General features: G+C 50.4%; 1 protein-coding gene across 3 annotated transcripts; it reads right to left on the bottom strand.

Annotated features, from left to right (window-relative positions):
- Window positions 1-31,239: 31,239 nt before the first annotated feature.
- LOC140111678 (uncharacterized) lies at window positions 31,240-51,721 on the bottom strand. Of its 3 annotated transcripts, none has more exons than XM_072132404.1 (9): window positions 51,572-51,721; window positions 50,705-50,827; window positions 48,762-48,870; window positions 48,585-48,671; window positions 39,680-39,762; window positions 38,845-38,938; window positions 36,739-36,843; window positions 33,103-33,204; window positions 31,240-32,614 (listed from the first exon to the last, which is right to left on the bottom strand). In XM_072132404.1, the coding sequence occupies exons 1-9, from the start codon at window positions 51,647-51,649 to the stop codon at window positions 32,070-32,072; spliced, it is 1,326 nt and encodes a 441-aa protein (XP_071988505.1). In that variant the 5' UTR covers window positions 51,650-51,721; the 3' UTR covers window positions 31,240-32,069. The 3 variants fall into 3 exon arrangements, with proteins under 3 accessions (XP_071988505.1, XP_071988506.1, XP_071988504.1); XM_072132405.1 differs by having other exon boundaries at window positions 36,745-36,843; XM_072132403.1 differs by having other exon boundaries at window positions 31,241-32,614; window positions 33,103-33,202; window positions 36,734-36,843.
- Window positions 51,722-52,056: the final 335 nt, after the last annotated feature.

Below are 52,056 nucleotides of genomic sequence, written 5' to 3'. Positions count from 1 at the left end.
GTATATAATACCAGGGTGTAATGGTAGAGAGGTGCCCGGTCACTAGGTGGTGCCTGTATATAATACCAGGGGTGTAATGGTAGAGAGGTGCCCGGTCACTAGGTGGTGCTGTATATAATACCAGGGTGTAATGGTAGAGAGGTGCCCGGTCACTAGGTGGTGCTGTATATAATACCAGGAGTGTAATGGTAGAGAGGTGCCCGGTCACTAGGTGGTGCTGTATATAATACCAGGGGTGTAATGGTAGAGAGGTGTCCGGTCACTAGGTGGTGCTGTATATAATACCAGGGGTGTAATGGTAGAGAGGTGTCCGGTCACTAGGTGGTGCTGTATATAATACCAGGGGTGTAATGGTAGAGAGGTGCCCGGTCACTAGGTGGTGCTGTATATAATACCAGGGGTGTAATGGTAGAGAGGTGCCCGGTCACTAGGTGGTGCTGTATATATACCAGGAGTGTAATGGTAGAGAGGTGCCCGGTCACTAGGTGGTGCTGTATATAATACCAGGGGTGTAATGGTAGAGAGGTGTCCGGTCACTAGGTGGTGCTGTATATAATACCAGGAGTGTAATGGTAGAGAGGTGTCCGGTCACTAGGTGGTGCTGTATATAATACCAGGGGTGTAATGGTAGAGAGGTGTCCGGTCACTAGGTGGTGCTGTATATAATACCAGGGGTGTAATGGTAAGAGTGCCCGGTCACTAGGTGGTGCTGTATATAATACCAGGAGTGTAATGGTAGAGAGGTGTCCGGTCACTAGGTGGTGCTGTATATAATACCAGGAGTGTAATGGAAGAGAGGTGCCCGGTCACTAGGTGGTGCTGTATATAATACCAGGAGTGTAATGGTAGAGAGGTGTCCGGTCACTAGGTGGCGCTGTATATAATACCAGGGGTGTAATGGTAGAGAGGTGCCCGGTCACTAGGTGGCGCTGTATATAATACCAGGAGTGTAATGGTAGAGAGGTGTCCGGTCACTAGGTGGTGCTGTATATAATACCAGTAGTGTAATGGTAGAGAGGTGTCCGGTCACTAGGTGGTGCTGTATATAATACCAGGAGTGTAATGGTAGAGAGGTGCCCGGTCACTAGGTGGTGCTGTATATAATACCAGGGGTGTAATGGTAGAGAGGTGCCCGGTCACTAGGTGGCGCTGTATATAATACCAGGAGTGTAATGGTAGAGAGGTGTCCGGTCACTAGGTGGTGCTGTATATAATACCAGGGGTGTAATGGTAGAGAGGTGTCCGGTCACTAGGTGGTGCTGTATATAATACCAGGGGTGTAATGGTAGAGAGGTGTCCGGTCACTAGGTGGTGCTGTATATAATACCAGGGGTGTAATGGTAGAGAGGTGTCCGGTCACTAGGTGGTGCTGTATATAATACCAGGGGTGTAATGGTAGAGAGGTGCCCGGTCACTAGGTGGCGCTGTATATAATACCAGGAGTGTAATGGTAGAGAGGTGTCCGGTCACTAGGTGGTGCTGTATATAATACCAGGGGTGTAATGGTAGAGAGGTGTCCGGTCACTAGGTGGTGCTGTATATAATACCAGGGGTGTAATGGTAGAGAGGTGTCCGGTCACTAGGTGGTGCTGTATATAATACCAGGGGTGTAATGGTAGAGAGGTGCCCGGTCACTAGGTGGTGCTGTATATAATACCAGGAGTGTAATGGTAGAGAGGTGTCCGGTCACTAGGTGGTGCTGTATATAATACCAGGGGTGTAATGGTAGAGAGGTGCCCGGTCACTAGGTGGTGCTGTATATAATACCAGGGGTGTAATGGTAGAGAGATGCCCGGTCACTAGGTGGTGCTGTATATAATACCAGGAGTGTAATGGTAGAGAGGTGCCCGTCACTAGGTGGTGCTGTATATAATACCAGGGGTGTAATGGTAGAGAGGTGTCCGGTCACTAGGTGGCGCTGTATATAATACCAGGGGTGTAATGGTAGAGAGGTGCCCGGTCACTAGGTGGCGCTGTATATAATACCAGGGGTGTAATGGTAGAGAGGTGTCCGGTCACTAGGTGGTGCTGTATATAATACCAGGGGTGTAATGGTAGAGAGGTGCCCGGTCACTAGGTGGTGCTGTATATAATACCAGGGGTGTAATGGTAGAGAGGTGCCCGGTCACTAGGTGGTGCTGTATATAATACCAGGAGTGTAATGGTAGAGAGGGCCCGGTCACTAGGTGGTGCTGTATATAATACCAGGAGTGTAATGGTAGAGAGGTGCCCGGTCACTAGGTGGTGCTGTATATAATACCAGGAGTGTAATGGTAAAGAGGTGCCCGGTCACTAGGTGGCGCTGTATATAATACCAGGGGTGTAATGGTGCCCGGTCACTAGGTGGTGCTGTATATAATACCAGGAGTGTAATGGTAGAGAGGTGTCCGGTCACTAGGTGGTGCTGTATATAATACCAGGGGTGTAATGGTAGAGAGGTGCCCGGTCACTAGGTGGTGCTGTATATAATACCAGGAGTGTAATGGTAGAGAGGTGCCCGGTCACTAGGTGGTGCTGTATATAATACCAGGGGTGTAATGGTAGAGAGGTGCCCGGTCACTAGGTGGTGCTGTATATAATACCAGGAGTGTAATGGTAGAGAGGTGTCCGGTCACTAGGTGGTGCTGTATATAATACCAGGGGTGTAATGGTAGAGAGGTGCCCGGTCACTAGGTGGTGCTGTATATAATACCAGGGGTGTAATGGTAGAGAGGTGCCCGGTCACTAGGTGGTGCTGTATATAATACCAGGAGTGTAATGGTAGAGAGGTGCCCGGTCACTAGGTGGTGCTGTATATAATACCAGGAGTGTAATGGTAGAGAGGTGCCCGGTCACTAGGTGGTGCTGTATATAATACCAGGGGTGTAATGGTAGAGAGGTGCCCGGTCACTAGGTGGTGCTGTATATAATACCAGGGGTGTAATGGTAGAGAGGTGCCCGGTCACTAGGTGGTGCTGTATATAATACCAGGGGTGTAATGTAGAGAGGTGCCCGGTCACTAGGTGGTGCTGTATATAATACCAGGAGTGTAATGGTAGAGAGGTGTCCGGTCACTAGGTGGTGCTGTATATAATACCAGGAGTGTAATGGTAGAGAGGTGCCCGGTCACTAGGTGGTGCTGTATATAATACCAGGAGTGTAATGGTAGAGAAAAATTAGATTGTGCCCGGTCACTAGGTGGTGCTGTATATAATACCAGGGGTGTAATGGTAGAGAGGTGCCCGGTCACTAGGTGGTGCTGTATATAATACCAGGGGTGTAATGGTAGAGAGGTGCCCGGTCACTAGGTGGTGCTGTATATAATACCAGGAGTGTAATGGTAGAGAGGTGCCCGGTCACTAGGTGGTGCTGTATATAATACCAGGGGTGTAATGGTAGAGAGGTGCCCGGTCACTAGGTGGTGCTGTATATAATACCAGGGGTGTAATGGTAGAGAGGTGCCCGGTCACTAGGTGGTGCTGTATATAATACCAGGAGTGTAATGGTAGAGAGGTGCCCGGTCACTAGGTGGTGCTGTATATAATACCAGGGGTGTAATGGTAGAGAGGTGCCCGGTCACTAGGTGGTGCTGTATATAATACCAGGGGTGTAATGGTAGAGAGGTGCCCGGTCACTAGGTGGTGCTGTATATAATACCAGGGGTGTAATGGTAGAGAGGTGCCCGGTCACTAGGTGGTGCTGTATATAATACCAGGGGTGTAATGGTAGAGAGGTGTCCGGTCACTAGGTGGTGCTGTATATAATACCAGGGGTGTAATGGTAGAGAGGTGTCCGGTCACTAGGTGGTGCTGTATATAATACCAGGGGTGTAATGGTAGAGAGGTGTCCGGTCACTAGGTGGTGCTGTATATAATACCAGGGGTGTAATGGTAGAGAGGTGCCCGGTCACTAGGTGGTGCTGTATATAATACCAGGGGTGTAATGGTAGAGAGGTGTCCGGTCACTAGGTGGTGCTGTATATAATACCAGGGGTGTAATGGTAGAGAGGTGCCCGGTCACTAGGTGGTGCTGTATATAATACCAGGAGTGTAATGGTGGAGAGGTGCCCGGTCACTAGGTGGTGCTGTATATAATACCAGGGGTGTAATGGTAGAGAGGTGCCCGGTCACTAGGTGGTGCTGTATATAATACCAGGGGTGTAATGGTAGAGAGGTGTCCGGTCACTAGGTGGTGCTGTATATAATACCAGGAGTGTAATGGTAGAGAGGTGTCCGGTCACTAGGTGGTGCTGTATATAATACCAGGGGTGTAATGGTAGAGAGGTGCCCGGTCACTAGGTGGTGCTGTATATAATACCAGGGGTGTAATGGTAGAGAGGTGCCCGGCCACTAGGTGGTGCTGTATATAATACCAGGGGTGTAATGGTAGAGAGGTGCCCGGTCACTAGGTGGTGCTGTATATAATACCAGGGGTGTAATGGTAGAGAGGTGTCCGGTCACTAGGTGGTGCTGTATATAATACCAGGGGTGTAATGGTAGAGAGGTGTCCGGTCACTAGGTGGTGCTGTATATAATACCAGGGGTGTAATGGTGCCCGGTCACTAGGTGGTGCTGTATATAATACCAGGGGTGTAATGGTAGAGAGGTGCCCGGTCACTAGGTGGTGCTGTATATAATACCAGGGGTGTAATGGTAGAGAGGTGTCCGGTCACTAGGTGGTGCTGTATATAATACCAGGGGTGTAATGGTAGAGAGGTGTCCGGTCACTAGGTGGTGCTGTATATAATACCAGGAGTGTAATGGTGCCCGGTCACTAGGTGGTGCTGTATATAATACCAGGAGTGTAATGGTAGAGAGGTGTCCGGTCACTAGGTGCTGTATATAATACCAGGGGTGTAATGGTAGAGCCCGGTCACTAGGTGGTGCTGTATATAATACCAGGGGTGTAATGGTAGAGAGGTGTCCGGTCACTAGGTGGTGCTGTATATAATACCAGGAGTGTAATGGTAGAGAGGTGTCCGGTCACTAGGTGGTGCTGTATATAATACCAGGGGTGTAATGGTAGAGAGGTGTCCGGTCACTAGGTGGTGCTGTATATAATACCAGGAGTGTAATGGTAGAGAGGTGCCCGGTCACTAGGTGGTGCTGTATATAATACCAGGAGTGTAATGGTAGAGAGGTGCCCGGTCACTAGGTGGTGCTGTATATAATACCAGGGGTGTAATGGTAGAGAGGTGCCCGGTCACTAGGTGGTGCTGTATATAATACCAGGAGTGTAATGGTAGAGAGGTGTCCGGTCACTAGGTGGTGCTGTATATAATACCAGGGGTGTAATGGTAGAGAGGTGTCCGGTCACTAGGTGGTGCTGTATATAATACCAGGGGTGTAATGGTAGAGAGGTGCCCGGTCACTAGGTGGTGCTGTATATAATACCAGGGGTGTAATGGTAGAGAGGTGCCCGGTCACTAGGTGGCGCTGTATATAATACCAGGGGTGTAATGGTAGAGAGGTGCCCGGTCACTAGGTGGTGCTGTATATAATACCAGGGGTGTAATGGTAGAGAGGTGTCCGGTCACTAGGTGGTGCTGTATATAATACCAGGAGTGTAATGGTAGAGAGGTGCCCGGTCACTAGGTGGTGCTGTATATAATACCAGGGGTGTAATGGTAGAGAGGTGCCCGGTCACTAGGTGGCGCTGTATATAATACCAGGGGTGTAATGGTAGAGAGGTGCCCGGTCACTAGGTGGTGCTGTATATAATACCAGGAGTGTAATGGTAGAGAGGTGCCCGGTCACTAGGTGGTGCTGTATATAATACCAGGAGTGTAATGGTAGAGAGGTGCCCGGTCACTAGGTGGTGCTGTATATAATACCAGGAGTGTAATGGTGCCCGGTCACTAGGTGGTGCTGTATATAATACCAGGAGTGTAATGGTAGAGAGGTGCCCGGTCACTAGGTGGTGCTGTATATAATACCAGGGGTGTAATGGTGCCCGGTCACTAGGTGGTGCTGTATATAATACCAGGAGTGTAATGGTAGAGAGGTGCCCGGTCACTAGGTGGTGCTGTATATAATACCAGGGGTGTAATGGTAGAGAGGTGCCCGGTCACTAGGTGGTGCTGTATATAATACCAGGAGTGTAATGGTAGAGAGGTGTCCGGTCACTAGGTGGTGCTGTATATAATACCAGGAGTGTAATGGTAGAGAGGTGTCCGGTCACTAGGTGGTGCTGTATATAATACCAGGGGTGTAATGGTAGAGAGGTGCCCGGTCACTAGGTGGTGCTGTATATAATACCAGGGGTGTAATGGTAGAGAGGTGCCCGGCCACTAGGTGGTGCTGTATATAATACCAGGGGTGTAATGGTAGAGAGGTGCCCGGTCACTAGGTGGTGCTGTATATAATACCAGGAGTTAATGGTAGAGAGGTGTCCGGTCACTAGGTGGCGCTGTACATAATACCAGGGGTGTAATGGTAGAGAGGTGCCCGGTCACTAGGTGGTGCTGTATATAATACCAGGGGTGTAATGGTAGAGAGGTGCCCGGTCACTAGGTGGCGCTGTATATAATACCAGGGGTGTAATGGTAGTGCCCGGTCACTAGGTGGTGCTGTATATAATACCAGGAGTGTAATGGTAGAGAGGTGCCCGGTCACTAGGTGGCGCTGTATATAATACCAGGGGTGTAATGGTAGAGAGGTGCCCGGTCACTAGGTGGTGCTGTATATAATACCAGGGGTGTAATGGTAGAGAGGTGTCCGGTCACTAGGTGGTGCTGTATATAATACCAGGGGTGTAATGGTAGAGAGGTGCCCGGTCACTAGGTGGTGCTGTATATAATACCAGGGGTGTAATGGTAGAGAGGTGCCCGGTCACTAGGTGGTGCTGTATATAATACCAGGAGTGTAATGGTAGAGAGGTGCCCGGTCACTAGGTGGTGCTGTATATAATACCAGGAGTGTAATGGTAGAGAGGTGCCCGGTCACTAGGTGGTGCTGTATATAATACCAGGGGTGTAATGGTAGAGAGGTGTCCGGTCACTAGGTGGCGCTGTATATAATACCAGGGTGTAATGGTAGAGAGGTGCCCGGTCACTAGGTGGTGCTGTATATAATACCAGGGGTGTAATGGTAGAGAGGTGCCCGGTCACTAGGTGGTGCTGTATATAATACCAGGGGTGTAATGGTGCCCGGTCACTAGGTGGTGCTGTATATAATACCAGGGGTGTAATGGTAGAGAGGTGCCCGGTCACTAGGTGGTGCTGTATATAATACCAGGAGTGTAATGGTAGAGAGGTGCCCGTCACTAGGTGGTGCTGTATATAATACCAGGGGTGTAATGGTAGAGAGGTGCCCGGTCACTAGGTGGTGCTGTATATAATACCAGGGTGTAATGGTAGAGAGGTGCCCGGTCACTAGGTGGTGCTGTATATAATACCAGGGGTGTAATGGTAGAGAGGTGTCCGGTCACTAGGTGGCGCTGTATATAATACCAGGAGTGTAATGGTAGAGAGGTGCCCGGTCACTAGGTGGTGCTGTATATAATACCAGGAGTGTAATGGTAGAGAGGCGCCCGGTCACTAGGTGGTGCTGTATATAATACCAGGGGTGTAATGGTAGAGAGGTGCCCGGTCACTAGGTGGTGCTGTATATAATACCAGGGGTGTAATGGTAGAGAGGTGCCCGGTCACTAGGTGGTGCTGTATATAATACCAGGAGTGTAATGGTAGAGAGGCGCCCGGTCACTAGGTGGTGCTGTATATAATACCAGGGGTGTAATGGTAGAGAGGTGCCCGGTCACTAGGTGGTGCTGTATATAATACCAGGGGTGTAATGGTAGAGAGGTGCCCGGTCACTAGGTGGTGCTGTATATAATACCAGGGTGTAATGGTAGAGAGGTGCCCGGTCACTAGGTGGTGCTGTATATAATACCAGGAGTGTAATGGTGCCCGGTCACTAGGTGGTGCTGTATATAATACCAGGGGTGTAATGGTAGAGAGGTGCCCGGTCACTAGGTGGTGCTGTATATAATACCAGGGGTGTAATGGTAGAGAGGTGCCCGGTCACTAGGTGGTGCTGTATATAATACCAGGGGTGTAATGGTGCCCGGTCACTAGGTGGTGCTGTATATAATACCAGGGGTGTAATGGTAGAGAGGTGCCCGGTCACTAGGTGGTGCTGTATATAATACCAGGGGTGTAATGGTAGAGAGGTGCCCGGTCACTAGGTGGTGCTGTATATAATACCAGGGGTGTAATGGTGCCCGGTCACTAGGTGGTGCTGTATATAATACCAGGGGTGTAATGGTAGAGAGGTGCCCGGTCACTAGGTGGTGCTGTATATAATACCAGGGGTGTAATGGTAGAGAGGTGCCCGGTCACTAGGTGGTGCTGTATATAATACCAGGAGTGTAATGGTGCCCGGTCACTAGGTGGTGCTGTATATAATACCAGGGGTGTAATGGTAGAGAGGTGTCCGGTCACTAGGTGGTGCTGTATATAATACCAGGAGTGTAATGGTAGAGAGGTGCCCGGTCACTAGGTGGTGCTGTATATAATACCAGGAGTGTAATGGTAGAGAGGTGCCCGGTCACTAGGTGGTGCTGTATATAATACCAGGGGTGTAATGGTAGAGAGGTGCCCGGCCACTAGGTGGTGCTGTATATAATACCAGGGGTGTAATGGTAGAGAGGTGTCCGGTCACTAGGTGGTGCTGTATATAATACCAGGGGTGTAATGGTAGAGAGGTGCCCGGTCACTAGGTGGTGCTGTATATAATACCAGGAGTGTAATGGTAGAGAGGTGTCCGGTCACTAGGTGGCGCTGTATATAATACCAGGAGTGTAATGGTAGAGAGGTGCCCGGTCACTAGGTGGCGCTGTATATAATACCAGGGGTGTAATGGTAGAGAGGTGCCCGGTCACTAGGTGGCGCTGTATATAATACCAGGGGTGTAATGGTAGAGAGGTGCCCGGTCACTAGGTGGTGCTGTATATAATACCAGGAGTGTAATGGTAGAGAGGTGCCCGGTCACTAGGTGGTGCTGTATATAATACCAGGGGTGTAATGGTAGAGAGGTGTCCGGTCACTAGGTGGTGCTGTATATAATACCAGGGGTGTAATGGTAGAGAGGTGCCCGGTCACTAGGTGGTGCTGTATATAATACCAGGAGTGTAATGTAGAGAGGTGCCCGGTCACTAGGTGGTGCTGTATATAATACCAGGGGTGTAATGGTAGAGAGGTGCCCGGTCACTAGGTGGCGCTGTATATAATACCAGGGGTGTAATGGTAGAGAGGTGCCCGGTCACTAGGTGGTGCTGTATATAATACCAGGGGTGTAATGGTAGAGAGGTGTCCGGTCACTAGGTGGTGCTGTATATAATACCAGGGGTGTAATGGTAGAGAGGTGCCCGGTCACTAGGTGGTGCTGTATATAATACCAGGAGTGTAATGGTGCCCGGTCACTAGGTGGTGCTGTATATAATACCAGGGGTGTAATGGTAGAGAGGTGCCCGGTCACTAGGTGGTGCTGTATATAATACCAGGGGTGTAATGGTAGAGAGGTGCCCGGTCACTAGGTGCTGTATATAATACCAGGAGTGTAATGGTAGAGAGGTGCCCGGTCACTAGGTGGCGCTGTATATAATACCAGGAGTGTAATGGTAGAGAGGTGCCCGGTCACTAGGTGGCGCTGTATATAATACCAGGGGTGTAATGGTAGAGAGGTGTCCGGTCACTAGGTGGTGCTGTATATAATACCAGGGGTGTAATGGTAGAGAGGTGCCCGGTCACTAGGAGGTGCTGTATATAATACCAGGAGTGTAATGGCAGAGAGGTGTCCGGTCACTAGGTGGCGCTGTATATAATACCAGGGGTGTAATGGTAGAGAGGTGCCCGGTCACTAGGTGGTGCTGTATATAATACCAGGGGTGTAATGGTAGAGAGGTGCCCGGTCACTAGGTGGCGCTGTATATAATACCAGGAGTGTAATGGTAGAGAGGTGCCCGGTCACTAGGTGGCGCTGTATATAATACCAGGGGTGTAATGGTGCCCGGTCACTAGGTGGTGCTGTATATAATACCAGGGGTGTAATGGTAGAGAGGAGCCCGGTCACTAGGTGGTGCTGTATATAATACCAGGAGTGTAATGGTAGAGAGGTGTCCGGTCACTAGGTGGTGCTGTATATAATACCAGGAGTGTAATGGTAGAGAGGTGTCCGGTCACTAGGTGGCGCTGTATATAATACCAGGAGTGTAATGGTAGAGAGGTGTCCGGTCACTAGGTGGTGCTGTATATAATACCAGGGGTGTAATGGTAGAGAGGTGTCCGGTCACTAGGTGGTGCTGTATATAATACCAGGAGTGTAATGGTAGAGAGGTGTCCGGTCACTAGGTGGTGCTGTATATAATACCAGGGGTGTAATGGTAGAGAGGTGTCCGGTCACTAGGTGGTGCTGTATATAATACCAGGAGTGTAATGGTGAGATGCCCGGTCACTAGGTGGTGCTGTATATAATACCAGGGGTGTAATGGTAGAGAGGTGTCCGGTCACTAGGTGGTGCTGTATATAATACCAGGAGTGTAATGGTAGAGAGGTGTCCGGTCACTAGGTGGCGCTGTATATAATACCAGGGGTGTAATGGTAGAGAGGTGTCCGGTCACTAGGTGGTGCTGTATATAATACCAGGGGTGTAATGGTAGAGAGGTGTCCGGTCACTAGGTGGTGCTGTATATAATACCAGGAGTGTAATGGTGCCCGGTCACTAGGTGGTGCTGTATATAATACCAGGGAGTGTAATGGTAGAGAGGTGTCCGGTCACTAGGTGGCGCTGTATATAATACCAGGGGTGTAATGGTAGAGAGGTGTCCGGTCACTAGGTGGCGCTGTATATAATACCAGGGGTGTAATGGTAGAGAGGTGCCCGGTCACTAGGTGGTGCTGTATATAATACCAGGGGTGTAATGGTAGAGAGGTGCCCGGTCACTAGGTGGTGCTGTATATAATACCAGGGGTGTAATGGTAGAGAGGTGCCCGGTCACTAGGTGGTGCTGTATATAATACCAGGAGTGTAATGGTAGAGAGGTGCCCGGTCACTAGGTGGTGCTGTATATAATACCAGGGGTGTAATGGTAGAGAGGTGCCCGGTCACTAGGTGGTGCTGTATATAATACCAGGGGTGTAATGGTAGAGAGGTGTCCGGTCACTAGGTGGTGCTGTATATAATACCAGGGGTGTAATGGTAGAGAGGTGCCCGGTCACTAGGTGGTGCTGTATATAATACCAGGAGTGTAATGGTAGAGAGGTGTCCGGTCACTAGGTGGTGCTGTATATAATACCAGGAGTGTAATGGTAGAGAGGTGTCCGGTCACTAGGTGGTGCTGTATATAATACCAGGGGTGTAATGTAGAGAGGTGCCCGGTCACTAGGTGGTGCTGTATATAATACCAGGGGTGTAATGGTAGAGAGGTGCCCGGTCACTAGGTGGTGCTGTATATAATACCAGGGGTGTAATGGTAGAGAGGTGCCCGGTCACTAGGTGGTGCTGTATATAATACCAGGGGTGTAATGGTAGAGAGGTGCCCGGTCACTAGGTGGTGCTGTATATAATACCAGGAGTGTAATGGTAGAGAGGTGCCCGGTCACTAGGTGGTGCTGTATATAATACCAGGGGTGTAATGGTAGAGAGGTGCCCGGTCACTAGGTGGTGCTGTATATAATACCAGGGGTGTAATGGTAGAGAGGTGCCCGGTCACTAGGAGGTGCTATATATAATACCAGGGGTGTAATGGTAGAGCCCGGTCACTAGGTGGTGCTGTATATAATACCAGGGGTGTAATGGTAGAGAGGTGCCCGGTCACTAGGTGGTGCTGTATATAATACCAGGGGTGTAATGGTAGAGAGGTGCCCGGTCACTAGGTGGTGCTGTATATAATACCAGGAGTGTAATGGTAGAGAGGTGTCCGGTCACTAGGTGGCGCTGTATATAATACCAGGAGTGTAATGGTAGAGAGGTGCCCGGTCACTAGGTGGCGCTGTATATAATACCAGGGGTGTAATGGTAGAGAGGTGTCCGGTCACTAGGTGGTGCTGTATATAATACCAGGGGTGTAATGGTAGAGAGGTGCCCGGTCACTAGGTGGTGCTGTATATAATACCAGGGGTGTAATGGTAGAGAGGTGTCCGGTCACTAGGTGGTGCTGTATATAATACCAGGAGTGTAATGGTGCCCGGTCACTAGGTGGTGCTGTATATAATACCAGGAGTGTAATGGTAGAGAGGTGCCCGGTCACTAGGTGGTGCTGTATATAATACCAGGGGTCAGGGTGTAATGGTAGAGAGGTGCCCGGTCACTAGGTGGTGCTGTATATAATACCAGGGGTGTAATGGTAGAGAGGTGTCCGGTCACTAGGTGGTGCTGTATATAATACCAGGAGTGTAATGGTGCCCGGTCACTAGGTGGTGCTGTATATAATACCAGGAGTGTAATGGTAGAGAGGTGTCCGGTCACTAGGTGGTGCTGTATATAATACCAGGGGTGTAATGGTAGAGAGGTGCCCGGTCACTAGGTGGTGCTGTATATAATACCAGGAGTGTAATGGTAGAGAGGTGCCCGGTCACTAGGTGGTGCTGTATATAATACCAGGAGTGTAATGGTAGAGAGGTGCCCGGTCACTAGGTGGTGCTGTATATAATACCAGGAGTGTAATGGTAGAGAGGTGTCCGGTCACTAGGTGGTGCTGTATATAATACCAGGAGTGTAATGGTAGAGAGGTGCCCGGTCACTAGGTGGTGCTGTATATAATACCAGGGGTGTAATGGTAGAGAGGTGCCCGGTCACTAGGTGGTGCTGTATATAATACCAGGGGTGTAATGGTAGAGAGGTGCCCGGTCACTAGGTGGTGCTGTATATAATACCAGGAGTGTAATGGTAGAGAGGTGTCCGGTCACTAGGTGGCGCTGTATATAATACCAGGAGTGTAATGGTAGAGAGGTGCCCGGTCACTAGGTGGCGCTGTATATAATACCAGGGGTGTAATGGTAGAGAGGTGTCCGGTCACTAGGTGGTGCTGTATATAATACCAGGGGTGTAATGGTAGAGAGGTGCCCGGTCACTAGGTGGTGCTGTATATAATACCAGGGGTGTAATGGTAGAGAGGTGTCCGGTCACTAGGTGGTGCTGTATATAATACCAGGAGTGTAATGGTGCCCGGTCACTAGGTGGTGCTGTATATAATACCAGGAGTGTAATGGTAGAGAGGTGCCCGGTCACTAGGTGGTGCTGTATATAATACCAGGGGTGTAATGGTAGAGAGGTGCCCGGTCACTAGGTGGTGCTGTATATAATACCAGGGGTGTAATGGTAGAGAGGTGTCCGGTCACTAGGTGGTGCTGTATATAATACCAGGAGTGTAATGAGAGAGGTGCCCGGTCACTAGGTGGTGCTGTATATAATACCAGGAGTGTAATGGTAGAGAGGTGTCCGGTCACTAGGTGGTGCTGTATATAATACCAGGGGTGTAATGGTAGAGAGGTGCCCGGTCACTAGGTGGTGCTGTATATAATACCAGGAGTGTAATGGTAGAGAGGTGCCCGGTCACTAGGTGGTGCTGTATATAATACCAGGAGTGTAATGGTAGAGAGGTGCCCGGTCACTAGGTGGTGCTGTATATAATACCAGGAGTGTAATGGTAGAGAGGTGTCCGGTCACTAGGTGGTGCTGTATATAATACCAGGAGTGTAATGGTAGAGAGGTGCCCGGTCACTAGGTGGTGCTGTATATAATACCAGGAGTGTAATGGTAGAGAGGTGCCCGGTCACTAGGTGGTGCTGTATATAATACCAGGGGTGTAATGGTAGAGAGGTGTCCGGTCACTAGGTGGTGCTGTATATAATACCAGGGGTGTAATGGTAGAGAGGTGCCCGGTCACTAGGTGGTGCTGTATATAATACCAGGGGTGTAATGGTAGAGAGGTGCCCGGTCACTAGGTGGTGCTGTATATAATACCAGGGGTGTAATGGTAGAGAGGTGTCCGGTCACTAGGTGGTGCTGTATATAATACCAGGGGTGTAATGGTAGAGAGGTGTCCGGTCACTAGGTGGTGCTGTATATAATACCAGGGGTGTAATGGTAGAGAGGTGCCCGGTCACTAGGTGGTGCTGTATATAATACCAGGGGTGTAATGGTAGAGAGGTGCCCGGTCACTAGGTGGTGCTGTATATAATACCAGGAGTGTAATGGTAGAGAGGTGCCCGGTCACTAGGTGGTGCTGTATATAATACCAGGAGTGTAATGGTAGAGAGGTGTCCGGTCACTAGGTGGTGCTGTATATAATACCAGGGGTGTAATGGTGCCCGGTCACTAGGTGGTGCTGTATATAATACCAGGGGTGTAATGGTGCCCGGTCACTAGGTGGTGCTGTATATAATACCAGGGGTGTAATAGGTGCCCGGTCACTAGGTGGTGCTGTATATAATACCAGGAGTGTAATGGTAGAGAGGTGCCCGGTCACTAGGTGGTGCTGTATATAATACCAGGGGTGTAATGGTAGAGAGGTGTCCGGTCACTAGGTGGCGCTGTATATAATACCAGGGGTGTAATGGTAGAGAGGTGCCCGGTCACTAGTGGCGCTGTATATAATACCAGGAGTGTAATGGTAGAGAGGTGCCCGGTCACTAGGTGGTGCTGTATATAATACCAGGGGTGTAATGGTAGAGAGGTGCCCGGTCACTAGGAGGTGCTATATATAATACCAGGGGTGTAATGGTAGAGACCCGGTCACTAGGTGGTGCTGTATATAATACCAGGAGTGTAATGGTAGAGAGGTGCCCGGTCACTAGGTGGTGCTGTATATAATACCAGGAGTGTAATGGTAGAGAGGTGCCCGGTCACTAGGTGGTGCTGTATATAATACCAGGAGTGTAATGGTAGAGAGGTGCCCGGTCACTAGGTGGTGCTGTATATAATACCAGGGGTGTAATGGTAGAGAGGTGCCCGGTCACTAGGTGGTGCTGTATATAATACCAGGAGTGTAATGGTAGAGAGGTGCCCGGTCACTAGGTGGTGCTGTATATAATACCAGGGTGTAATGGTAGAGAGGTGCCCGGTCACTAGGTGGTGCTGTATATAATACCAGGGGTGTAATGGTAGAGAGGTGCCCGGTCACTAGGTGGTGCTGTATATAATACCAGGGGTGTAATGGTAGAGAGGTGCCCGGTCACTAGGTGGTGCTGTATATAATACCAGGGGTGTAATGGTAGAGAGGTGCCCGGTCACTAGGTGGTGCTGTATATAATACCAGGGGTGTAATGGTAGAGAGGTGCCCGGTCACTAGGTGGTGCTGTATATAATACCAGGGGTGTAATGGTAGAGAGGTGCCCGGTCACTAGGTGGTGCTGTATATAATACCAGGGGTGTAATGGTAGAGAGGTGCCCGGTCACTAGGTGGTGCTGTATATAATACCAGGAGTGTAATGGTAGAGAGGTGCCCGGTCACTAGGTGGTGCTGTATATAATACCAGGGGTGTAATGGTAGAGAGGTGTCCGGTCACTAGGTGGTGCTGTATATAATACCAGGAGTGTAATGGTAGAGAGGTGTCCGGTCACTAGGTGGTGCTGTATATAATACCAGGGGTGTAATGGTAGAGAGGTGCCCGGTCACTAGGTGGTGCTGTATATAATACCAGGGGTGTAATGGTAGAGAGGTGCCCGGTCACTAGGTGGCGCTGTATATAATACCAGGGGTGTAATGGTAGAGAGGTGTCCGGTCACTAGGTGGTGCTGTATATAATACCAGGGGTGTAATGGTAGAGAGGTGTCCGGTCACTAGGTGGTGCTGTATATAATACCAGGGTGTAATGGTAGAGAGGTGCCCGGTCACTAGGTGCTGTATATAATACCAGGAGTGTAATGGTAGAGAGGTGCCCGGCCACTAGGTGGTGCTGTATATAATACCAGGGGTGTAATGGTAGAGAGGTGTCCGGTCACTAGGTGGTGCTGTATATAATACCAGGAGTGTAATGGTAGAGAGGTGTCCGGTCACTAGGTGGTGCTGTATATAATACCAAAGGTGTAATGGTAGAGAGGCGCCCGGTCACTAGGTGGTGCTGTATATAATACCAGGGGTGTAATGGTAGAGAGGTGCCCGGTCACTAGGTGGTGCTGTATATAATACCAGGGGTGTAATGGTAGAGAGGTGCCCGGTCACTAGGTGGTGCTGTATATAATACCAGGAGTGTAATGGTAGAGAGGTGTCCGGTCACTAGGTGGTGCTGTATATAATACCAGGGGTGTAATGGTAGAGAGGTGTCCGGTCACTAGGTGGTGCTGTATATAATACCAGGGGTGTAATGGTAGAGAGGTGTCCGGTCACTAGGTGGTGCTGTATATAATACCAGGAGTGTAATGGTAGAGAGGTGTCCGGTCACTAGGTGGTGCTGTATATAATACCAGGGGTGTAATGGTAGAGAGGTGCCCGGTCACTAGGTGGCGCTGTATATAATACCAGGGGTGTAATGGTAGAGAGGTGCCGGTCACTAGGTGGTGCTGTATATAATACCAGGGGTGTAATGGTAGAGAGGTGTCCGGTCACTAGGTGGTGCTGTATATAATACCAGGGGTGTAATGGTAGAGAGGTGTCCGGTCACTAGGTGGCGCTGTATATAATACCAGGGGTGTAATGGTAGAGAGGTGCCCGGTCACTAGGTGGTGCTGTATATAATACCAGGAGTGTAATGGTAGAGAGGTGCCCGGTCACTAGGTGGTGCTGTATATAATACCAGGGGTGTAATGGTAGAGAGGTGCCCGGTCACTAGGTGGTGCTGTATATAATACCAGGGGTGTAATGGTAGAGAGGTGTCCGGTCACTAGGTGGTGCTGTATATAATACCAGGAGTGTAATGGTGCCCGGTCACTAGGTGGTGCTGTATATAATACCAGGAGTGTAATGGTAGAGAGGTGTCCGGTCACTAGGTGGTGCTGTATATAATACCAGGGGTGTAATGGTAGAGAGGAGCCCGGTCACTAGGTGGTGCTGTATATAATACCAGGAGTGTAATGGTAGAGAGGTGTCCGGTCACTAGGTGGTGCTGTAATATAATACCAGGGAATACCAGGGGTGTAATGGTAGAGAGGTGTCCGGTCACTAGGTGGTGCTGTATATAATACCAGGGGTGTAATGGTAGAGAGGTGCCCGGTCACTAGGTGGTGCTGTATATAATACCAGGAGTGTAATGGTAGAGAGGTGCCCGGTCACTAGGTGGTGCTGTATATAATACCAGGAGTGTAATGGTAGAGAGGTGCCCGGTCACTAGGTGGTGCTGTATATAATACCAGGGGTGTAATGGTAGAGAGGTGCCCGGTCACTAGGTGGCGCTGTATATAATACCAGGGGGTGTAATGGTAGAGAGGTGCCCGGTCACTAGGTGGTGCTGTATATAATACCAGGGGTGTAATGGTAGAGAGGTGTCCGGTCACTAGGTGGTGCTGTATATAATACCAGGAGTGTAATGGTAGAGAGGTGTCCGGTCACTAGGTGGTGCTGTATATAATACCAGGGGTGTAATGGTAGAGAGGTGCCCGGTCACTAGGTGGTGCTGTATATAATACCAGGGGTGTAATGGTAGAGAGGTGCCCGGTCACTAGGTGGTGCTGTATATAATACCAGGGGTGTAATGGTAGAGAGGTGCCCGGTCACTAGGTGGTGCTGTATATAATACCAGGGGTGTAATGGTAGAGAGGTGCCCGGTCACTAGGTGGTGCTGTATATAATACCAGGAGTGTAATGGTAGAGAGGTGCCCGGTCACTAGGTGGTGCTGTATATAATACCAGGGAGTGTAATGGTAGAGAGGTGTCCGGTCACTAGGTGGTGCTGTATATAATACCAGGGAGTGTAATGGTAGAGAGGTGCCCGGTCACTAGGTGGTGCTGTATATAATACCAGGGGTGTAATGGTAGAGAGGTGCCCGGTCACTAGGTGGTGCTGTATATAATACCAGGGGTGTAATGGTAGAGAGGTGCCCGGTCACTAGGTGGTGCTGTATATAATACCAGGGGTGTAATGGTAGAGAGGTGCCCGGTCACTAGGTGGTGCTGTATATAATACCAGGAGTGTAATGGTAGAGAGGTGCCCGGTCACTAGGTGGTGCTGTATATAATACCAGGGGTGTAATGGTAGAGAGGTGCCCGGTCACTAGGTGGTGCTGTATATAATACCAGGGGTGTAATGGTAGAGAGGTGCCCGGTCACTAGGTGGTGCTGTATATAATACCAGGGGTGTAATGGTAGAGAGGTGCCCGGTCACTAGGTGGTGCTGTATATAATACCAGGGGTGTAATGGTAGAGAGGTGTCCGGTCACTAGGTGGTGCTGTATATAATACCAGGGGTGTAATGGTAGAGAGGTGCCCGGTCACTAGGTGGTGCTGTATATAATACCAGGGGTGTAATGGTAGAGAGGTGCCCGGTCACTAGGTGGTGCTGTATATAATACCAGGGGTGTAATGGTAGAGAGGTGCCCGGTCACTAGGTGGTGCTGTATATAATACCAGGGAGTGTAATGGTAGAGAGGTGCCCGGTCACTAGGTGGTGCTGTATATAATACCAGGGGTGTAATGGTAGAGGTGCCCGGTCACTAGGTGGTGCTGTATATAATACCAGGGGTGTAATGGTAGAGAGGTGCCCGGTCACTAGGTGGTGCTGTATATAATACCAGGAGTGTAATGGTAGAGAGGTGCCCGGTCACTAGGTGGTGCTGTATATAATACCAGGAGTGTAATGGTAGAGAGGTGCCCGGTCACTAGGTGGTGCTGTATATAATACCAGGGGTGTAATGGTAGAGAGGTGCCCGGTCACTAGGTGGTGCTGTATATAATACCAGGGGTGTAATGGTAGAGAGGTGCCCGGTCACTAGGTGGTGCTGTATATAATACCAGGGGTGTGGGAATGGTAGAGAGGTGCCCGGTCACTAGGTGGTGCTGTATATAATACCAGGGGTGTAATGGTAGAGAGGTGCCCGGTCACTAGGTGGTGCTGTATATAATACCAGGGTGTAATGGTAGAGAGGTGTCCGGTCACTAGGTGGTGCTGTATATAATACCAGGAGTGTAATGGTAGAGAGGTGCCCGGTCACTAGGTGGTGCTGTATATAATACCAGGGGTGTAATGGTAGAGAGGTGCCCGGTCACTAGGTGGTGCTGTATATAATACCAGGAGTGTAATGGTAGAGAGGTGCCCGGTCACTAGGTGGTGCTGTATATAATACCAGGGGTGTAATGGTAGAGAGGTGCCCGGTCACTAGGTGGTGCTGTATATAATACCAGGAGTGTAATGGTAGAGAGGTGCCCGGTCACTAGGTGGTGCTGTATATAATACCAGGGGTGTAATGGTAGAGAGGTGTCCGGTCACTAGGTGGTGCTGTATATAATACCAGGGGTGTAATGGTAGAGAGGTGCCCGGTCACTAGGTGGTGCTGTATATAATACCAGGGGTGTAATGGTAGAGAGGTGCCCGGTCACTAGGTGGTGCTGTATATAATACCAGGAGTGTAATGGTAGAGAGGTGCCCGGTCACTAGGTGGTGCTGTATATAATACCAGGGGTGTAATGGTAGAGAGGTGCCCGGTCACTAGGTGGTGCTGTATATAATACCAGGAGTGTAATGGTAGAGAGGTGCCCGGTCACTAGGTGGTGCTGTATATAATACCAGGGAGTGTAATGGTAGAGAGGTGTCCGGTCACTAGGTGGTGCTGTATATAATACCAGGGGTGTAATGGTAGAGAGGTGCCCGGTCACTAGGTGGTGCTGTATATAATACCAGGAGTGTAATGGTAGAGAGGTGCCCGGTCACTAGGTGGTGCTGTATATAATACCAGGGGTGTAATGGTAGAGAGGTGTCCGGTCACTAGGTGGTGCTGTATATAATACCAGGAGTGTAATGGTAGAGAGGTGCCCGGTCACTAGGTGGTGCTGTATATAATACCAGGAGTGTAATGGTAGAGAGGTGTCCGGTCACTAGGTGGTGCTGTATATAATACCAGGGGTGTAATGGTAGGAGAGGTGCCCGGTCACTAGGTGGTGCTGTATATAATACCAGGGGTGTAATGGTAGAGAGGTGTCCGGTCACTAGGTGGTGCTGTATATAATACCAGGGGTGTAATGGTAGAGAGGTGCCCGGTCACTAGGTGGCGCTGTATATAATACCAGGGGTGTAATGGTAGAGAGGTGCCCGGTCACTAGGTGGTGCTGTATATAATACCAGGAGTGTAATGGTAGAGAGGTGCCCGGTCACTAGGTGGTGCTGTATATAATACCAGGGGTGTAATGGTAGAGAGGTGTCCGGTCACTAGGTGGTGCTGTATATAATACCAGGGGTGTAATGGTAGAGAGGTGCCCGGTCACTAGGTGGTGCTGTATATAATACCAGGAGTGTAATGGTAGAGAGGTGCCCGGTCACTAGGTGGTGCTGTATATAATACCAGGGGTGTAATGGTAGAGAGGTGCCCGGTCACTAGGTGGTGCTGTATATAATACCAGGAGTGTAATGGTAGAGAGGTGCCCGGTCACTAGGTGGTGCTGTATATAATACCAGGGGTGTAATGGTAGAGAGGTGCCCGGTCACTAGGTGGTGCTGTATATAATACCAGGAGTGTAATGGTAGAGAGGTGCCCGGTCACTAGGTGGTGCTGTATATAATACCAGGAGTGTAATGGTAGAGAGGTGCCCGGTCACTAGGTGGTGCTGTATATAATACCAGGAGTGTAATGGTAGAGAGGTGCCCGGTCACTAGGTGGCGCTGTATATAATACCAGGAGTGTAATGGTAGAGAGGTGCCCGGTCACTAGGTGGTGCTGTATATAATACCAGGGGTGTAATGGTAGAGAGGTGTCCGGTCACTAGGTGGTGCTGTATATAATACCAGGGGTGTAATGGTAGAGAGGTGCCCGGTCACTAGGTGGTGCTGTATATAATACCCAGGAGTGTAATGGTAGAGAGGTGCCCGGTCACTAGGTGGTGCTGTATATAATACCAGGGGTGTAATGGTAGAGAGGTGTCCGGTCACTAGGTGGTGCTGTATATAATACCAGGGGTGTAATGGTAGAGAGGTGTCCGGTCACTAGGTGGTGCTGTATATAATACCAGGAGTGTAATGGTAGAGAGGTGTCCGGTCACTAGGTGGTGCTGTATATAATACCAGGAGTGTAATGGTAGAGAGGTGTCCGGTCACTAGGTGGTGCTGTATATAATACCAGGAGTGTAATGGTAGAGAGGTGCCCGGTCACTAGGTGGTGCTGTATATAATACCAGGAGTGTAATGGTAGAGAGGTGTCCGGTCACTAGGTGGTGCTGTATATAATACCAGGGGTGTAATGGTAGAGCCCGGTCACTAGGTGGTGCTGTATATAATACCAGGAGTGTAATGGTAGAGAGGTGCCCGGTCACTAGGTGGTGCTGTATATAATACCAGGGGTGTAATGGTAGAGAGGTGCCCGGTCACTAGGTGGTGCTGTATATAATACCAGGGGTGTAATGGTAGAGAGGTGTCCGGTCACTAGGTGGCGCTGTATATAATACCAGGAGTGTAATGGTAGAGAGGTGCCCGGTCACTAGGTGGTGCTGTATATAATACCAGGAGTGTAATGGTAGAGAGGTGCCCGGTCACTAGGTGGTGCTGTATATAATACCAGGGGTGTAATGGTAGAGAGGTGTCCGGTCACTAGGTGGTGCTGTATATAATACCAGGAGTGTAATGGTAGAGAGGTGTCCGGCCACTAGGTGGTGCTGTATATAATACCAGGGGTGTAATGGTAGAGAGGTGTCCGGTCACTAGGTGGTGCTGTATATAATACCAGGAGTGTAATGGTAGAGAGGTGTCCGGTCACTAGGTGGTGCTGTATATAATACCAGGAGTGTAATGGTAGAGAGGTGCCCGGTCACTAGGTGGTGCTGTATATAATACCAGGAGTGTAATGGTAGAGAGGTGCCCGGTCACTAGGTGGTGCTGTATATAATACCAGGGGTGTAATGGTAGAGAGGTGCCCGGTCACTAGGTGGTGCTGTATATAATACCAGGAGTGTAATGGTAGAGAGGTGTCCGGCCACTAGGTGGCGCTGTATATAATACCAGGGGTGTAATGGTAGAGAGGTGCCCGGTCACTAGGTGGTGCTGTATATAATACCAGGGGTGTAATGGTAGAGAGGTGTCCGGTCACTAGGTGGTGCTGTATATAATACCAGGGGTGTAATGGTAGAGCCCGGTCACTAGGTGGTGCTGTATATAATACCAGGGGTGTAATGGTAGGGAGGTGTCCGGTCACTAGGTGGCGCTGTATATAATACCAGGGGTGTAATGGTAGAGAGGTGCCCGGTCACTAGGTGGCGCTGTATATAATACCAGGAGTGTAATGGTAGAGAGGTGTCCGGTCACTAGGTGGCGCTGTATATAATACCAGGGGTGTAATGGTAGAGAGGTGCCCGGTCACTAGGTGGTGCTGTATATAATACCAGGGGTGTAATGGTAGAGAGGTGCCCGGTCACTAGGTGGTGCTGTATATAATACCAGGAGTGTAATGGTAGAGAGGTGCCCGGTCACTAGGTGGCGCTGTATATAATACCAGGGGTGTAATGGTAGAGAGGTGCCCGGTCACTAGGTGGCGCTGTATATAATACCAGGGGTGTAATGGTAGAGAGGTGCCCGGTCACTAGGTGGCGCTGTATATAATACCAGGGGTGTAATGGTAGAGAGGTGCCCGGTCACTAGGTGGTGCTGTATATAATACCAGGGGTGTAATGGTAGAGAGGTGCCCGGTCACTAGGTGGCGCTGTATATAATACCAGGGGTGTAATGGTAGAGAGGTGTCCGGTCACTAGGTGGTGCTGTATATAATACCAGGAGTGTAATGGTAGAGAGGTGTCCGGTCACTAGGTGGTGCTGTATATAATACCAGGGGTGTAATGGTAGAGAGGTGCCCGGTCACTAGGTGGTGCTGTATATAATACCAGGAGTGTAATGGTAGAGAGGTGTCCGGTCACTAGGTGGTGCTGTATATAATACCAGGGGTGTAATGGTAGAGAGGTGCCCGGTCACTAGGTGGTGCTGTATATAATACCAGGAGTGTAATGGTAGAGAGGTGTCCGGTCACTAGGTGGTGCTGTATATAATACCAGGAGTGTAATGGTAGAGAGGTGCCCGGTCACTAGGTGGCGCTGTATATAATACCAGGGGTGTAATGGTAGAGAGGTGCCCGGTCACTAGGTGGTGCTGTATATAATACCAGGAGTGTAATGGTAGAGAGGTGTCCGGTCACTAGGTGGTGCTGTATATAATACCAGGGGTGTAATGGTAGAGAGGTGTCCGGTCACTAGGTGGTGCTGTATATAATACCAGGAGTGTAATGGTAGAGAGGTGTCCGGTCACTAGGTGGTGCTGTATATAATACCAGGGGTGTAATGGTAGAGAGGTGCCCGGTCACTAGGTGGTGCTGTATATAATACCAGGAGTGTAATGGTAGAGAGGTGTCCGGTCACTAGGTGGTGCTGTATATAATACCAGGGGTGTAATGGTAGAGAGGTGCCCGGTCACTAGGTGGTGCTGTATATAATACCAGGAGTGTAATGGTAGAGAGGTGTCCGGTCACTAGGTGGTGCTGTATATAATACCAGGAGTGTAATGGTAGAGAGGTGCCCGGTCACTAGGTGGCGCTGTATATAATACCAGGGGTGTAATGGTAGAGAGGTGCCCGGTCACTAGGTGGTGCTGTATATAATACCAGGAGTGTAATGGTAGAGAGGTGTCCGGTCACTAGGTGGTGCTGTATATAATACCAGGGGTGTAATGGTAGAGAGGTGCCCGGTCACTAGGTGGTGCTGTATATAATACCAGGGGTGTAATGGTAGAGAGGTGTCCGGTCACTAGGTGGTGCTGTATATAATACCAGGGGTGTAATGGTAGAGAGGTGCCCGGTCACTAGGTGGTGCTGTATATAATACCAGGGGTGTAATGGTAGAGAGGTGCCCGGTCACTAGGTGGCGCTGTATATAATACCAGGAGTGTAATGGTAGAGAGGTGTCCGGTCACTAGGTGGTGCTGTATATAATACCAGGAGTGTAATGGTAGAGAGGTGTCCGGTCACTAGGTGGCGCTGTATATAATACCAGGAGTGTAATGGTAGAGAGGTGTCCGGTCACTAGGTGGTGCTGTATATAATACCAGGAGTGTAATGGTAGAGAGGTGTCCGGTCACTAGGTGGTGCTGTATATAATACCAGGGGTGTAATGGTAGAGAGGTGCCCGGTCACTAGGTGGTGCTGTATATAATACCAGGAGTGTAATGGTAGAGAGGTGTCCGGTCACTAGGTGGTGCTGTATATAATACCAGGAGTGTAATGGTAGAGAGGTGCCCGGTCACTAGGTGGTGCTGTATATAATACCAGGGGTGTAATGGTAGAGAGGTGCCCGGTCACTAGGTGGCGCTGTATATAATACCAGGAGTGTAATGGTAGAGAGGTGTCCGGTCACTAGGTGGTGCTGTATATAATACCAGGGGTGTAATGGTAGAGAGGTGCCCGGTCACTAGGTGGTGCTGTATATAATACCAGGGGTGTAATGGTAGAGAGGTGCCCGGTCACTAGGTGGTGCTGTATATAATACCAGGGGTGTAATGGTAGAGAGGTGCCCGGTCACTAGGTGGTGCTGTATATAATACCAGGAGTGTAATGGTAGAGAGGTGTCCGGTCACTAGGTGGTGCTGTATATAATACCAGGGGTGTAATGGTAGAGAGGTGCCCGGTCACTAGGTGGTGCTGTATATAATACCAGGGGTGTAATGGTAGAGAGGTGCCCGGTCACTAGGTGGTGCTGTATATAATACCAGGAGTGTAATGGTAGAGAGGTGCCCGGTCACTAGGTGGTGCTGTATATAATACCAGGGGTGTAATGGTAGAGAGGTGTCCGGTCACTAGGTGGCGCTGTATATAATACCAGGGGTGTAATGGTAGAGAGGTGCCCGGTCACTAGGTGGCGCTGTATATAATACCAGGGGTGTAATGGTAGAGAGGTGTCCGGTCACTAGGTGGTGCTGTATATAATACCAGGGGTGTAATGGTAGAGAGGTGCCCGGTCACTAGGTGGTGCTGTATATAATACCAGGGGTGTAATGGTAGAGAGGTGCCCGGTCACTAGGTGGTGCTGTATATAATACCAGGAGTGTAATGGTGCCCGGTCACTAGGTGGTGCTGTATATAATACCAGGAGTGTAATGGTAGAGAGGTGCCCGGTCACTAGGTGGTGCTGTATATAATACCAGGAGTGTAATGGTAAAGAGGTGCCCGGTCACTAGGTGGTGCTGTATATAATACCAGGAGTGTAATGGTAGAGAGGTGTCCGGTCACTAGGTGGTGCTGTATATAATACCAGGGGTGTAATGGTAGAGAGGTGCCCGGTCACTAGGTGGTGCTGTATATAATACCAGGAGTGTAATGGTAGAGAGGTGCCCGGTCACTAGGTGGTGCTGTATATAATACCAGGGGTGTAATGGTAGAGAGGTGTCCGGTCACTAGGTGGTGCTGTATATAATACCAGGGGTGTAATGGTAGAGAGGTGCCCGGTCACTAGGTGGTGCTGTATATAATACCAGGAGTGTAATGGTAGAGAGGTGCCCGGTCACTAGGTGCTGTATATAATACCAGGGGTGTAATGGTGCCCGGTCACTAGGTGGTGCTGTATATAATACCAGGGGTGTAATGGTAGAGAGGTGCCCGGTCACTAGGTGGTGCTGTATATAATACCAGGAGTGTAATGGTAGAGAGGTGTCCGGTCACTAGGTGGTGCTGTATATAATACCAGGGGTGTAATGGTAGAGAGGTGCCCGGTCACTAGGTGGTGCTGTATATAATACCAGGGGTGTAATGGTAGAGAGGTGCCCGGTCACTAGGTGGTGCTGTATATAATACCAGGAGTGTAATGGTAGAGAGGTGCCCGGTCACTAGGTGGTGCTGTATATAATACCAGGGGTGTAATGGTAGAGAGGTGCCCGGTCACTAGGTGGTGCTGTATATAATACCAGGGGTGTAATGGTAGAGAGGTGCCCGGTCACTAGGTGGTGCTGTATATAATACCAGGGGTGTAATGGTAGAGAGGTGCCCGGTCACTAGGTGGTGCTGTATATAATACCAGGAGTGTAATGGTAGAGAGGTGTCCGGTCACTAGGTGGTGCTGTATATAATACCAGGGGTGTAATGTAGAGAGGTGCCCGGTCACTAGGTGGTGCTGTATATAATACCAGGGGTGTAATGGTAGAGAGGTGCCCGGTCACTAGGTGGTGCTGTATATAATACCAGGAGTGTAATGGTAGAGAGGTGCCCGGTCACTAGGTGGTGCTGTATATAATACCAGGAGTGTAATGGTAGAGAGGTGCCCGGTCACTAGGTGGTGCTGTATATAATACCAGGGGTGTAATGGTAGAGAGGTGTCCGGTCACTAGGTGGTGCTGTATATAATACCAGGGGTGTAATGGTAGAGAGGTGCCCGGTGACTAGGTGGTGCTGTATATAATACCAGGAGTGTAATGGTAGAGAGGTGCCCGGTCACTAGGTGGTGCTGTATATAATACCAGGGGTGTAATGGTAGAGAGGTGCCCGGTCACTAGGTGGTGCTGTATATAATACCAGGGGTGTAATGGTAGAGAGGTGCCCGGTCACTAGGTGGTGCTGTATATAATACCAGGAGTGTAATGGTAGAGAGGTGCCCGGTCACTAGGTGGTGCTGTATATAATACCAGGGGTGTAATGTAGAGAGGTGCCCGGTCACTAGGTGGTGCTGTATATAATACCAGGGGTGTAATGGTAGAGAGGTGCCCGGTCACTAGGTGGTGCTGTATATAATACCAGGAGTGTAATGGTAGAGAGGTGCCCGGTCACTAGGTGGTGCTGTATATAATACCAGGAGTGTAATGGTAGAGAGGTGCCCGGTCACTAGGTGGTGCTGTATATAATACCAGGAGTGTAATGGTAGAGAGGTGCCCGGTCACTAGGTGGTGCTGTATATAATACCAGGGGTGTAATGGTGCCCGGTCACTAGGTGGTGCTGTATATAATACCAGGGGTGTAATGGTAGAGAGGTGCCCGGTCACTAGGTGGTGCTGTATATAATACCAGGGGTGTAATGGTAGAGAGGTGCCCGGTCACTAGGTGGCGCTGTATATAATACCAGGGGTGTAATGGTAGAGAGGTGCCCGGTCACTAGGTGGTGCTGTATATAATACCAGGGGTGTAATGGTAGAGAGGTGCCCGGTCACTAGGTGGTGCTGTATATAATACCAGGGGTGTAATGTAGAGAGGTGCCCGGTCACTAGGTGGCGCTGCTGTATACTGTGGTGAGGCAGATACTGAGTGATGTGTAACTTCTGGCTGTGTGATGGCAGCTACAGGTCCTGCCCCCCATTGTGCGCTCGTCTGCCCCTCCTGCTATATAACAGCATGCAGTCTGCTCTATGGCGTCCCCTGCAGCCCTGGAGGCCGCGTCTCACCTGTCAGGCGCAGGCAGCACTGGGGCACATGCACCGGGAGCCCGGGCTCACTCCACCCTCACTACATGTAAACTCCCGATAACATGTCGGCTCTTTATTATGTCATCTGCTCCGCACAGCGGGCGCTAGGGGGAGTGCAGGAGGGGCCGGCCCGTCCTCCCGGTGGCGGCCATCTTTCCGTAGCCTGATGTGGACATGTTATGGTCTCAGGGAAAATGGCCGCAGCCGTGGAGCTTATACACATCAGCAAAGATCATGTGTAGTGGGGGCTCCTCCTGTATATGTGTGTGATAGGTGTGTAGTGGGGGCTCCTCCTGTATATGTGTGTGATAGGCGTGTAGCGGGCGCTCCTCCTGTATATGTGTGTGATAGGTGTGTAGTGGGGGGCTCCTCCTGTATATGTGTATGATAGGTGTGTAGTGGGGGGGGCTCCTCCTGTATATGTGTATGATAGGTGTGTAGTGGGGGGGGCTCCTCCTGTATATGTGTATGATAGGTGTGTAGTGGGGGGCTCCTCCTGTATATGTGTATGATAGGTGTGTAGTGGGGGGCTCCTCCTGTATGTGTATGATAGGTGTGTAGTGGGGGGCTCCTCCTGTATGTGTATGATAGGTGTGTAGTGGGGGGCTCCTCCTGTATGTGTATGATAGGTGTGTAGGGGGGGGGGCTCCTCCTGTATGTGTGTGATAGGTGTGTAGTGGGGGGCTCCTCCTGTATGTGTGTGATAGGTGTGTAGTGGGGGGCTCCTCCTGTATGTGTATGATAGGTGTGTAGCGGGGGGCTCCTCCTGTATGTGTATGATAGGTGTGTAGGGGGGGGGGCTCCTCCTGTATGTGTGTGATAGGTGTGTAGTGGGGGGCTCCTCCTGTATATGTGTGTGATAGGTGTGTAGTGGGGGGCTCCTCCTGTATATGTGTGTGATAGGTGTGTAGTGGGGGGGCTCCTCCTGTATGTGTGTGTGATAGGTGTGTAGTGGGGGGGCTCCTCCTGTATGTGTATGATAGGTGTGTAGGGGGGGGGGCTCCTCCTGTATGTGTGTGATAGGTGTGTAGTGGGGGGCTCCTCCTGTATGTGTGTGATAGGTGTGTAGTGGGGGGCTCCTCCTGTATGTGTGTGATAGGTGTGTAGCGGGGGGCTCCTCCTGTATATGTGTATGATAGGTGTGTAGTGGGGGGCTCCTCCTGTATATGTGTGTGATAGGTGTGTAGTGGGGGGGGCTCCTCCTGTATATGTGTGATAGGTGTGTAGTGGGGGGCTCCTCCTGTATATGTGTGATAGGTGTGTAGTGGGGGGCTCCTCCTGTATATGTGTATGATAGGTGTGTAGTGGGGGGCTCCTCCTGTATATGTGTATGATAGGTGTGTAGTGGGGGGCTCCTCCTGTATATGTGTATGATAGGTGTGTAGTGGGGGGGGCTCCTCCTGTATATGTGTGATAGGTGTGTAGTGGGGGGCTCCTCCTGTATATGTGTGATAGGTGTGTAGTGGGGGGCTCCTCCTGTATATGTGTGTGATAGGTGTGTAGTGGGGGGGGCTCCTCCTGTATATGTGTGTGATAGGTGTGTAGCGGGGGGGCTCCTCCTGTATATGTGTGTGATAGGTGTGTAGTGGGGGGCTCCTCCTGTATGTGTATGATAGGTGTGTAGTGGGGGGCTCCTCCTGTATATGTGTGTGATAGGTGTGTAGTGGGGGGCTCCTCCTGTATATGTGTGTGATAGGTGTGTAGCGGGGGGCTCCTCCTGTATATGTGTGTGATAGGTGTGTAGCGGGGGGCTCCTCCTGTATATGTGTGTGATAGGTGTGTAGTGGGGGCTCCTCCTGTATATGTGTATGATAGGTGTGTAGGGGGGGGGGGGCTCCTCCTGTATGTGTGTGATAGGTGTGTAGTGGGGGGCTCCTCCTGTATATGTGTATGATAGGTGTGTAGTGGGGGGCTCCTCCTGTATATGTGTGTGATAGGTGTGTAGCGGGGGGCTCCTCCTGTATATGTGTATGATAGGTGTGTAGCGGGGGGCTCCTCCTGTATGTGTATGATAGGTGTGTAGGGGGGGGGGCTCCTCCTGTATGTGTGTGATAGGTGTGTAGTGGGGGGCTCCTCCTGTATGTGTGTGATAGGTGTGTAGTGGGGGGCTCCTCCTGTATGTGTGTGATAGGTGTGTAGCGGGGGGCTCCTCCTGTATGTGTATGATAGGTGTGTAGGGGGGGGGGCTCCTCCTGTATGTGTGTGATAGGTGTGTAGTGGGGGGCTCCTCCTGTATGTGTGTGATAGGTGTGTAGTGGGGGGCTCCTCCTGTATATGTGTGTGATAGGTGTGTAGTGGGGGCTCCTCCTGTATATGTGTGTGATAGGTGTGTAGTGGGGGGGGCTCCTCCTGTATATGTGTGTGATAGGTGTGTAGTGGGGGGCTCCTCCTGTATATGTGTATGATAGGTGTGTAGCGGGGGCTCCTCCTGTATATGTGTATGATGGGCGCGGAGTGGGGGGGGGGGCGAGCTCGGGCGCAGAGCACAGCAGGGACAGCAGAGAGCTCAGGCGCAGAGCACAGCAGGGACAGCAGAGAGCTCAGGAGCAGAGCACAGCAGGGACAGCAGAGAGCTCAGGAGCAGAGCACAGCAGGGACAGCAGAGAGCTCAGGAGCAGAGCACAGCAGGGACAGCAGAGAGCTCAGGCGCAGAGCACAGCAGGGACAGCAGAGAGCTCAGGTGCTGGTCACAGCAGGGACAGCAGAGAGCTCAGGCGCTGGCCACAGCAGGGACAGCAGAGAGCTCAGGCGCAGAGCACAGCAGGGACAGCAGAGAGCTCAGGAGCAGAGCACAGCAGGGACAGCAGAGAGCTCAGGAGCAGAGCACAGCAGGGACAGCAGAGAGCTCAGGAGCAGAGCACAGCAGGGACAGCAGAGCGCTAAATAACATTGATGGTTATGTTACATAGAATTGTTCCCTTCCTTGGCTGAACGTGATGGACATGAGTCTTTTTTCAACCACATGAACTTTATGTCAATGTTTAATCACTAAATACATTGTACATGGTTTGGTACTTACCCCCAATCTCGTAATATCCACCAGCGGATTCTGTGGTCATGTGATCGCCGGTGGATGGTGGTTATAGACAGGATCGCAGGATTCAACACTGAAAATCCAGCACACGCACTGGTATGTGCTCCGCCAGCTGTCCCCACAGGTGCCCACCGCGCATGCGCCAGCTGTCCCCACAGGTGCCCACCGCGCATGCGCCAGCTGTCCCCACAGGTGCCCACCGCGCATGCGCCAGCTGTCCCCACAGGTGCCCACCGCGCATGCGCCAGCTGTCCCCACAGGTGCCCACCGCGCATGCGCCAGCTGTCCCCACAGGTGCCCACCGCGCATGCGCCAGCTGTCCCCACAGGTGCCCACCGCGCATGCGCCAGCTGTCCCCACAGGTGCCCACCGCGCATGCGCCAGCTGTCCCCACAGGTGCCCACCGCGCATGCGCCAGCTGTGTGCACAATGCTGGTGTGAGTACGACGCATGTGCAGTACTCACCTATGGTGACGTCAGGGGTGCACAGATGAGCAGTGACGTGGGGGGCCGATGCAGAGGTGGGGGAGCCGGACTCCACCCCAGAGCTCTCCTGCCTCCTTCACTGAAAATCTAGAAGGAAGAGAAGTCGGCTACACAGAAACCCCCAGAAGATACATTAGGGCCTCATTACAGACTTCTATCCGGTGACACGGTATTCAGGGTCCATCGGTCACTGCTGACAGGTTCCCTTTGCCCTGATGACATATAGGACAAGAGTTTCTCGTTTTCACTGGTAACATTTATTCATTTTAGAGTTTCTAGAACTGTTACAGGTCGTCTCTGAACACGGGTCATTCCCACCCCAGCATGGGGCCACTATCCCACCCCAGCATGGGGCCGCTATCCCACCCCATCACGTGGCCGCTATCCCACCCCAGCATGGGGCCGCTATCCCACCCCAGCATGGGGCCGCTATCCCACCCCAGCATGGGGCCGCTATCCCACCCCAGCATGGGGCCGCTATCCCACCCCAGCATGGGGCCGCTATCCCACCCCAGCATGGGGCCGCTATCCCACCCCAGCATGGGGCCGCTATCCCACCCCAGCATGGGGCCGCTATCCCACCCCAGCATGGGGCCACGCCCTGTGTTCTGTTGTACGGTGCTCCATCAAAATCCATCGCGATACTTATAGATCCAGGACTGCAGTACCTTATTATATTTCTTATCCATGGCCTCCTTCCTTCGAACATCAACTTTGGTAAATATGCCAGAAGGGCTCTCTGGGCATTATCAGAGCCCCTCCGTGCTGCAGATTCACAGGCTGTTATACTGTACGGAAGCAGTTTCCCCCTTCCACTGTTTGCTGAAACTTCCTGTGCTGCAAAGAGATATCATGCAGAGGGACGGGGAGGGGAAACAGTGTAATAGCCTGTGAAGCTACAGCATGGAGGCACTCTGGTTACGCCTCAAAAGCCCCTCTCATGCATTAGCATAATTATTGGAGGTGACCATGTATAATGTAAGAAGATCCCACAGTCCCAGTACCTGGATCCATGAGTAAGTGTCCCCGGATTTTGAGGGTAGTTTTCCTGGAGCTTGCACCCCGGGGCGAGGCGATTCAGCCGGTAAGAGGCCGTTCAGCGCTGTGAACCCTCTGATGAATGACAAGGCTGGACCTTAACATGAAGAAGTCTCCGCAGTCTGGGCAGGAGTAACGCTTCAATCCTTTGTGGCTCTTCCGATGGTTCACCAGGTGAGACTGGCGGATAAAGTTTTCTCCGCACTCGGGACACGAGAAAGGTTCGTTCTCCGCGTGAAACTTCTGGTGCATGAGGAGACTCTGCTTCTGTGCGTACAGCTTCCCGCACTCGCTGCACTTGTAGGGCTTCTCTCCCGTGTGGAGTCTCTGGTGTCGCAGGTAATTTGCCTTCTGTATAAACTCTTTTCCGCATTGTGAACATGAAAACGGTTTTTCTCCCGAGTGGATCCTGCGGTGCAGAACCAGACTGGACTTGTGCTTAAAGAAACCTCCACAGTCGCCACAGAAGAAGGGCTTTTCTGCCGTCACATATTTACAGTCGATGCCGTGGACTTTCTGCCCAGTGGTGGACGTGGCTGTGTCTTCTCTGCTGGTCCCACGCATGAAGCGGGTCTCCCTGCCACCTGGAGGAGGGAAAGGCGTGATAGAGATGACCAATAGTCTACAGGTGCTGGGAACATCTAATGGGTACGAAAGGTTTGTCTAACTTTTGTTTGACAGATTATTGGTTAAAAATAGTTGGGCATATGGAAAGCAAATGGAATTCGGCAGATCGTATATGCGTTTCTAGCGGCAACCATCCCCCGGTGTCTTGTATTGTCTGAATATTTCAGCGGTTGCTGATCGCATGCATAGAAACCCATATGCGACCAGCCCTGCCCCCGTGCACTCTGACATAGGGAGGGGTGGGTCCACGGCTCCAATGGACCATGGCGCAGGAAACAAGGAGCACCTTTAACCCCCCGTCATGTGCACAAGGGAATGGGAACGGCTACTGGACCTCCCTGCATTATCCGGGACAGAAAGCCACTAAACAAGCCTGGCAGCACCGGACTGTCATCATGGGGACAAACACCTTCCCGTGTGAGGAGCCTGAAACCAGAGAACACACCCGGACTGACGCCTGAAGAAACATCTTCCTTCTTTATCTTCATTCGGGTCTCCGCTTCCTCCGATTTAACGACAATCTTCAGACCTTGGACGCGGTCGTCCTGCCAGAGACAGAAAGAAAGGACGGATTACCGGATCTCAGAAATACAGACGTAGTTTTACCCTTATACAGAGCCCTGGTCAGACCTCACATCGAGTATTGGGGACAGGTTTGGGCACCAGTGTATAAAAAGGACATAGAAGAGCTGGACGGGTGCAGAGGAGAGCAAGGAAATGAGCGTATCAGATCCACCAGTGGCCCCTGCCAGTAATAGTACAGCCGGTCACCTACTTAAGGACGTGAGATGTCGCCTCTTCCCAAAAGTCCTCATCTATCAGAATATAATAACCGTTATTCCATTCTCTGAACCCCCTAATGCACTTTTATTTGGGCATTTTGCAACACAAAAAATTGTTGATAATAAATGATGTAAAAGCCGCACCGGCCCAGAAATGGCATCAATGAAAAGTCACCACATCCTGCAAAATATTACACAGAATAGGGCAAAGGGAAGAATTTTTTTAAAAATATATTAAAACCTATATAAATTTGTTATCTCCGTAATCGTACAGACCCAAAGAATAAATGAGAGGAGCGCACAACGAAAGCCATAAAAACAGGGCCCAAAATAAAAGGCACAAAACTTCACTGGATTTGGAATTTATTTCCCAGTATCCGGGAAGGAATATTACATCCCGCTACTAGGAAGTAAGATGTGTTACACAGAAAATAAACCCAAATAAAGTGGAAACACAAAAGAGCACCAGCGGGAAAGGGTTAAGGAGCAAAGAAGGCTGGAAATAAAACGAGGCCCCTGATAAAGCAATGGATAATGTGGAGGCTGCTGTGGGGGAAGTATACACAGGGTCCACACATAAGACACATGCCAGGACACAAAGCTTCTACCATAGTCCTCTCATAATATGGCACCACCCTACAGGCCCCATTACTGGCAGGTACGAGGATCCTCCTCTTTACATACTGAAGGCAGAGTCTCTTATTATTAAAGACATCACTTAGAAGTTGTATTCCCACAAAAGACAAGATTCCTAATATATACTCAGGATAAGAGAATAACACATTCTCTAACAAAAATCCAGCATTTCACAGATACAAGTCCAACCTGTCTCTATCAGTCCTGGCCTTTAGTATTTGGTCGTCCCTGGATACGACCGTAAATCTTCTGTCTATGGTCGGATTCTTCTCATGAATAGCATCTTCTGTCTGCACAGTTGCAGTGCTCTCTACTTCCTGTCCAACTCCCCTGCATTACAAGACAGCTCAGACACAGGCACTTCCTGCCGGAAAGCAGCAGCGTGTAGAGACTTATGCATTGTGTTTTATATCTATCTCATGGATCTCCTCATTTCTGATCTGTCTTATCTATTTTATCTATGTGTCAGATACTAGTACAATGTTCAGAAGCTAAATAAAAATGTAAATAAACCCTGCACCCTGATAATCTAAGCACATTGTCAGCTCAAGCATCTGACAGCACAGAGGGATCATGAAGTGTCTGCTCAGAGAGTCCCCGCTCACAGCACAGAGGGATCATGAAGTGTCTGCTCAGAGAGTCCCCGCTCACATCACAGAGGAATCATGAAGTGTCTGCTCAGAGAGTCCCCGCTCACAGCACAGAGGAATCATGAAGTGTCTGCTCAGAGAGTCCCCGCTCACAGCACAGAGGAATCATGAAGTGTCTGCTCAGAGAGACCCCGCTCACAGCACAGAGGAATCATGAAGTGTCTGCTCAGAGAGTCCCCGCTCACAGCACAGAGGAATCATGAAGTGTCTGCTCAGAGAGTCCCCGCTCACAGCACAGAGGAATCATGAAGTGTCTGCTCAGAGAGTCCCCGCTCACAGCACAGAGGGATCATGAAGTGTCTGCTCAGAGACTTGCCGCTCACAGCACAGAGGGATCATGAAGTGTCTGCTCAGAGAGTCCTCGCTCACAGCACAGAGGGATCATGAAGTGTCTGCTCAGAGAGTCCCCGCTCACAGCACAGAGGGATCATGAAGTGTCTGCTCAGAGAGTCCTCGCTCACAGCACAGAGGGATCATGAAGTGTCTGCTCAGAGAGTCCCCGCTCACAGCACAGAGGAATCATGAAGTGTCTGCTCAGAGAGTCCCCGCTCACAGCACAGAGGGATCATGAAGTGTCTGCTCAGAGAGTCCCCGCTCACAGCACAGAGGGATCATGAAGTGTCTGCTCAGAGAGTCCCCGCTCACAGCACAGAGGAATCATGAAGGGTCTGCTCAGAGAGTCCCCGCTCACAGCACAGAGGGATCATGAAGTGTCTGCTCAGAGAGTCCCCGCTCACAGCACAGAGGGATCATGATGTGTCTGCTCAGAGAGTCCCCGCTCACAGCACAGAGGGATCATGAAGTGTCTGCTCAGAGAGTCCTCGCTCACAGCACAGAGGGATCATGAAGTGTCTGCTCAGAGACTTGCCGCTCACAGCACAGAGGGATCATGAAGTGTCTGCTCAGAGAGTCCCCGCTCACAGCACAGAGGGATCATGAAGTGTCTGCTCAGAGAGTCCTCGCTCACAGCACAGAGGGATCATGAAGTGTCTGCTCAGAGAGTCCCCGCTCACAGCACAGAGGGATCATGAAGTGTCTGCTCAGAAAGTCCCCGCTCACAGCACAGAGGAATCATGAAGTGTCTGCTCAGAGAGTCCCCGCTCACAGCACAGAGGGATCATGAAGTGTCTGCTCAGAGAGTCCCCGCTCACAGCACAGAGGGATCATGAAGTGTCTGCTCAGAGAGTCCCCGCTCACAGCACAGAGGAATCATGAAGTGTCTGCTCAGAGAGTCCCCGCTCACAGCACAGAGGAATCATGAAGTGTCTGCTCAGAGAGTCCCCGCTCACAGCACAGAGGGATCATGAAGTGTCTGCTCAGAGAGTCCCCGCTCACAGCACAGAGGGATCATGAAGTGTCTGCTCAGAGAGTCCCCGCTCACAGCACAGAGGGATCATGAAGTGTCTGCTCAGAGAGTCCCTGCTCACAGCACAGAGGGACCATGAAGTGTCTGCTCAGAGAGTCCTCGCTCACAGCACAGAGGGATCATGAAGTGTCTGCTCAGAGAGTCCCCGCTCACAGCACAGAGGAATCATGAAGTGTCTGCTCAGAGAGTCCCCGCTCACAGCACAGAGGAATCATGAAGTGTCTGCTCTGAGAGACCCCGCTCACAGCACAGAGGGATCATGAAGTGTCTGCTCAGAGAGTCCCCGCTCACAGCACAGAGGGATCATGAAGTGTCTGCTCAGAGAGTCCCCGCTCACAGCACAGAGGGATCATGAAGTGTCTGCTCAGAGAGTCCCTGCTCACAGCACAGAGGGACCATGAAGTGTCTGCTCAGAGAGTCCTCGCTCACAGCACAGAGGGATCATGAAGTGTCTGCTCAGAGAGTCCCCGCTCACAGCACAGAGGAATCATGAAGTGTCTGCTCAGAGAGTCCCCGCTCACAGCACAGAGGAATCATGAAGTGTCTGCTCTGAGAGACCCCACTCACACTACACTGACCATCACTGAGCGATAGGAGCTAAACAGCCATAAAATTGAGTAAGTCTGGAGTAAAGCTACTTACCTCCTCCTCGTCCTCCTCCTCTGTTGTTTCACTGTCATCACTCTCCTCCTCTGTGCAGTCCTGTGTATTAGGAGGGCTGGGGGGCAGCTGTGAGATGTTCCTTGCCCCATCTGTACAACATAAAACACACAGGACATGATTTCTGTGAGGACCGGTTTCATGTGATTTCCAGGACCATCAACTTTATCAACATTCGGAGGGGCATTAAAAACCCACATTAAAGGCAACATGTCACCTACTTTTACCCCAATAAACTAACAGCCCCCTCAAGTAGGGCATGACGTGTCCTTTGGAGAAATCCCTCTTATGTGTAATCTTTCCCATTTACCTATTATTAAAAAACACCCCCAATATGTATTCTTGCCTGAGATGAGTCACTTTTAGAGGCTGAAGATGCTCATAGTCGCTATGGTCCTGGAGCTCACAGAAACATCAGGCTGATCGGAAAGATTCGCATCTTTAATATGACACAAAAGTATCAATCTAAGTTCTATAGAGCCCCTGATAGGGGACCTGAAAATGACACTGTCATTGCCAAACCCCCTCAGCTCCTCGTAGCTGTAATTATTTATAATAATACGAGGAGCTGCGCACTGAAGATAGGAGGAGGATCAGAGGCTACAGGGGCGTGGAGTAACAGCACCGTGCAGCCTCAGCTCCAGCTGTTACACGCCCCAGGAGCCTCTAGAAAATTTGCATATTACCCCAATAAAACATTATAAAAGAGGGGAGTAAAGGATTAGCCCTAAAAAGGTCTATCCTTCCAAACGGTAGATGCACCTACCACCGGATCTGACTTAATAGGTAGATCCGTGGCTGTAGGTTTCCTTTAAGTAATATGAACATTTTCAGCAGAGGCTACTGGGGCGTGGAGTGACCTCCCCGGACTGTGGGGGCAAAGGCGACTCCACGTACCAGTAGCCTCTGCTGTTCCACCTCCTTGCACTGCCGATACAGCTTGTTTTTGCGCCAAGTCCATTTGCATAAGCCCATCACACCTGCAGTGCACATAAGTCTTTGTGCATTATCTCAGCACTTTCACTACAATATAATTGTATGTTTTAACTAACCTGGCTCCCTACCAAAATCCTCTGTGTAGTCCCAGGGGTTGGGCTTTGGTCTTGTCTCTGCTACTCAATAACTCCTAAGCTCTCAGCCCCCCGCCCCCCTTTGTGCTCCTGTACAGCTCCTCCCTCCTGCTCCTTCACTCGCACAGCAATAAAGCTCACTGCATGGTGGGGAGGGAGGAGCTGTACAGGAGCAAAAATGAGGGGGCGAGAGCTCAGGAGTCACATGTTTATTTTTTTAAAATGCATCCAAACCAAAGCCCAACCCCTGGGACTCAGCACAGGATTCTGGCACAAAGACATCTTTGCAGCTGTAATGGACTTTTGCAACCTGTCTTCAGTGAAAATGAGGTCCCTGGTGACAGGTTCCCTTTAAGTGCCAGCAGCTGTAAGAGCATGTACTTTACCACCTGTACCAGGGAATGCACCGAGGACGTGCAGGCCTTTGCTGACACAGCTTGGAGAGGTTTCTGCACGCCTCAGAAGCCAAAAGGTTTTCTTATTATTCAGATAAGGGTTAGATCAGGTTATAGGATTACAAAAAGATGGTAGATTCCTGATGGTGGGTTTCCTTTAAGACAATCCATAGCCCGAATACAGATAATGCAGTCAGTGCAACATGGGCGTGGCCACGGGGTTAGGTGCACCCTCGTTTCTTCAGATACACAGGGGGAGCAGGGTGCTGTCAGTACAGGTAGTGAAAGGTGAACTACTATTGGGTTGTGGGACTCCAATTACATGAAATACTCCAAGATATGGAATGTATGAGAGTAAGTAACTGTGCAGCCTGGGAAACATGCCATGCAGAGCAGGGGTGTGCAGGGCCATAGCTCTCGGGGGGGTGCAGGGCCATAGCTCTCGGGGGGGTGCAGGGCCATAGCTCTCGGGGGGGTGCAGGGCCATAGCTCTCGGGGGGGTGCAGGGCCATAGCTCTCGGGGTGCTCGGGGGCAGAAAGAGAGAGGTAGGTGTAAAATCTGATAATTCACAAGAAAATAAACCTCATTAAAATATAAAAGAATATACAGCTGTTTGATACTCCATACCTGCTCCAGGACCTATAGGAACTTCCTCATCCTCCTCCTTAAAGCGAAGGTCCCGCCCCCCGGCATCGTTCAGCATAATATTCTGCCGGACGTCCTAGATGACATCAAACAATCAATAAAACCCAATAATGTCCTGCAGGAGTCACCAAGAGAACCCAAAGCCTCTGCTATCATGATGTGTTTTATGGCTGCACGGCCACTATTGCCTTCTGGACAATCCCTTTAACCCAAAATAAGCAGAATTTATTTGGATACTCGCTGTAGCTCCCGGCATTGCCCTGGATAGTAAATAACTGCTCTTAGCTACAAGAAAATAGAATAGGTTACAAATATATATTTTGTAGTTATTTATACCGACGCCGGCCCGCCCTCAGCCCAGCCGCCGGCCCGACGCCCCCGCCCTCAGCCCAGCCGCCGGCCCGACGCCCCCGCCCCCTCAGCCCAGCCGCCGGCCCGACGCCCCCGCCCCCTCAGCCCAGCCGCCGGCCCGCCTCCCCCGCCCCCTCAGCCCAGCCGCCGGCCCGCCTCCCCCGCCCCCTCAGCCCAGCCGCCGGCCCGCCTCCCCCGCCCCCTCAGCCCAGCCGCCGGCCCGCCTCCCCCGCCCCCTCAGCCCAGCCGCCGGCCCGCCTCCCCCGCCCCCTCAGCCCAGCCGCCGGCCCGCCTCCCCCGCCCCCTCAGCCCAGCCGCCGGCCCGCCTCCCCCGCCCCCTCAGCCCAGCCGCCGGCCCGCCTCCCCCGCCCCCTCAACCCGGCCGGTCCAGTCCAGAGAGATCTGGATAAATTTATGACTTTCCACATACAGATTTTTTTACACAACCAACACAATGTAGAGTTACCGTTGTCTCCGCAGGATCGGCAATGTGTTGTGATGGATCCATTGGTCCTTGGCTTTTGTGTAAACTATCCGGTATAAAATTACCTTCATTGGAAAATACAAGATACATTTTATCAGTACAGAAGCAGCAGAAGCACGAGTGATAGGACACGTGCTACAGGCAGTAAGTATCTGATGATATATGTAACCCGGCTACATCCTCCATCAGCCCATACAGTGATAGGACACGTGCTACATGCAGTAAGTATCTGATGATATATGTAACCCGGCTACATCCTCCATCAGCTCATACAGTGATAGGACACGTGCTACAGGCAGTAAGTATCTGATGATATATGTAACCCGGCTACATCCTCCATCAGCCCATACAGTGATAGGACATGTGCTACAGGCAGTAAGTATCTGATGATATATGTAACCCGGCTACATCCTCCATCAGCCCATACAGTGATAGGACACGTGCTACAGGCAGTAAGTATCTGATGATATGTGTAACCCGGCTACATCCTCCATCAGCCCATACAGTGATAGGACACGTGCTACAGGCAGTAAGTATCTGATGACACATGTAACCCGGCTACATCCTCCATCAGCCCATACAGTGATAGGACACGTGCTACAGGCAGTAAGTATCTGATGATATGTGTAACCCGGCTACATCCCCCATCAGCCCATACAGTGATAGGACACGTGCTACAGGCAGTAAGTATCTGATGATATGTGTAACCCGGCTACATCCCCCATCAGCCCATACAGTGACAGGACACCTGCTACAGGCAGTAAGTATCTGATGATATATGTAACCCGGCTACATCCCCCATCAGCCCATACAGTGATAGGACACGTGCTACAGGCAGTAAGTATCTGATGATATATGTCACCCGGCTACATCCTCCATCAGCCCATACAGTGATAGGACACGTGCTACAGGCAGTAAGTATCTGATGATATATGTAACCCGGCTACATCCCCCATCAGCCCATACAGTGATAGGACACGTGCTACAGGCAGTAAGTATCTGATGACATGTGTAACCCGGCTACATCCTCCATCAGCCCATACAGTGATAGGACACGTGCTACAGGCAGTAAGTATCTGATGATACGTGTAACCCGGCTACATCCCCCATCAGCCCGTACAGTGATAGGACACGTGCTACAGGCAGTAAGTATCTGATGACATATGTAACCCGGCTACATCCTCCATCAGCCCATACAGTGATAGGACACGTGCTACAGGCAGTAAGTATCTGATAATATATGTAACCCGGCTACATCCTCCATCAGCTCATACAGTGATAGGACACGTGCTACAGGCAGTAAGTATCTGATGACATATGTAACCCGGCTACATCCTCCATCAGCCCATACAGTGATAGGACACGTGCTACAGGCAGTAAGTATCTGATGACATATGTAACCCGGCTACATCCCCCATCAGCCCATACAGTGATAGGACACGTGCTACAGGCAGTAAGTATCTGATGATATATGTAACCCGGCTACATCCTCCATCAGCTCATACAGTGATAGGACACGTGCTACAGGCAGTAAGTATCTGATGACATATGTAACCCGGCTACATCCCCCATCAGCCCATACAGTGATAGGACACCTGCTACAGGCAGTAAGTATCTGATGATATATGTAACCCGGCTACATCCTCCATCAGCCCATACAGTGATAGGACACGTGCTACAGGCAGTAAGTATCTGATGATATATGTAACCCGGCTACATCCCCCATCAGCCCATACAGTGATAGGACACGTGCTACAGGCAGTAAGTATCTGATGATATATGTCACCCGGCTACATCCTCCATCAGCCCATACAGTGATAGGACACGTGCTACAGGCAGTAAGTATCTGATGACATATGTCACCCGGCTACATCCTCCATCAGCCCATACAGTGATAGGACACGTGCTACAGGCAGTAAGTATCTGATGATATATGTAACCCGGCTACATCCTCCATCAGCCCGTACAGTGATAGGACACGTGCTACAGGCAGTAAGTATCTGATGATATGTGTAACCCGGCTACATCCTCCATCAGCCCATACACTGATAGGACACCTGCTACAGGCAATAAGTATCTGATGACATATGTCACCCGGCTACATCCCCCATCAGCCCATACAGTGATAGGACACGTGCTACAGGCAGTAAGTATCTGATGATACATGTAACCCGGCTACATCCTCCATCAGCCCATACAGTGATAGGACACGTGCTACAGGCAATAAGTATCTGATGACATATGTCACCCGGCTACATCCCCCATCAGCCCATACAGTGATAGGACACGTGCTACAGGCAGTAAGTATCTGATGATATATGTCACCCGGCTACATCCTCCATCAGCCCATACAGTGATAGGACACGTGCTACAGGCAGTAAGTATCTGATGACATGTGTAACCCGGCTACATCCTCCATCAGCCCATACAGTGATAGGACACGTGCTACAGGCAGTAAGTATCTGATGATATATGTCACCCGGCTACATCCCCCATCAGCCCATACAGTGATAGGACACGTGCTACAGGCAGTAAGTATCTGATGATATATGTCACCCGGCTACATCCTCCATCAGCCCATACAGTGATAGGACACGTGCTACAGGCAGTAAGTATCTGATGATATATGTAACCCGGCTACATCCTCCATCAGCTCATACAGTGATAGGACACGTGCTACAGGCAGTAAGTATCTGATGACATATGTAACCCGGCTACATCCTCCATCAGCCCATACAGTGATAGGACACGTGCTACAGGCAGTAAGTATCTGATGATACATGTAACCCGGCTACATCCTCCATCAGCCCATACAGTGATAGGACACGTGCTACAGGCAGTAAGTATCTGATGATACGTGTAACCCGGCTACATCCTCCATCAGCCCGTACAGTGATAGGACACGTGCTACAGGCAGTAAGTATCTGATGATATATGTAACCCGGCTACATCCTCCATCAGCCCATACAGTGATAGGACACGTGCTACAGGCAGTAAGTATCTGATGATACATGTAACCCGGCTACATCCTCCATCAGCCCATACAGTGATAGGACACGTGCTACAGGCAGTAAGTATCTGATGACATATGTAACCCGGCTACATCCTCCATCAGCCCATACAGTGATAGGACACGTGCTACATGCAGTAAGTATCTGATGATATATGTAACCCGGCTACATCCTCCATCAGTCCATACAGTGATAGGACACGTGCTACAGGCAGTAAGTATCTGATGATACGTGTAACCCGGCTACATCCCCCATCAGCCCATACAGTGATAGGACACGTGCTACAGGCAGTAAGTATCTGATGATATATGTAACCCGGCTACATCCCCCATCAGCCCGTACAGTGATAGGACACGTGCTACAGGCAGTAAGTATCTGATGACATATGTAACCCGGCTACATCCTCCATCAGCCCATACAGTGATAGGACACGTGCTACAGGCAGTAAGTATCTGATAATATATGTAACCCGGCTACATCCTCCATCAGCTCATACAGTGATAGGACACGTGCTACAGGCAGTAAGTATCTGATGACATATGTAACCCGGCTACATCCTCCATCAGCCCATACAGTGATAGGACACGTGCTACAGGCAGTAAGTATCTGATGACATATGTAACCCGGCTACATCCCCCATCAGCCCATACAGTGATAGGACACGTGCTACAGGCAGTAAGTATCTGATGATATATGTAACCCGGCTACATCCTCCATCAGCTCATACAGTGATAGGACACGTGCTACAGGCAGTAAGTATCTGATGACATATGTAACCCGGCTACATCCCCCATCAGCCCATACAGTGATAGGACACGTGCTACAGGCAGTAAGTATCTGATGATATATGTAACCCGGCTACATCCTCCATCAGCCCGTACAGTGATAGGACACGTGCTACAGGCAGTAAGTATCTGATGATATGTGTAACCCGGCTACATCCTCCATCAGCCCATACACTGATAGGACACCTGCTACAGGCAATAAGTATCTGATGACATATGTCACCCGGCTACATCCCCCATCAGCCCATACAGTGATAGGACACGTGCTACAGGCAGTAAGTATCTGATGATACATGTAACCCGGCTACATCCTCCATCAGCCCATACAGTGATAGGACACGTGCTACAGGCAATAAGTATCTGATGACATGTGTAACCCGGCTACATCCTCCATCAGCCCGTACAGTGATAGGACACGTGCTACAGGCAGTAAGTATCTGATGATATATGTAACCCGGCTACATCCTCCATCAGCCCATACAGTGATAGGACACGTGCTACAGGCAGTAAGTATCTGATGATACGTGTAACCCGGCTACATCCTCCATCAGCCCATACAGTGATAGGACACGTGCTACAGGCAGTAAGTATCTGATGATATGTGTAACCCGGCTACATCCTCCATCAGCCCATACACTGATAGGACACCTGCTACAGGCAATAAGTATCTGATGACATATGTCACCCGGCTACATCCCCCATCAGCCCATACAGTGATAGGACACGTGCTACAGGCAGTAAGTATCTGATGATACATGTAACCCGGCTACATCCTCCATCAGCCCATACAGTGATAGGACACGTGCTACAGGCAATAAGTATCTGATGACATATGTCACCCGGCTACATCCCCCATCAGCCCATACAGTGATAGGACACGTGCTACAGGCAGTAAGTATCTGATGATATATGTCACCCGGCTACATCCTCCATCAGCCCATACAGTGATAGGACACGTGCTACAGGCAGTAAGTATCTGATGACATGTGTAACCCGGCTACATCCTCCATCAGCCCATACAGTGATAGGACACGTGCTACAGGCAGTAAGTATCTGATGATATATGTCACCCGGCTACATCCCCCATCAGCCCATACAGTGATAGGACACGTGCTACAGGCAGTAAGTATCTGATGATATATGTCACCCGGCTACATCCTCCATCAGCCCATACAGTGATAGGACACGTGCTACAGGCAGTAAGTATCTGATGATATATGTCACCCGGCTACATCCTCCATCAGCCCATACAGTGATAGGACACGTGCTACAGGCAGTAAGTATCTGATGATACATGTAACCCGGCTACATCCTCCATCAGCCCATACAGTGATAGGACACGTGCTACAGGCAGTAAGTATCTGATGATACGTGTAACCCGGCTACATCCTCCATCAGCCCATACAGTGATAGGACACGTGCTACAGGCAGTAAGTATCTGATGATACATGTAACCCGGCTACATCCTCCATCAGCCCATACAGTGATAGGACACGTGCTACAGGCAGTAAGTATCTGATGATACATGTAACCCGGCTACATCCTCCATCAGCCCATACAGTGATAGGACACGTGCTACAGGCAGTAAGTATCTGATGATATATGTAACCCGGCTACATCCTCCATCAGCCCATACAGTGATAGGACACGTGCTACATGCAGTAAGTATCTGATGATATATGTAACCCGGCTACATCCTCCATCAGTCCATACAGTGATAGGACACGTGCTACATGCAGTAAGTATCTGATGATATATGTAACCCGGCTACATCCTCCATCAGCCCATACAGTGATAGGACACGTGCTACAGGCAGTAAGTATCTGATGACATATGTAACCCGGCTACATCCTCCATCAGCCCGTACAGTGATAGGACACGTGCTACAGGCAGTAAGTATCTGATGATATGTGTAACCCGGCTACATCCTCCATCAGCCCATACAGTGATAGGACACGTGCTACAGGCAGTAAGTATCTGATGATATATGTAACCCGGCTACATCCTCCATCAGCCCGTACAGTGATAGGACATGTGCTACAGGCAGTAAGTATCTGATGATATGTGTAACCCGGCTACATCCCCCATCAGCTCATACAGTGATAGGACACGTGCTACAGGCAGTAAGTATCTGATGACATATGTAACCCGGCTACATCCTCCATCAGCTCATACAGTGATAGGACACGTGCTACAGGCAGTAAGTATCTGATGACATGTGTAACCCGGCTACATCCTCCATCAGCCCGTACAGTGATAGGACACGTGCTACAGGCAGTAAGTATCTGATGACATATGTAACCCGGCTACATCCTCCATCAGCCCGTACAGTGATAGGACACGTGCTACAGGCAGTAAGTATCTGATGACATATGTAACCCGGCTACATCCTCCATCAGCCCATACAGTGATAGGACACGTGCTACAGGCAGTAAGTATCTGATGATATATGTAACCCGGCTACATCCTCCATCAGCCCATACAGTGATAGGACACGTGCTACAGGCAGTAAGTATCTGATGACATATGTAACCCGGCTACATCCCCCATCAGCCCATACAGTGATAGGACACGTGCTACAGGCAGTAAGTATCTGATGATATATGTAACCCGGCTACATCCTCCATCAGCCCATACAGTGATTACTGCCCCTTTATGTGTGACAACTCTTCTTTTCTTTTTATCCCCCAAAAAGTTTTCTAAGAAAAAATAAGAATAAAATGAATACAATTGTTACCTTATGCTACTAAAAAATTAGGAGAGGTAGGTGGCCCTCCCACTTATCTGATGTCAGGATGCTTGGGCTATAAAACCAGCATCTGCCAGAACCAGACGCCATCATAAAATTAATGACACATTGATGAGATTCTCACATCCATTACCAAGGCCAGCAAAGGGGGCGGGCCCCGCACGGCCAAGGCCAGCAAAGGGGGCGGGCCCCGCACGGCCAAGGCCAGCAGAGGGGGCGGGCCCCGCACGGCCAAGGCCAGCAGAGGGGGCGGGCCCCGCACGGCCAAGGCCAGCAGAGGGGGCGGGCCCCGCACGGCCAAGGCCAGCAAAGGGGGCGGGCCCCGCACGGCCAAGGTCAGCAAAGGGGGCGGGCCCCGCACGGCCAAGGTCAGCAAAGGGGGCGGGCCCCGCACGGCCAAGGTCAGCAAAGGGGGCGGGCCCCGCACGGCCAAGGTCAGCAAAGGGGGCGGGCCCCGCACGGCCAAGGTCAGCAAAGGGGGCGGGCCCCGCACGGCCAAGGTCAGCAAAGGGGGCGGGCCCCGCACGGCCAAGGTCAGCAAAGGGGGCGGGCCCCGCACGGCCAAGGTCAGCAAAGGGGGCGGGCCCCGCACGGCCAAGGTCAGCAAAGGGGGCGGGCCCCGCACGGCCAAGGTCAGCAAAGGGCGCGGGCCCCGCACGGCCAAGGTCAGCAAAGGGGGCGGGCCCCGCACGGCCAAGGTCAGCAAAGGGGGCGGGCCCCGCACGGCCAAGGTCAGCAAAGGGGGCGGGCCCCGCACGGCCAAGGTCAGCAAAGGGGGCGGGCCCCGCACGGCCAAGGTCAGCAAAGGGGGCGGGCCCCGCACGGCCAAGGTCAGCAAAGGGGGCGGGCCCCGCACGGCCAAGGTCAGCAAAGGGGGCGGGCCCCGCACGGCCAAGGTCAGCAAAGGGGGCGAGTTACAAATACACATATGGTCTTATGTATACAGGCGGTCCCCTACTTAAGGACACCTGACTTACAGACAACTCATAGTTACAGACAGACCCCTCTATCTGTAAGCTCTCTGGATGTTACTATAGTCCCAGGCTGCAATGATCAGCTGTAAGGTGTCTGTAATGAGGCTTTATTGATAATCCTTGGTCCCATTACAGCAAAAAATGTTTAAACTCCAATTGTCACTGGGGCCAAATTTTTTTGGGTCTGGATCTACAATGATAAATTTACAGTTTCGACTTACATACAAATTCAACTTAAGAACAAACCTCCGGACCCCATCTTGTACGTAACCCGGGGACCGCCTGTATTTCCTCCACATACTTTTGTGTCTATACAGATCTCTAGTGACAAAGTGTCAAGAGCCAAGGGATAACAGAGAGACAGGGAGCCATTAAATATCTTCCAAAATATTATTAGTGATATCCTCATGATTAGTGTGTATGCGGCGGGACGTCACGAGGGAAAAGGTGGAAGTAAGATACAAATATCACAGTCATATCCCAAGCCTTCATCAGGTCCTCTCAGGTAGGGGGGCTACAGGGGATGATGGATCCTTCTGGAAGTTTCCAGATAATAATTGTCATTCTTTGGGGATCCCCCGCAGATGGAATGACGGGGTATTTCTGCTTCCCCAGGCACCAGACATATAATGTCACGTAATGTATTCAGTGCAGGTTTTTGTATTGTAGGTTTAGGTCTGTTATCTTATGTCAGACTTTTATATACTGACCCCGTTGTTGTAAGCACTGCCCTTTTTGATATTAAAACTTCAATTTAATAAGAGCCTTCCTGTGCGCTAACCATTCCATAACACAGAAATTATGTTACCTGAATTCATTGTAATTTTGTATTTGGGAATAGTCAATGCAAGGACGTCCAACAGCCTAATATACAGCAAGTGGTAGCAGCTAGAATCAGTACATGAAAACAGGTCCACAAGTCTCGTCCACGAATCACGCGTGGCCAAAAACTAGGGACACTAGCCGTGCAACCACTAAACTTTACTCATCTCATGTGAAAATGTGGTGAGAAGAGTCATATTTGTCTGACTTTTGGGGAGATTTTATAGGTACACAGGTGAGATTTCATCCCTTACCTGAGGGGGCTGGTAGATTAGTGGGGTAAAACCTGTTACAGGTTCTCTTTAAAGTAAGGTTCTCTGTGGTAACAGGACACCAGAACTGTGTTTCGAGGTGTCACGGCTCTGAGGTGTTGGGACACGTGACGTCTATACGTGTGTTATATGACAGGGTATGTGCATACATGACGTGTAGAGCAGTATGGCAGTTGTGTAGGGGGTAAAGCGATGTGTTATATGACGCGTTTATGACGTGTAGAGCAGTATGGCAGTTGTGTAGGTGGTAAAGCGATGTGTTACACGTACTTACCAGAATGTATGTCTATAGCGCTTTCCTCCTTCTTACACTGCGCTTCATATTCCTGGCCGTCTTGTGGGTTTGTCTGACAGGACTGATCTGTGGAAGACATAGAAAGCAGCGGCAGACTCCTTATGGCGTCTTCTTCAGGTGCTGAGATGTGATCCTGCAGACATCCCGGGGTCTCACCTGCACTGATGCTCATTGGGGTCTCCTCCTCCTTGCACTGCAGGGTCGGGGATGCGTGCATGTGGCCGTCTTCTTCTTCAGGGGTCAGATAGTCTTTCACATGTTTACCCTAAATGACACAGAATATATTGTCAGATCTAGCAGTGAGCAGAGCGGATCCTCCCCACGTCCCAGTCTCACCATTAAGAACTTCATGTGCCCAGAGTGATGTTACCCAAGGTCCCACTAATAATTACAAAATGTCCCCCATATATGTATCTCAGGATGCATCCACGGCCTCCTCCCCATGTGATTTCACAGGATCAGATACATATATGGGGTAGACTTGGCAATTGTTTGTGGGTAAAGGACCTTAGATGACATCACCTTGTCACATGACTTTAGACCAATCGCAGCAGATAACCTGTTTCGCAGTTAAATTTGAGTGTTACACAGTAGTATATTGTAGTACTGTATGAGCAATCAGATCCCCCAGGGTTACAGTACCCCAGTGGGCCTCAAATAAAATACAACAAAAAGTTAAAATGTTTAATTCACCGTCCACTTTTAATCCATATAGAGAAAATAAATAAGTAATACAACCTAATAGATTAAATCCCCCCCTTTCCTTAGAACTGATAGAAAAACAAATAAAACATGCTACTAGGTATAATAAATAATAAAAAGTTCTACAACTTTCCAATATTCTTTCTGTATCAATTCCTTTCCTTTCTGCTTGCTGTCCTTCTATGGAAAGCTTCTATATTTACTGTTAGTGGACAGATCTCTGACCAAAGTCACACAGGTGCACAGCTCGTTAGAATCAGAGTGTAATCAGAGCCGCGCACCTGTGTGATATATATAACGAGAGTCGCGCACCTGTGTGATATATGTAACGAGCCGCGCACCTGTGTGATATATGTAACGAGCCGCGCACCTGTGTGATATATGTAACGAGCCGCGCACCTGTGTGATATATGTAACGAGCCGCGCACCTGTGTGATATATGTAACGAGCCGCGCACCTGTGTGATATATGTAACGAGCCGCGCACCTGTGTGATATATGTAACGAGCCGCGCACCTGTGTGATATATGTAACGAGCCGCGCACCTGTGTGATATATGTAACGAGCCGCGCACCTGTGTGATATATGTAACGAGCCGCGCACCTGTGTGATATATGTAACGAGCCGCGCACCTGTGTGATATATGTAACGAGCCGCGCACCTGTGTGACATATGTAACGAGCCGCGCACCTGTGTGATATATATAACGAGCCGCGCACCTGTGTGATATATATAACGAGCCGCGCACCTGTGTGACCATGGTCAGATTTCTGTCCATTAGTAGTTAACTTTGAAGCTTTCTATAGCAGGACAGCAAGCAGAGATCTAGAAATCTGTGAGGAAATGATACAGAAAGTAGATTGGAAAATTATACAACTTTGTTTTTTTATCATAAAAACAATAGCAATAATTTGCTGAAATGGGAACATCCCTTTAAGTGGCGCCACTAAAAAGTACAAGCGTCATGGTCCTCACCACACCGTGACCGTGCACAGCACGAGGCCTTAGGAAATAATAACCGTTTGTGTATGAATAGATCGTCATTTTGGGTCATGGCGATAACTTACGTAATTATGTTTGTTTTTTTTATTTTACATTTTAGGAAAGGAAGGTTTTTAGGCTCCTAAGAGGTGGGACTGCGGATACAGTATATACTGCCCTACAGCTGCATGGAAGTACATTGGAAATCCAGTGTAACTGTATGACGGCCTGCCTCCTGCAGGGTCTATTACACGCCCTTCTATGACAGATAGGAGCCCCTCGATGACGGCACAGGGGGGCAATGATCAGATCCATAATGCAGGCGCAGCCGCCAGCACATTAGTGAGATATAAGCAGAGGCTAAACACCCGACATGTTAGGTTAACCCCGAACTGGTTCTCAGCAGCAGACGCTCACCTCTCCGGTCAGCAGCTCAATGATCTCATTGGTCAGCTCCAGGATCTTCTGGTTGTTACTTGTCTCCGGTTGCACGGGTTCTGTAGCATCGTCTTCATCACATCGCTTTATAGGTACATAGTCCTAAGTGACAGTCACACTCCATGTTACAAAGCACACAACATAACAGAAGCATCACCTACACCAGTACGCGCCGGACCCCGGCCCCACGCGCCGGACCCCGGCCCCACGCGCCGGATCCAGCCCTACACACTGTGTCCAGCCCTCTTCATCTTTCTTACTGTGGACACATTTGTCATATGTGATTCCCCCTTTCCAATCAGATAGAACGAGGCCCAGATTGTGCTGCTCGCCCTCGTCTTTCCGGTTATGGCATTTTCTGTACTAAAGCTGCTGCTCACAAATCTGCCTCAGCAGCAGCGAAGTGGAATAGAGACTAAACACTTTGATGTCTTTGTCCTGAAGTCAATTATACGCTCACCATAGGTTTTTTTTGTAACCTCACAGCTTCCATCACATGGAGCCTAGAATAAGTAATAGAAACCAGCAGAGAAATAGTTACCCAGAGTCTGATTCCCCTGTCCTGGTTACCGCTTTTTTTCTACCTAGGAATAACCATTGTGTAACCCTCCTTGTACTTCCCCAGCCAAGAATCTTATCTCCGATAATATAATGTGCCAAACCAATCAGAATGGAGCACACTCGCATTTAGTCTCGCCTGGGAAGATAAGTGCTAATACTCAGTATGCGCCATTCTTCCCCCCCTCATATCAATGACTGGAGGACCTGCTGCAGCCAATCAGCGACCAGCGCAGGTTCTGCGGAGACACTTCCTAGAAAACCCCTTTAAGACATATAATCCCTCACCTCCCCGGTCAGCAGGTAGATGATCTTCAGGGTGAGGCGTAAGATCTTCCCAGTCATGAGGCTCCGGTCCAGCTCCATGATGTCTCCGATCGTGTCCTTAATCAGTGTCCACTCAGCGCCGCCCCATCAGGTGAGAGGAAACCAGAACAACACCTGGAAAACCAGAGATGATAATGATGATGATGATGAGTACAGCATGGCCTAACGACACGCTACACGCATGTACAGCACGGCCCCGCCTAACGACGCGCTACACGCATGTACAGCACGGCCCCGCCTAACGACGCGCTACACGCATGTACAGCACGGCCCCGCCTAACGACGCGCTACACGCATGTACAGCACGGCCCCGCCTAACGACACGCTACACATATGTACAGCACGGCCCCGCCTAACGACACGCTACACGTATGTACAGCACGGCCCCGCCTAACGACACGCTACATATATGTACAGCACGGCCCCGCCTAACGACACGCTACATG

This window comes from Engystomops pustulosus, unplaced genomic scaffold, assembly GCF_040894005.1.
Source record: "Engystomops pustulosus unplaced genomic scaffold, aEngPut4.maternal MAT_SCAFFOLD_542, whole genome shotgun sequence".
Taxonomy (NCBI): domain Eukaryota; kingdom Metazoa; phylum Chordata; class Amphibia; order Anura; family Leptodactylidae; genus Engystomops; species Engystomops pustulosus.
This window is presented reverse-complemented; position numbering and strand designations above follow the sequence as displayed.

Excerpts from the sequence above, each read along its gene's own strand:
- LOC140111678 (XM_072132403.1), bottom strand. The coding sequence starts at position 51,649 with ATGGAGCTGGACCGGAGCCTCATGACTGGGAAGATCTTACGCCTCACC. Across the intron at positions 48,871-50,704 it reads TTGAGCTGCTGACCGGAGAG|GGTAAACATGTGAAAGACTA; the intron begins GTGAGCGTCTGC and ends TGTGTCATTTAG. Across the intron at positions 48,672-48,761 it reads CCCAATGAGCATCAGTGCAG|ATCAGTCCTGTCAGACAAAC; the intron begins GTGAGACCCCGG and ends TGTCTTCCACAG.